Here is a 72,089-nt window from a genome sequence, read left to right on the forward strand (position 1 = left end):
TGGAAAATCTCTATTGGTGGACCTCACCCAAGACCCCAACTCAGCCTCATAATAACAAGACAATGGAAACATCTATGAAGTGATAGAAATAAAATGGACAATTAACAGATTTGTTGATGTGTCTCTTTTGACATTTTATTATTTTGTTGTTTGAACAACAAAAACAGAAATCGTGATATATATAAAGCACAGTAACACATACAAATGACAAGTATGAAATCAACAAATACAAGTCACACAGCAGTTGCTAATACAGGCCTGGAAGGCAATTACTTTGGGCTAGAACAGGTGAACATTCTGTGCCTATAGTAGTTCTCTGTCTGTATAGTACAGTATGTAACTGTTTAGATATGTTTTGATTTTCAACGGACTGTTAAAAGAATGGGGAACAAAGATAGTTTTGTACTAAGAATTATCTCAGCGTTTAAACCATCAACAATCATCATCACCATTGTCATCATCCTCCTCCTCCTTCTCATCATTACTGTCCGGTTTGTATTTACATTTGATGTACAAACCCTATTTTAAGGGAAATATACATTTTTCTATCATTATGTATTATCAGAGGGCATAATCTCACATTTTATTTTCCATGTCTCATCTTTGACATAAGTGGAGCAGTTTATATATGGTGCATTTGTGTTATCATCGTCATTTAACAGTAAATAGCGTGCACTATTACATGTTGTACCTTAGTAGGGCTTCAAAACAGTGGCCCTAAGAGGCAAACCGGCTTTCAAAATTAAGTTACAGTGCCTCAAAGTAAAAATTACATTGTTTTCTGTACATGTGCTCAGCATTGGGAAACAACTATCTTTGGTTCACAATGCTGTTCACATCACTACAGTCTGTTTAAAATATAACTAAATAGTGCGCACCATTACATTCTTGTACCTTAGTGGGGCGGCAGGGTAGCCTAGTGGTTAGAGCGTTGGACTAGTAATCGAAAGGTTGCTAGAGCGAATCACTGAGCTGACGAGGTAAAAATCTGTGGCCTGCCCCTGAAAAAGGCAGTTAACCCACTGTTCCTTGGTCATCATTGAAAATAAGAATGTGTTCTTAACTGACTTGCCTAGTTAAATAAAGGTTTAAAAAAACAGTGGCCCTAAGAGGCAAACCAGCTATCAAAATGAAGTGACAGTACCTCAAAGTAAGAATGACATTGTTTTCTGAACATGTGCTCAGCATTGGGAACCAATATCTTTGGTTCACAATGCTGTTCACATCATTGCAGTCTGTTTAAAATATAACTGAAATTCTGGAATAACTACATTACGATGTTCATTGGTTATACCAGTCCAATTCACATGGGGATCAAGATTCCTCACTGTACAACACATCTGGCTGCTTCCTTCAAATAATGTATCTCTACCTCATGCTTTTCCTTCAACTCCTGCATTTTGTTTGTCCATTCGTCTTTATTATGACTATATAGATCGTTTAATCGGTCATACTCCACTTTGTGATTTTGCAGTAGTATCTTCTCATCTTCAAGTTGTTCCAACAATTTATTTTGCCTTTTTTCACATTTCTCTTTAAAGTTATTCAACTCCTCTGCTTGTGTTCTGGCCTCTTGTTCATATTTACCCATACTTTCCTTTGTTTTCCTTTCATGCTCTTCCCTCATTTCCTTCCATTTCTTCTCTTCTTGTTCTTTCCTGGCTGTATCTTCCTTCTCTTTCCTGATGTTCTCATTCTCACGTTCTTGTTGAAATGTTTCCTCCAGTTTTCTTAGTCTTAGTCTCTCCTCCACTCTTCTATTTACATCCTCTTGAATTCTTCTTTCCTGTTCCTCTCTACGTTCTTTCTCCCACTGCTCTCGTTGCGTTGTCATTTTGTCTGTCAACTCTCTCCTCTTTTCTTCAAAGTCTTGTTCTATTCGTTCTCTTTCTTTCTGCTCTGTTTCTCTCCTCTGCTCTTCTAATTCCTTCATCTTTATTCTATCTCGTTCTCTCTCTCTTTCAAACTCCTCTCTCAATCTCCTCTGTTTATTCTCTTGTTCTACAAGAGTTTGTAACTCATTCTGTCCCCACAACATTTCTCTATGCTGTTGTCTGTTTATTACTGTTTGTAATTGTTCCTCCCATTCCCTTTTTTTTGTCTGAATGTTTTCTGTTTGACTTTTCTCTGCTTCCTTTATTTTTCTTTGCCACTCTCGTCTTTCTTTCTCTTCATTCTTTCTTCTCTCATCCTCTTCTGTTGCTCTCCTTTCGATTTCTGCCTTTTTTAATTTTTCAAACATAATTTCTTGATTTATAAGCCGTTCTTCTTTGTCTTTCTCTTCCTTTCTCTGTTGTTCAATCCTCATGTTGTATTCTTCTTCCTTTTCTCTTTTTTGTTTCTCCAACTTTATTTCCTGAGTTTTTATCTCTTTTTCCATCTTTTCTTTTTCTGTGTCCCATATTTCTTTTTTCAACTTTTCATCCTCTTTCCTTTTTTTGTCCTCCAACTCTCTTTCTTCCGTCTCTGCTTTCTCCTTGTCTTCATGTTCTTTTCTAATAGCTTCCTCTCTCTCTCTCATCAGTTTTTCTCTCAGCTGTCTTTCCTCCTGAACTTTCAATCTCTCCTCTTCCAACTTTGACTTCATCTTTTCCATGTCTGTTTCATGTCTGACCTTCAGTTTCTCCATGTCAGCCTTTATCTCCATCTCTCTCTCCTTCAGTATTGCTTCCTGTTTTTGTTTAATGGCGGTCTCTGCCTCCTGGAACATCTCACTGGTGTAGAAACTGCCCTTGTTCATGGACACCATTTTGTTAATCTTCTTAAGAAGTTCAGTGACCTGTGTACGGTCATCTTCAACTCTGTTGTTGAAGACATGGAATCTGTCTCCACAATCTCTGATCAGTTTTTTCAGTTTGGAATTTTTCCCAATGTAATCTTGAATTGATTTCTTTCCCAAGTCATCTCCTCTAGTAAACAGAACTAAGCAGAACATTCCTGCCCGTGGACCAAAGGTTGTCTCTATGAGGTCCAAAGTGTCCAGCTCCTCTTTCGTGATTCTCCCGATACTCAACACTATGATAAACACATGGGGTCCAGGAGCTGACAGGGAAACACATTTCACTATCTCTTGCTGAACATCTTTATTAGACAATGTTGTGTCAAAAAGGCCAGGTGTGTCCACCACAGAAACTGTTCTTCCATCAACTCTGCCGACTGCCTTCTTGCAAACTGTTGTCACAGAATCAGGGCTGGATTCAGACTCAAATTCATCTCTGCCCAGGATAGTGTTTGCAGAGGCGCTCTTCCCATTGCCAGTTTTCCCAATCAGCACCACCCGTATGCACTCTGTGCTGGAACACTCCATTTCAGCACCTACAAATTAAACAACAAATTATAATAAATTAATGTGAATTACTGCATGAATTGATATTGAAATCAACACAGAAGGTTCATAGTGTTAAATCATTGCTTTCCCAATCACCCCCCAGTATTTGTTCCTCCCTGTGTTCAACAAACTCACCTTGTGACATGTTCCTGATTCTCTCCTCTAAATCCATGATTCTTCTGTTTTGGTCCAATTCTGATTGGTGTTTAGCCTCCATGTACATGTACAGAGTGTAGCAGGTTCTGTTCTGATCCATCAATTTGACTATTTCTGTTACAAGTTCTGTTGTCTGCTTAGCGTTCTCAATCTTCAAAGCATCAAAGAAGTTATACCGCCCTCTGCATATCTTGATCAGTTGCTTTGTGTCTGCATTTTGTTCCACAAAGTCAACTGCAGTTTTATCAACTGGAATGTTATCCTGTCTAAACAGGACCATGACAAAGTCATTGACTCGTGAGCTGAGAATCTTCTGGATGGTCTCCAGCTCTCCTTTGTCTTCATCAGTAATTGGACCCAAAGGTACGACCAGGAGGAAAGCATGGACTCCAGAGTCACAGAGAGAGACACAGTGGAACGTCTCACGCATCACTTCCTCCTGAGTGAGATGTGTTCCATACAGAGCAGGCAGCTCGATGAGGGTGACCGGCCGACCACACACCTCTCCTTCTCTCTTCACACACACTGAGGAGGAACTGGACTTTGGGCTGGACTCTGTCTGACCCAGTATGACATTAGCTGTAGAAGTCTTCCCAGCTCCTCTTCTGCCACACAGCACCACGTTCAGTCTCTGAGCCTTTGGTGTCATGGTATCATGTGTCGTCTCTTCATTGGAGGTGAGGTATCTCCATTCATTCTCCTCTACCATCTTTTCTATCTTTTCAGTTAACTTTTTGTGGTCACTTCCTTGTTTGTACATTTCATGATGCCTTCCTCCACATTCGTCGATCATTTGACTCAGATGAGGATTTCCTGTGACTTCCTCATGAGTAATGATCACCATTGTGTGCTTGAAGGCCTCTTTACCAAATATGCTCAGGATCAACTTGAATGTGTTTCTGTTCTCCTCTGTGAACTTCTCAGGCTTCAACACCAGCAGGACCCCATGAGGCCCAGGAGCAGAGAGGGTCTTACATTTCTCCATCTCCTGCATCAGGGACTTCACAGTCAGATGTGGAGCAAAGAAGTCTGGAGTCTTTACAACAGTAACAGACTTGCCATTCACCTTCCCACTGGCTGACTCACATTGCTGTTTATAGTTGAAGAAAGGAGCAGGCCTAAAAGCCTCTTTCTGTAGGATCATGTTACCCACTGTACTCTTCTTGTCATCATTCTTCCCCAGAAGCAGAATCCTGAGTGAAGACACTGTAAAACACATGTACACATTGATTAATATAAGGATATGCATATAAAACATAATGTAGTTGACCTGTTTACCAAATTTTCACACTGGAGGATTGTCCCTGTTACAAATTAATCATGTTTTTCTCCCAATGCTTGTTTTCAAAATGCTTGACAGTAGTAGTCAATAATATTGTGTGAGTTCAATTCCAGCATTTTATTTTGCACAGTTATTTCCCTGGTATCCCTCACATTGTACGCCAAAGCACCATTATTAATGGCCACCATAGAGCCCCACAGTGGAGGTGTCATAATACCCATTAAACCTAGAGGTCATACAGGGAAATGGTACCTATCGTTTTTCCACCGTTTATTTTTCCAATAGGGGATTTTAGAATCACTTAAAATAAGGGCTGTGTTTCGTGTAGGCTTAGCTAAGAATCTCTGGATTAACTATCTAATGTTATCTACATGTAGTAATGAATAAATTGGCAACATTTCTTTAAATGGACAATTCTGTGAACTGTCTTGTGCAAGTTTTAAAATGACCTGTTAGCAAAATTGTAAGCTATGACATTCAGGAGCTTGTAGGGATTTGTAGTTTTGCATGATATCTACATTGATGGTAATTAGCATTTTCTAATTTGAGAGTAAATAGAGACAAATATATTGATAAGGGGGGGGGGGGGTGGGGTTGGGAGATCTACACAGCACATCGCTGCACTAAGCAGCACCTCAAAAATAATCTCTAAATGTTGATCCGTATTTGTCTTTGTATCCACCAGAGGGCGCAATGACCTCAAATTGATAGATACTGTTGGTTTACGAGCTGTGAACTCATATCTCATTCTAATCGTTAAAAGTGTTAAAACAAAACAATGACATGAGCATGGTACTAGACTATAAAGTACAGTAGGACCTCAGAGATACAAACACATTGGGAATGGAGGTCGGCAGAATATTGAAATGGACTTAAGTGAAAAATAAAACGTATATATATATATATTTTGGTCACGTCTACCTACACAGCTTTTGTTCCATATTTGCCTATCAGGATAGACATTTTGAAAACAGAAACAACAATACTGAAAATGTGTCCTAATGACAAATCCTTCTGAGCCGTAGTCCTCCCTCTTAAATAACAAATAGTTGCAATGGGGTGTATAACTACTGAATTTTACCCACATTTTTCATGACTGCTTGATGGCTTCCGTCTTTCTTGCTTAAGTGATACCAATCCTGAAAAAAAGTTGACACTATTAATTTCAGTGACTTCCTCTTTGCAGTCCATTTAAACCAGTAAAAATGAAACAAAAGTTCATTGTCAGTGGTATTCAATGTTCATTTCACAATAAGTTTTGTGCTCTCTGTATACTTACCAATTTCTCTAATGTTCTCCCATTTGTTCAATTGTGCTGATTCGCCTTGTTCCAAAACATCCTTTCCAAGTTCTTCCTCAGAGGAAGATTTTAGGATCCAATCAGATTTTTTACTGTGGATTTCCTCTTTCCCTTGTACCATGCCACTTGTATCTTCAAATACATCACAGGTGAGATAGCCTCCTCCATTCTCCTTTACAATCTTGTCAACATCTGCTATAAGTTGAGTGCGGTCACTGAGGTGCTGCCTCCCTCTACAGGCTCTGACCATCTGATTCAGAGGGTGATCCTCATCCATGTGTCCCCTCTTGTCTTCATGAGTTGTCAGTACCATTGAGTAGTCAAAGGACCGGTCACTGAGGGTGTCTAGGATCTTCCTGATTCTGTCTCCCTCTTCCTGTGTGAACTCCTCAGGCTGCAGCACCAACAGGAACACATGAGGTCCCGGGTCAGACAGAGTGACACACCAACGCAGTTCCTCTGAGAGTTTGTCAAGTGAGATGTGAGGGTCTAACAGGTCTGGAGTGTTGATCACAGCTATGTGTCTTCCCTCCACCTGACCCCTGGCTCTCTCACAGTGGTTGTGTACATAGTTGGGGTCAAATGCCCCTCTTTCCAGGATGAAGTTCCCGACAGCACTCTTCTCAGAGCCATTCTTGCCGAGCAGCACAATCCTTATCTCTGTAGGACTTTCAGACACTGTAACATAAACACCACCACAACCTTATTTAAAATGTCTGCTGGAAAACATTGTTGAAAATATTGACACTAACATTTTGGTTTGCTTTTCTTTCAGAACATTATGCACCATATTTCAACAGAACAACATAAATGCACAACTCTTTTAGACAGAGAAAAAAAATATGTTTGATATTTTATTGATCACTCACTCTTTGGGGGCAATAGTTCCACACTGTTGCGTCTCAGGGCCTTTGGATTCGAGACTGAAAACACATCCAATTAACAAGCATCAGTATTTTGTAAAGATGTTAATGTTGATTGTTGCTTGTGTTGAATGTGTGTGATGCAGGGCAGTATTACATGAGCGATTTTAAGACAAACTGAAATCATTTTTTGAAAAGCAAATAGGAGCAATTTTAACCACAAATAGGTGCTAAGTGGCATAAAACAAAGTCAAAGTCCAGGCACTCGTGAGACTTTGAAAATTAAAAACCCACTAATGTATAGGCTAAAACGTTATTAATATACACCGTCAGGTCTGACAACCTGATTCCCTTTTAAGAGCACCTGTGGTTCTTGTAGAATAATTGAAGTGCTCCTGCTACTTTCTTCTGAAATAATTTTTTTGTTGAGTAGCTATGTTGGTTTTCGGTAAGCTAATTTAATGTCATATCAACGTTATTGTGAACAATTGATCAAATAATAAATAAAATATTGTGCTGGTTCCACTTCAAAATCAAATTGCAACTATTTGCATCAGCTTTTTGGGAATACTCAAGATGATGTATTTGTATGTATAATATACTTTACTTTTAATGTTTCTCAAACACTAAAATATTAAGTCCAGCATAAAACAATGGCTAAGATCCAACTTAATTGTATCAAATCCAGAACTGTTAATCTACATTAGATCCACTTAATCTTTCCCAGCGGTTTTGATATCTATTCATCATGATCCATTACACCTCATAGCACAACAAACTGTTTGATACTAATATACAAATGTGCTTTTGTTTCTTCAAACATGCATACAACATTGTGTAAAGTATTGTAATGTAAAATATATATATATTACCCACAATCCTCTGAAAACAGTTTTTACAGTTTACTATTCCCACCAAGTGGACTAACCCTATAGGTGCAATGCATTGAGTGTTGGCCTTTTACGCCAGTGACCCAGGTTCACTTCCTTCCCCTCCCTGTTGTTTGCTACATTGGTGTCAGAAGTGGAATGACAGCTGTAAGGTCATCGGAGCGCACAGCCCGGACATGTGAGGGGACTGACTAGCCCACGCACGGGGACATGCCTTCCCGTTTGAAGGGGGCAGTTTAGCGAGTCTTGATAAATGTACCACATTACAATTCCCACATCTGTCTGACAGTTATCAGAAATTATCACAATGCAATACTTCTTTATGATCTTCTATGTAGGACGTCGGAGTACAACAATTGGTTAACCACCTAACTGAGGAACTAAATTTAATCTTGCGTAATACCCAAGATGCAGTCGCACCCTTAAAAACAAAAAAACATTTGTCACAAGAAACTAGCTCCCTGGTATACAGAAAATACCCGAGACCTGAATCAAGCTTCCAGAAAATTGGAACGGAAATGGCTCTCCACCAAGTCTTACGACTAGCTTGGAAAGTCTTACGACTAGCTTGGAAAGAAAGTACTGTGCTGCTCAATCATCCTATTTTTTCAAACTAATTGAGGAAAATAAGAAAAATCCCAAATGTATTTTTGGTACTGTCACAAAGCTAACTAAAAAGTAGCATTCCTCAAGAGAAGATGGCTTTCACCACTTCAGCAGTGATGAATTAATTAACTTCTTTGACGAAAAGATTATGATCACTAGAAAGCAAATTACGAACCCCTCTTTGAATCGGCGTATTTCTCCAAAGCTAAGTGTGCCTGAGTCTGCACAACACTGCCAGGACCTAGGATCAATGGAGACACAAGTTTTTAAATCCCATCTCAACACAACAATCATGAAAATAGTCAAAGCCTCTAAACCTTCAAGCTGCATACTGGAGCCTATTCCAACTAAACTACTGAAAGAGATGCTTCCTGTGCTTGGCCCTCCTATGTTGAACATAATAAACGTCTCCCTATCCACCGGATGTGTACCAAACCGGGTGAGTACCAAATGTCTCTTGAAAAAGCCAAACTTTGTCCCAGAAAATGTAAAAACCTATCGGCCTATATCGAATCTCCCAATCCTCTCAAAATGGTTTGGAAAAGCTGTTGATAGCCCATCATAGCACTGAGACTGCACTCATGAAGGTGGTAAATTGCCTTTTAATGCCGTCAGACCAAGGTTTGGCATCTGTCCTGCAGCTATTGACAACATCGATCCCCACATTCTTTTGGAGAGACTGGAAACCCTAATTTGTCTACTCGGATAAGTTATGGCCTGGTTTAGATCTCATCTGTCAGAAAGATATCAGTTCGTCTCTGTGGATGGTTTGTCCTCTGACATATCAATTGTAAGTTTTGGTGTTCCTCAAGATTCCATTTTAGCTCTTGGTGATGTCATTCAGAAACATAATGTTAACTTTCACTGCTATAAGGACGATACACAGCTGTACATTTCAATGAAACATGGTGAAGCCCCAAAATTACCCTCCCTGGAAGCCTGTGTTTCTGTCACGTTCGTTGTAAGGATCGGACCAAGGTGCAGCGTGAGTAGAGTTCAACATAATTTTAATAAATCGAAACTCACTGAACAAAACAACAACCAAACGAAACGTGAAGCTACTGATGTGCACTAGGGCAACTATACATAGACAAGATCCCACAACACAAATGAGGAAAATGGCTACCTAAGTATGATCCCCAATCAGAGACAACGATAAACTGATCGTTCAGAGATCAGAGATATGGTCTCTGATTGGGAACCATATCAGACCAACATAAACATACAAACCCCCTAGACATACAAAAACTAGAGTACCCATCCTAGTCACACCCTGACCTAACCAAAATATATAGAAAAAAATGATATCCAAGGTTGGGCTTGACAGCCCCCCCCCCCCCCCCCAAAGGTGCGGACTACCGACCGCAAACCTGAACCTATAGGGGAGGGTCCGGGTGGGCATCTACCCTCGGTGGCGGCTCCGGTTCTGGACGCAGCCCCCCCTCCTTAAACTGATCCCTCCGTTTCTGTGGAACCGGACCGTGGATCATCGCCAGAGGCCCTGGACTGGAGATCGTCGCTGGAGGCCCCGGACTGGGGACCGTCGCTGGAGGCCCCGGACTGGGGATCGTCGCTGAAGACCCTGGACTGGGGACCATCGCTGGAGGCCCCGGACTGGGGACCGTCGCTGAAGACCCTGGACTGGGGACCGTCGCTGGAGGCTCCGGACTGGGGACCGTCGAGAGCAATGCATCCTCTGAAACACGACCCCGCCAAGCCGCACTGCTTCTTGACACACTGCTCACTTAACCCTGAAGCCAGCTGCACCAATGTGTCGGAGGAAACACCGTACAGTTAGAGGCCGAAGACAGCGTGCATGCTCCCGGCCCACCACAAGGAGGCGCTAAAGCGCATGGGACAAGGACATCCCTGCCGGCCAAACCATCCCCTAACCCGGACGACGCTGGGCCAATTGTGCACCGCCTCATGGGTCTCTAGGTCGCGGCTGACTGTGACACAGGTCGGGATCGATCCCAGATCTGTAGTGGCGCCTCTAGCACTGCGATGCAGTGCCTTAGACCGCTGCGCCACTCGGGAGACCTAATCGTGGTCAATTTAGACTGAGAATACTATCTAGTTATAGTAAGAATAGCCAGTTATAAATTGTAACGGTTCAGGAGATTGTTACAAAAAAGCATAAGATCAGTCTTTAAGTGTATTAAAGAAAATGAATATAACATATAATGTTTACAGGAAACTCGCTGTACATCCTTAGATTAACTTGCGTGGAAAAAGGAATAGGGTGGTGAAATAATTTTCTGTCATGGACAATGGAACTCAAAAGGTGTGATGATATTAATTAACAAAAATGTTGATTTGAATGTGCAAATAGTCAAGAATAATTTGCAAGGAAGGTGGATCCTGTTGAATATGAAAGTGAACTTACAGGCAACAAACGATCAAATCATTATGGTGGGAGACTATGACACTGTATTAAGTACCTCAATGGACTGTAAAGGAAATCACTCTACAAACTCTCACCGTGCTCTTAAGGAAATCACAAATATTATGGACACATGATAAATAGTGGATATTTGGAGACTAAAAATCCCTGATCTAGTAAGATATACATGGAGGACTTAATCAAGCTAGTTGTCTCAACAACTGTCTTGTATCTTTCTCTCTTGCATAAAAGGTTAAAAAAAAGTATTGATAAGAGACAGAATGCGATTTGATCATCATCTAATTAGTCTTCACATAAGTCTTACAGAATATCCATGTGGAAAAGGTTGAATTTGTATCACATTCATAGATGTTTTGAAATCAGGTAAACAAATATTTGGGTCACTTCAAACTGCTAGTCTGAACAAGGCAAAAGTTAACAAAGTCCTTGCTAAACTGGTTAGACAGCTAGTGTAATGACTGGATGCATATCTATGTCGCATACAGGATCTCTGCCAAGCTGAATGAAATGGAAACGCCACCCTGATCTTATGGGCAGGGCGCAGCTTGTGAGCCTCTTCCACATTCCAGACCCTTCTATGACAGGCTCTGGAACATCCAGCACTGCAGCCAGTCAACTACCAAGGCTGCGGTTACTGTATTATAGTGTGGTCGGCACCTGGATATGTTGAAAACACAAAAATGCTACAGTCATTTTAGTAAACAAATAATAAATAGCTAGCTACATTACGACTCCAGTAAATTAGATAATGATGAATCTTTAAACAGTGATTATCCAACTAAGTCAATTTAGTCACCAATTTAACTCCTAACTATGTTGCAAATGTAAAGTGCAAGTCATGGCTATTGATCATTATCACATGTGGATACTCAGAGACATTAAAATATGTATATTTCTATGAATAAATAGGCAGGTGCATCATAATTCTGGTATTAGGTAATGGGGTATAGATTCTTTAGTTTTTATGTATATATCAACATTTCCCCAGCTTTTTCTATGGCCTTTGAGGCATTACTGGTTCATCGACTGACGTCAAATTCCATTGTTGCTTAATAGTAGAATGTTGAAAGTCATTTTCAAACCTAAATATATATTTTTTTAGGTGTTACATTTTTATAAATATAAACAGGATAACAATATTATGGTGCCTGCCTGGTGAAGGCCTTCTCCAGAACCCCTTGTTTCAGATAGTTCCTGTAAATGTTTTTTCCAAAGGTAGAGCACTGAAGCATAGAGATTGAGGTAGACCATACTCGACGAAGACCAGTTACCCAAGATGATCCCCAGAAATATATATATTTGCCTGTTTGGCATATTGAGTTAGACATATAGGCCAACACTATGAATGATACATTACAAGCATTGATGAACATCAGGCGAAAATATATATTTTTAAGGTTTTTACTGCTCTTACCTTTGTCTCTGAATGATGCAGCGTCCGCCATCTCATCCTTCAAATGTCTGTACTGGGCAGATAAATGAAAGTGAAAGTTGCAGTAAAAACCTGTTCCTACCTGTTGAAGGGAGTTGTGGAGAGACTGAAATCTACATGTTGAATTTGTTTGCAACCCACTAACTTGAGCATTTGTAATCAGAATAACAATAAGACTGAATGTTCTTCACCTGGCATACTTTAACTTGCATGCCCAAGTCATTTCAGTGAATTAAACCCAGCTCATTTAGCCATTAACAAGTCATCTCATTGAATTAAAACCAGCTCACTTAGCCATTAAATATCTTTACAAATAAATCACATACCAAACATTCTGCTACTTTCCAGTGGAGTCTTTTGGCAAGCATTGTTAAACTAAATACAAAAAATGGTAAAACTCAAATCGTTTTTTGACATATAATTCAAATAAATGTTATATTTGATTGATATTGGGCAGATACTGTACACATCTCCAATCCCACATCAAAGTAATACACTAAATTACTTGGTTTGATGTTACTCTGAAGTGATTTGAGTTGGTCAGGTAGATCAGGCTAGGCAAAACAAAACTGTAAAGACAGAATACCAAAATGTCTCCAGGTACAGTATGTGAAGACTGTAAACTCACCTTCACAATGAAAAGCTTCCTCCACAAGGTGGCACCAGTAACCAGAGAAACCTGGGTGTGAAAGTTTTGAGTGGCATGTTTCTTGCATAAAAGGGGATACCTCTTGTATAATAAGCCATGCCTTTCTGTGGCTTTATCTGGAAAACAGCTGTATATTTTTAAATCTTTTTTTAAATGGTGTCATTTACATTTTGGAGTAAAATGTTGTAACTATTGACCCTTAAAGAATGCTTACATTGCCTCAGACACCAACCAGTTTAGTCATCTACCAAATTCAATATATTGGTGTCTGCATTTCACCGAATCAGCCAAAAAGTTGAAAGAACGATATTTTATTTTGAGGAACAGAGATAAAATACTATGAATAGAGCAGAGAATATTTGGAATCAATTTCACACTTCTGTGAAGACTAATTGCTCTGAATTATGTTATTACGATATTATTATGATACGTTTCTAGCAGCAGCTCACAATGAAAAACATTTGTAATTAATCATCATGGTTGTTGTAATTTGTAGTAATTTTTGGCTGGTAATGAATTCGTCGTCTTAAAATACAGTATAATGGGAAATGCTTGAAGCTGGAAATACAGCTATCTGGCAGGGTGTGTGTTGCCACTTAGGAATTCCACTGCCAGAGAAGAAGTAGAACAGTGAGGGAAACTCTAGAGTGCATTCCTTTGTGACATCACACCAGAGACAGAGCAATGTAGCTAATGTTGCCTAGATCATTCTGTGTGTTTTTTTATTTTTTGAGATGATTGAAATTGAGTTAAATTGGGCTTAGTCTTAGTTTTGCTAGAGCTGTAACAATAACCAGTGTGTGCGCGTGTGTTTTCGTGCAGGTGTGTGTCCATGTACACCATATAAAGAGACATGACCCCAGTGACACACAGTTGGCAGACGATACTTCTGATTAGCCTTACACCAGCCAAACACAATATGTATTTAACAAAACAATACATCTAGATATCTTGTGGAATACTGCATGTTGGATATACCTCTATGTAGTGCTATTATAAAATGGTCCATCCCTACCATGGTGGACCAGAGAACCCACACCACATCTCCACCTACTCCAGGAACACTGTCAAACCATCTGCTACAGTATTTCAATGATACAAGTTGAATGTTATGGATATACATTATACATTGAGAATGATATGGATATAGTAGCCATAGTTACATATGAAAGAGCCAGGGGAGGTTGTTACACACAGGGGCACTGTTAACGAGAATAGGAGAGAGAGGAGAAAGTAGAGAAGAAGCCATGTGATTGATGAAGGGTTGTTCATTAGGCTGTGGGTTAACGAAGGGTTGTTCATTAGGCCGTGGGTTGACGAAGGGTTGTTCATTAGGCCGTGGGTTGACGAAGGGTTGTTCATTAGGCTGTGGGTTGACGAAGGGTTGTTCATTAGGCCGTGGGTTGACGAAGGGTTGTTCATTAGGCTGTGGGTTGACGAAGGGTTGTTCATTAGGCCGTGGGTTGACGAAGGGTTGTTCATTAGGCCGTGGGTTGACGAAGGGTTGTTCATTAGGCTGTGGGTTGACGAAGGGTTGTTCATTAGGCCGTGGGTTGACAAAGGGTTGTTCATTAGGCCGTGGGTTGACGAAGGGTTGTTCATTAGGCTGTGGGTTGACGAAGGGTTGTTCATTAGGCCGTGGGTTGACGAAGGGTTGTTCATTAGGCCGTGGGTTGACGAAGGGTTGTTCATTAGGCTGTGGGTTGACGAAGGGTTGTTCATTAGGCCGTGGGTTGACAAAGGGTTGTTCATTAGGCTGTGTATTGTAGAAGGGTTTAGAGTTAGGCCATGGGTTGAGGAAGGGTTGTGAGTTAGCCCGTGGGTTGTAGATAAATTGTGCATTAGGCCATGGGTTGTAGAAGGGTTGTTCATTAGGCTGTGGGTTGAATAAGGGTTGTGTGTTAGGCCGTGGGTTGACAAAGGGTTGTTCATTAGGCTGTGGGTTGTAGACGGGTTTAGAGTTAGGCCATGGGTTGAAGAAGGGTTGTGAGTTAGGTCGTGGGTTGTAGATAAATTGTGCATTAGGCCATGGGTTGTGGAAGGGTTGTTCATTAGGCTGTGGGTTGTAGAAGGGTTGTTCATTAGGCTGTGGGTTGTAGAAGGGTTCATTCGGTTGTGGGGTGTAGAAGGGTTTAGAGTTAGGCCATGGGTTGAAGAAGGGTTGTTCATTAGGCCATGGGTTGTAGAAGGGTTGTTCATTAGGCTGTGGGTTGACGAAGGGTTGTTCATTAGGCCGTGGGTTGACGAAGGGTTGTTCATTAGGCTGTGGGTTGACGAAGGGTTGTTCATTAGGCCGTGGGTTGACGAAGGGTTGTTCATTAGGCCGTGGGTTGACGAAGGGTTGTTCATTAGGCTGTGGGTTGACGAAGGGTTGTTCATTAGGCCGTGGGTTGACAAAGGGTTGTTCATTAGGCTGTGTATTGTAGAAGGGTTTAGAGTTAGGCCATGGGTTGAGGAAGGGTTGTGAGTTAGCCCGTGGGTTGTAGATAAATTGTGCATTAGGCCATGGGTTGTAGAAGGGTTGTTCATTAGGCTGTGGGTTGAATAAGGGTTGTGTGTTAGGCCGTGGGTTGACAAAGGGTTGTTCATTAGGCTGTGGGTTGTAGACGGGTTTAGAGTTAGGCCATGGGTTGAAGAAGGGTTGTGAGTTAGGTCGTGGGTTGTAGATAAATTGTGCATTAGGCCATGGGTTGTGGAAGGGTTGTTCATTAGGCTGTGGGTTGTAGAAGGGTTGTTCATTAGGCTGTGGGTTGTAAAAGGGTTCATTCGGTTGTGGGGTGTAGAAGGGTTTAGAGTTAGGCCATGGGTTGAAGAAGGGTTGTTCATTAGGCCATGGGTTGTAGAAGGGTTGTTCATTAGGCTGTGGGTTGTAGAAGGGTTCATTAGGCTGTGGGTTGTAGAATGGTTTAGAGTTAGGCCATGGGTTGAAGAAGGGTTGTTCATTAGGCTGTGGGTTGTGGAAGGGTTGTTCATTAGGCTGTGGGTTGTGGAAGGGTTAAGAGTTAGGCCATGGGTTGAGGAAGGGTTGTTCATTAGGCCATGGGTTGTAGAAAGGTTGTTCATTAGGCTGTGGGTTGTGGAAGGGTTGTTCATTAGGCTGTGGGTTGAAAAAGGGTTGTTCATTAGGCCATGGGTTGTAGAAGGGTTGTTCATTAGGCTGTGTATTGTAGAAGGGTTTAGAGTTAGGCCATGGGTTGAAGAAGGGTTGTGTGTGGTACCTAACAGCAGGCTAGCAAACACAATTACAATGTAGGAAGGTCCTGTGGAGATTTTCCCATATTATTGCTAGTGCTTTTCAAACTCATAAACGTTCACTGCAGCAGTGAAGAGGGGGGAAGCAGCCTAATTGGTTTTGCTAGTGTTTTTTCAGTGCACACCAGCTAGATATTCTGTCTCTATTATCCTATGACAGACCAGCTAGATCTACTGTCTCTATTATCCTATGACAGACCAGCTAGATCTACTGTCTCTATTATATCATGGCAGACCAGCTATATCTACTGTCTCTATTATATCATGGCAGACCTGCTAGATCTACTGTCTCAATTATTTTCTGACAGACCAGCTAGATATTCTGTCTCTATTATCCTATGACAGACCAGCTAGATCTACTGTCTCTATTATCCTATGACAGACCAGCTAGATCTACTGTCTCTATTATATTATGGCAGACCAGCTAGATCTACTGTCTCTATTATATCATGGCAGACCAGCTATATCTACTGTCTCTATTATATCATGGCAGACCTGCTAGATCTACTGTCTCAATTATTTTCTGACAGACCAGCTAGATCTACTGTCTTTTAAATTACGACAGACCTGCTCAGATGACAGTCTCAATTATATTATGACAGACCAGCTAGATAAACTGTCTCAATTATATTATGGCAGACAAGCTAGATCTACTGTCTCAATTATATTACAAAAGACCAGCTAGATATTCTGCCTCCAGTATATTATGAAGACCAGATAGACCTACTGTATATATTATATTATGACAGACCAGCTAGATCTACTGCCTCTACTATATTATGACAGACCAGCTAGATATATTATCTCTAAAATATTATGACAGACCAGCTACATCTACTGTATTTATTATATTACGACAGACCAGCTATATCTATTGTCTCTATTATATTATGACAGACCAGCTAGATCTATTATCTCTATTATATTATGGCAGAACAGCTAGATCTACTGTCTCATTTATATTACGAAAGACCTGACCAGACCAGCTAGATCTACTAGATACTAGATCTACTGTCTCTAATATATTATGACAGACCAGCTACATCGACTGTCTCTATTAAATTACAACAGACCAGATAGATCTACAGTCTCTATTATGTTATGAAAGACCAGCTTGACCTACTGTATCCAATTATATTATGACAGACCAGCTAAATTTCCTGTCTCTAGTATATTATGACAGACCAGCTTGATCTACTGTCTCTTCTATATTGTGACAGACCAGCTACACCTACAGTCACTAATATATTATGACAGACCAGCTATATCAAGTGTCTATATTATATTACGGCACTCCAGCTAGATCTACTGTCTCTACAAAATTATGACAGACCAACTAGATCTACTGTCTCTACTATTTTATGACAGACCAACTATGTCTATTATCTCTATCGTATTATGACAGACAAGCTACATCTCCTGTCTTTATTATATATCGAAAACCAGCTAGATCTACTGTCTCTATTATATTATGGCAGACCAGCTAGATCTACTGTCTCTATTATATTATGACAGACAAGCTACATCTCCTGTCTTTATTATATATCGAAAACCAGCTAGATATACTGTCTCTACTATATTATGACAGACCAACTAGATCTACTGTCTCTTTTAGTTTATGACAGACCAGCTAGATCTATTATCTCTGTTATGTTATGGCAGAACAGCTAGATCTACTGTCTCATTTATATTATGAAAGACCCGCTATATCTATTGTCTCTATTAAATTACAACAGTCAAGATAGGTCTACTGTCTCTATTATATTATGACAGACCAGCTAAATCTACTGTCTCTATTATATTATGAAGGACCAGCTATTTCTACTGTCTCTATTATATTATGACAGACCAGCTAAATCTACTGTCTCTAATATATTATGACAGACCAGCTAGATCTACTGTCTCTATTATATTATGACAGACCAACTAGTTCTACTATATTATGACAGACCAGCTAGATCTACTATCTCTATTTTATTATGACAGACCAGCTATATCTACTGTCTTTATTATATTATGACAGACCAGCTAGATCTATTGTCTCTAATATATTATGACATGCCAGCTAGATCTACTGTCTCCATTATATTATGACAGACAAGCTAGATCTACATTCTCTACTATATGATGACAGACCAGCTAGATCTACTGTCTCTATTATAGTATAACAGACCCGCTACAACTACTGTCTCTACGATATTATGACAGAGCAGCTATATCTACAATCTCTATTATGTTATGACAGGGCAGCTTGATCTACTGTCTATATTATATTATGACATACCAGCTAGATCTACTGTCTCTATTATATTACGACAGAGCAGATAGATCTACTGTCCCTATTATATTATGACAGAGCAGCTAGATCTACTGTCCCTATTATATTATGACAGACAAGCTAGATCTACTGTCTCTACTATATTGTGACAGACTAGCTCGATAAACTTTGTCTATTATATTATGGCAGACCAGCTAGATCTTCTGTCTCTTTTATATAATATGAAAGACCCACTAGATCTACAATCTCAATTATTTTATGACAGACCAGCTAGTTCTACTGTCTCAATTATATTATAGGGGACCAGGAAGATCTACTGTCTCTATTATGTAATGACAGAACAGCTAGATCTACTGTCCCCATAAAATTATGACAGAAAAGCTAGATCTACTGTATCTTTTATATTATAACAGACCAGCTAGATCTACTGTCTCTATTATATTTTGACAGACCAGCTAGATCTACTGTCTCTATTATATTTTGACAGACCAGCTAGATCTACTGTCTCTATTATATTTTGACAGACCTGCTAGATCTGTCTTAATTATATTACGACAGACCAGCTAGATCTACGGTCTCTATTAAATTATGAAGAACCAGCTACACCTATTGTCTTTATAATATTATGTCAGACCAGCTAGATCTACAGTCTATATTATATAATGACATACGAGCTAGATTAACTGTACGTTTTATATTATCACAGACAAGCTAGATCTGCTATTATCACAGACAAGCTACATCTACTGTATTAGATATAGCTGGTCTGTCATAATATAATAAAGACAGTAGATCTATCTGGTCTGTCAAAATATAACAGAGACAGTAGATCTAGCTGGTCTGTCATAATTTAATAGGGACAGTAGATGTAGCTGGTCTGTCATAATATAATAGAGACTGTAGACCTAGCTGGTCTGTCATATTATAATAGAGACAGTAGATCTAGCTGGTCTGTCATAATATAATAAAGACAGTAGATATATCTGGTCTGTCATAATATAATAAAGACAGTAGATATAGCTGGTCTGTCATAATAAAATAGAGACAGTAGATCTAGCTGGTCTGTCATAATATAATAGAGATAATACCTCTATCTGGTCTGTCAATATATAGTAGAGGCATTAGATCTAGCTGGTCTGTCATTATATAATTGAGACATTAGATCTAGCTGGTCTGTCATTATATAGTAGAGGCATTAGATCTAGCTGGTCTGTCATAATATAATTGACACAGTAGATCAAGCAGTTCTGTCATAATATAATAGAGAGTAAATGTTGCTGGTCTGTCAAAATATAGTTGAGACAGTCCCCAAAATAAAAGTTTATCCAATGTTTTCAGACCAAAACAGTAACCTTATGGTGAGATGAGTCCCGTGTCCCACATAATATGTTGTGTAGGTCCAACTCCAGAATGAATGAGAAAGATATGCGCCATCTTAAACAGGGGTGGGCAACTCCTGTCCTCCAGGGCCTGGTGTCACACTTTTCTCCTTCCCTAGAAAACACAGCTGATTAAACTGATTACATTCTAAACTGAAAATCATGATTAGGTGATCATTGGAGTCAGGTGTGTTAGCTGGGGCAAAACTGTGACACCAATCAGGCCCTCAAGGACTGGAATTGCCCACTCCTGGTCTAAAATGACCACATTTCAGCTCTTTCTTTAGGTATCAAGGTAAAACGAATAATGCCAATAATCTCTAGTAACATCAACCATGGCCACTGTGCTGATTGGCAGAGGATCTGACCAGTTCTGAAGACGGGGTGTGTATCTACCTATTTGTCATGACTCACCCGTCACATTGTCCAATGGAGCGCTCCTGTTCTAGCAGACAGTATTGATGATGGCTGTCAGGACAACTGATCAGACTTGACTGTGCACTTCTTTCAATCATTAGCTGTGTGGCACAGAGTCTTTTAAACACAATCAAGCTGTGAGGAATATTGAGGCGCTCTGACAGCCCTCGTCATCGATCTATCCCACTTCAGTACGCCTGTCTCCCAATGATGGGCAACTTAGGGGTAACAGTAACACTATCAGATAGTATAGAGAGCAGATGAGAAAGAGGGAAAGAAAGTGTGTGTGTGTGTCAAGTCAAATCAAATTTTATTGGTCACATACATATTATTGCAGGTGTAGTGAAATGCTTGTGTTCCTAGCTCCAACAGTGCAGTAATATCTAACAATTTCACAACAATTCACACAAATCTAAAAAAGTAAAAGAATGAAATTAAGATATATACAAATAAATATTAGGATGAGCATGTTTTAGTGCATGTTTTAGTGCATGTTTTAGTGCATGTTTTAGTGCATGTTTTAGTGCATGTGTGACCAATAATTTAGCTTGTTATTCACTTGGCAACTCCAATCAAGAATTGTGGTGCAGATTCTAGCTGACTTGCATTGGTCGTTCCTCCCTAAGTCATGGCCTTGGAGGCTGGAGAAGACCTAGCGTTAGCCCGGGGTGCTTGAGTCAGCATTGGGGCTGCATTTGTGCTGACTTTACCTCTGCAAGTCCTCAGCACCCCATGAGACCTTACAGGAATATAATTAGCTCAAACAGGGCTAGCTAGGTTTGGTAATGAGGCTAAACACAGGAAGTAAAAGGCTTCAGCTCAGAGAGATAACACAGTGTTAAAAACTGCAGGACACTTGGGTTTCAAACCCTGGTCGATCACATTAACCAATTGAAATTAGCCTTTGCATACATTCATCAAAAGGCAATATTAACTTGAGCTGAACAGTGTCTCTGTCTGAATGTTTCCGCAGTTTGAGATGCAGTGCTGTACATTTACATTCAGTACACGAACAAGTGGAGAGTAGAGGAAGGCAAGAAATCTGTTCATCAAAGTTTAATACAAGATAAAATCCCATAGCCTCAACAAAGAGAATGTGAACAAAGTTTCTTGGTTCACTTGTCAAGATGCTGTTTCAATCTCAAACGTTTACATTTTTGGGGCGAAGGATCCCAACAGATACAGAACAAGAATGTCAATGTGGACCGAGATTAGAGTTTTCTCGATGCTTCACAGTAGCTGTCGGTCTCAGCCTGTCAACAACACAGCTACAGTCTGACAGCAGACGTTGGACTGCTAAACTATCTGTCTCCCAAAGCTCCATCTAAAGTAACATAAGTGGGCCTCCTGAGTGACACAGCGGTCTAAGGCATCTCAGTGTTGAGGCATCGCTACAGCCTGGGGTTCGATCCCACAACCGGCTGAGGCCGGGAGTCTCATAGGGCGGCGCACAATTGGCCCAGCGTCATCCGGGTTAGGGGAGGGTTTGGCCGGGGGTGCTTTATTTGGCTCATCACACTCTACTGACTCCTTGTGGCGGACCGTTTGCCTGCAGGCTGACATCTGTCGTCAGTTGAACATTGTTTCCTCCGACACATTGGTGCAGCTGGCTTCTGGATTAACTCCCATTGGGGAGTTACAGTGATGGGACAAGCAAGATCGTAATCATGAAAAAGGGGGTAAGATTACAACAACAAAAATTATAATAATAACAGAAGTGTCCACACGGGACAGGTGGAATCTGCTCTGAAGACTACCATTAATTTGTGTTGACTCATGTTCCATTTGTTCATGTGTATTTAGCTACTCACAAAAAAAAAAAAAAAAAATTGCAGAGCAATCCGAGTTGTAAACTGTGAAACAGACTGTGTAAACTGTGAAACAAACTTTCTGTACAAACTGTGAAAACACCGATGGAGGGAGGCAAACTGATCCCTACTGTTATTTTGTTTGTTTCTGTGTTTTTATAGTCTGTTCAGAAACATATTACCCAGCACAAAGGCTCAGCATCAGATGTCATGATCGACTACCAGATGCTTGCCAGATGTCCTGCTAACAACATTCTTGACGTTGACCAACTGTCAGAGGTCATGCAACTGTAGCCCCTGTCCCTAGCGTTTTGTTTGGGAGACGCGCCCCCCCCCCCCCCCCCCCCACCACCACTACTGCGTACACACACAAACCTCTCTCTCTCTGTGTGTGTGTGTGTGTGTGTAATTTGCATATAGCCTGCAACGTGGCAGCAAAAAATACATTTCCATTCAACAATGGGTAAGAAAATGATATTCAATGTTATACTGTATAGCAGTTCTGAACTTAGCGTGGGGTTTGAGGTCTGATAAAACACCACAGTGTGTGACAGGTCTCAAGAGAATGGTGACAGAACATGAATCAGCCTGCCCTGAATGGAGGAGCACTCTGAAACTATCAACATCTCAACTTCCATTGAGCCAGCTGCCAAGAAGATGATTATTTTCAAGATTCGATTTAAGATGGAGCTCCAGCTCGCTGCTTTTTGAAATCTATAAAAGATGAACTCAGTTCTTTTCATCTGTGACATGTGGGAGAGGAGAAGTGAGAGACAAGAGGGAAAGAAGAGGTGAAGAAAATAATAATAGATTCTGGTTGTGAAATTCCGATACTAACCTGTACAGAATGACATGTACGGTAACTTTAAAGTACCTGGGTTCAAGTATGATGTGATTTAAAGAAAATACTTTATCAGTGTTTGTTGGGCTTGCCTGGCTTAATGGAATCCAATGGAATAGCTCCAAAAAACTGCAAACCCATCTGCCACTCCAGGCATGCTCAATCAAATGCTCAAAATATTAAAAACAAAAATCAAATACTATTTGAAACCATGGTTCGCTGTATGCACACCCAAACTCTTTGAAAGAGTATGCTAATGGTTGTATGGTATTTTAGATGCAGATACAAAGTGCAGACAAGTGGATGCAGGATAACTTTGTCACCTTTTATACAGAACTCAAGAGTCTTTCTCTTTTCTGGTCACATGACACACTGGGACTTTATAGGCTTGTTGTGAAGGGAATTACTGAATGTAGTAGATTTTCAAAGCTACTGGTTTTTGTCATTATATGTATATAATATATATATATATTCTATTATTTGTCACCTCTTTCTGATCATATATATTTGAATGTATTCTATACATTGTGTCTGTTAGTGTTTTAGTACATTTGCAACATTTTAATATTAAAATAATTATAGCTGTACTCACTACTCAGCTCATAGTTACTACTTTAACACAGTGAAGAACAACATTAAAAACATTCTCTCTTTACAATGTGTGTACTTTGTTAAATTCCCTCGTATCTAGGCCAAAGCAAAGAAAATTCCTTTTCCAACTTCTACAGAACTTAAATTAATCAAGAGCTTAAGTACTCTTCAGGGTTGAACAGAGCTCTGTGCATCTCTACTAATGTGTCCTGGGGCACAATGGGTTTCATATAGAACTTTAAACACTCTTTCCCCATTAAACTTATGCATAATGGTGAAAGAATCGCAGTTAAGTAATAACTTTCCCTTCCCTGAGGAAAATGTCCCACAGCATAAATATGCATGCATGTTTGTACAGAAAGATCTTGTTTTGTACACATTTAAAAAGGTATGGATGGCAAAACCATAGAAATAAAATGGAGATATCCGTTCTATAAATACTATTTCTAGGGGCAAAATAAGGCCAGTTGGCCAAATGGTCTCTTAAGGCAAGGCCTTTGCATACTAATTTACCAAGCCAATAGTTTGACACTAGGAAATCCACACCTCTGTCCTTCCCTCTTGTAATAAACTAGTGTAATTTAAGAGTCCCTAAGGCATGACAGCTAATTCCACTTCGCTCGGGCTACTGTATTGATTCACAGACTGTCTACTCCTTCCTGATTTACATTGAGAACAACAATCTCTCAGAGGTTGGAATGAATACGTTTTCCAAATGAAAAACCAAGAGGACACTGCTAAACAATGGAGGAAAGAACGTTGAGTTATTTTTTTATTTTGTGTAAGTGTTATTTCAGAATGTTGGCAACTTAAATTGTTTACTTGGTTCAGTATTATTTTGATTGCTGCAACGTCAACATACTGCTGAAACACTGGCACTCTAATCACAGCACAACCACAAGGTCAAATTTGTATCTCTCAGGAGACATCCTCATGATCACCTGGGCTTTATCTCAGAGGGCTAACACAGTCTTGTGGAGCGGCACAAGGGCAAAAGGGTGAGACCCAAATGCAGACACAGGCGGTTGAGCTCCGATATTTATTATAACAGAAAGGGGTAGGCAAAAGGCAGGTCGGGGACAGGCGAGAGTTCATAAACCAGGTCAGAGTCCAAACAGTACAAGGGGATAGGCAGGCTCGAGGTCAGGACAGGCTCGAGGTCAGGACAGGTTCGAGGTCAGGACAGGCTCGAGGTCAGGACAGGCTCGAGGCCAGGACAGGCTCGAGGTCAGGACAGGTTCGAGGTCAGGACAGGTTCGAGGTCAGGACAGGTTCGAGATCAGGATAGGCTCGAGGTCAGGACAGGTTCGAGGTCAGGACAGGTTCGAGGTCAGGACAGGTTCGAGGTCAGGACAGGCTCGAGGTCAGGACAGGCAGAGTGGTCAGGCAGGCGGGTTTGGCATCAGGACAGGCAAGGGCCAAAACCAGGAGGGCAAGGAAAAACAGAGACTGGGAAAAATAGGAGTTAGGAAAAATGCTGGTTAAGTCCGCAAAACAAGACGAACTGGCACAGAGAGACAGGAAACACAGGGATAAATACACCGGGGATGATAAGCAACACCTGGAGGGGGGTGGAGACAAGCACAAGGACAGGTGAAACAGATCAGGGCGTGACGCCACCTGGCGTCCTACCTGGGCGCATACCTGGTTGACCGGGGTGTCGGCGGTGGAAGTAAGTGCTGGATCCGTGACAGACCCAGGTTTCGAAACAGGTTAATGTGAGAGCAGACTAAAAGCTCTGACCAGATGGGCACCCAGATCGACAGAATAATGAAACAGATGGATGCACACACCACCAGTCAGGAGGAGTCCAGACACCTATCTGAACTCTCTCTGAATCAACCATTCTCCTCACATAGGGCCTGATTCAGACTTGAGATAAGTAGATTTAAAATGGACTTAAGTCAAATCTTTTTAAATGTTCTACTTTAGTTCATGTTAAGTCAACTTATCTCAAGTCTGAATCTGGCCCATACTGACTGAACAAGGATAATAGAGTAGTGCCCAAGTTTCCTATTGCTGTATATAATGCATAGAAGGTAAGGCTTGTATTGTATTGTTTTATTGTATCAATAAAAAATCAAAGACATTTTGGCAACACTTTATTTTACTGTCCTGTTTCCACTGGTTATTGCCTGGAATTTACTAGAAAATTACTTTATATGGCAACAGTGGATCCTTTGAATCTAAATTACAATGATTTTGTCTTAGCAGTGTCTGGTTCTGTGGACAACACAGCCCACAGGAGGCTGGTGAAAGGAGGAAAAGAGGGAATTATTTCCCATGTATCAATCAGTAGTAAATAATAATAATAATTATAATACTTTCTTTTAAAGAAACCGTCAGACATTGTGGCTCCCTATAAGACTAGATTTGCCTCCCTCTTTCTTAGATACATGGCCATTGATGTGGTGTCAGACAGAGTATGAGCCCCGCTTGGCAGACATGCTACTATTCATTTATCAGTTTATTTCTCAGGAGCCCTGCCAGGCAGTGCCATAGAATGACCGTATGCACTGAACAGAGAGCGACTATCAATGATAGAGCCCATTTCTATCACGCTCCCTTCATAATGACAGTGTTGGCTGCTGTCTCTGGTGCTGAAATCAGCCTCCATCTCTTGGTTTGTTATAAAGTTGAGGAATTGGGCAAGAGGAATGTAACCACTCTCTAATTCATAGATGGAGCTATGGAGACAAGGACAGTCCGAGGTCAGTGTGATAGTTTTAACCATATTTAGAAGTTATACACTGTTTATTTAGCCTCCAAAGACATTGGTTCCAAACAATGGATTTGGCTAACACAAACCACACTATTTGGCACTTATACGAATACATTTGGCTTGAGTCTAGTTCAGCTCCAAATTCAGGAACATATAATTGCAATGAACAACACAATAAAAGTTGAGAACTACAGGCTACCAATGCAGTGGATTACTTAAAAACCGGGCCGATGCTTATCACATGACCAGCTAGCGGCAGAGTGAACGAGAGCGCGCGCCAGGGAGGCAGAGTTATCCGGTACTCAAACCTACACAACGTCATCCTCCCTCCGCTTTACGCCTAATTTATTTTTTAATTGAAACATTTTTCTCCCACTCGGTGAGTACCTTCTTCATGGCATTTTCCTAGGCATATTTTTGTCCTCTTTTCCTTCTTGTCTTGGTGTTCAGACATGAGACATTTTGGTTTTACTGGTGTGTTCTAATTTTCTGAATGCAATGATTGGAATGTTGGATGCACAGCATTCAGCCTCTGGAATATATACGTGCTTGCGGAGCTCTTGATATTTTTCATCCTTGAAGCAGTTGTACTCCGACACTCTTATCCCCCCGTTCTTTCTTTCTTTCCTTTTCTCTTGTCTTATTTTGGTGTGGTTTTATTTGCTTCTTCTTGTCTTTGATCTTGCTGTGGTCTTCAGGTCTTTGAGATGGGATTTTGCTTTTCAACTAGGTGAGAATTTAACTTTGCTTGGAGTTTTTTTCCCGTGTACTTCATGTTATTTTTGTTTACAATTCCTGCCACTTTTTTTTCCCACCTGTTTACGATAGGCTATAACAGGATGCTGGACAGATATTGAATGAATCCAACTAATATTTATACTCATTTAGTGTTCCAGCTCATTTCTACTGAGTGGAAGCAGACTTTCACACTGTTGATGTTGTTATTCACTGTTTGGAATTCCCGAAAGAAGTCCCTCACTGCACTGGTATTTTGTGGAATCCAATCATGATATCTCAGGGAGTCAAAGCAGAGGCTCAGTTAAAATCATGTCTGTGTGTGTTTGAGTGTGAGGGCTTTCTGCAGTCATTCAATATGCAAATATATGCTGAAGGTCTCTGCAGGTCCCCTAATGATACATTTGATTAATGATGTGACCTTGACATACAGACTGGAAGCTTTAACACACAACCTGTCTGCAGGCTGATAGCTGATACAGGCTAACTATGGACAATAACCATTCAAAAACATCATTTATATCTGTCTATCTGTATTGATACTTACAAGTTAAAAACATTTACAGGTGTCAAACCATGACTCATTGAAGCATGACCCAAAGGATCTCTTTACAAATTCCTCATCTAATTTACAGAGGCCTTTAGCTCAGTGGGCTAACGGGGTTTAGAGGCTTATGGGCAACCTGGGCTGAATACCCACTCAGTTCCAAAATAACTAAACAAGGGCCTAATCTACTCAGACTCCTCCATACTGACAACATTGGACGATGTCCGTGGTCCAGAAACCAGCCGCCAACTCTGGGTGTAATTGGTGGGTGAATTGTTCAATTGGTATTTATTATGGATCCCCATTAGCTGCTGCCAAGGCAGCTAATAGCTACTCTTCCTGGGGTTTATTATGGATCCCCATTAGCTGCTGCCAACGCAGCTAATAGCTACTCTTCCTGGGGTTTATTATGGCTCCCCATTAGCTGATGCCAACGCAGCTAATAGCTACTCTTCCTGGGGTATATTATGGCTCCCCATTAGCTGCTGCCAACGCAGCTAATAACTACTCTTCCTGAGGTTTATTATGGATCCCCATTAGCTGCTGCCAAGGCAGTAGCTACTCTTCCTGGGTTTTATTATGGATCCCCATTAGCTGCTGCCAAGGCAGTAGCTACTCTTCCTGGGTTTTATCATGGCTCCCCATTAGCTGCTGCCAAGGCAGTAGCTACTCTTCCTGGGTTTTATCATGGCTCCCCATTAGCTGCTGCCAAGGCAGTAGCTACACTTCCTGGGTTTTATCATGGCTCCCCATTAGCTGCTGCCAAGGCAGTAGCTACTCTTCCTGGGGTTTATTATGGATCCCCATTAGCTGCTGTCAAGGCAGTAGCTACTCTTCCTGGGGTTTATTATGGATCCCCATTAGCTGCTGTCAAGGCAGTAGCTACTCTTCCTGGGGTCCAGTGAAAATTAAGGCAGTAATATACACTATAATACAATTTTTAAACATTAAAATACACTTTACAACATATTTCACAATACATTAAGTGTGTAACCCCTGGCCACTACTGTACTACAACACTATCCAGGTGTACGTGTGTGTAGAGTGTATGTTATGTGTATGTATAGTGTATGTTAGTGTGTGATCCAGGTGTGTGTTTGTATGTGTGTGATTGTCCCTATGTGTATGACTCTTCACTGTCCTCGCTATTTTATCTGGGGTTTTTTTTCAGATTCACTGTTTGCATCAGTTACTTGATGTTGAATAGAGTTCCATGTAGTCATGGCTCTATGTAGTACTATGCACCTCCCATAGTCTGTTCTGGACTTGGGGACCGTGAAGAGACCTCTGGTGGCATGTCTTGTGTGGTATGCATGGGTGTCCGAGCTGTGTGCATTCAACATGTCAATACTTCTTATAAAACAAGTAGTGATGAAGTCAATCTGTCCTCTACTTTGAGTCATGAGAGATTGACATGCATATTATTAGTGTTAGCTCTACATAAACATTTAAGAGCCAGCTGTGCTGCCCTGTTCTGAGCCAGTTGTATTTGATCAAAGTCCGTCTTTGTGGCACCTGACCACATGACTGGGCAGTAGTCCAGGTGCGACAAAAGTAGGGCCTGTAGGACCCTCCTTGTTAATAATGCTGTTAAGGCAGAGCAGCATTTTATTACGGACAGACCTCTCTCCATCTTAGCTATTGTTACTCCAAGCAGTTTAGTTTCTTCAATTTGCTTAGGGTTTAGTGAATGATTTGTCCCAAGTAAAATGCTTTTAGTTTTTGAAATATTTAGGACTAACTTATTTCTTGCCTCCCATTCTGGAACTGACTGCAGCTCTTTATTAAGTGTTGCAGTGATTTCACTCGCTGTAGTAGCTGATGTGTATAGTGTTGAGTCATCAGCACACATAGACACACAGGCTTTACTCAGAGTGAGTGACAGGTCATTAGTAAAGATTGAAAAAAGTAAGGGGCCTAGACAGCTGCCCTGGGGAATGCCTGATTTTACCTGTGTTCTTTTGTATAGGCTACCATTAAATCATTACATTTATTTAACCAGGCAAGTCAATTAAGAACAAATTCTTATTTACAATGACGGCCTACCCCAGCCAAACCCAGACAACGCTGGGCCGATTGTGCGCCGCCCTATGGGACTCCCAATCACGGCCAGATGTGATACAGCCTGGATTTTAACCAGCGACTGTAGTGACCCCTCTTGCACTGAGATGCAGTGCCTTAGACCGCTGTGCCACTCAGGAGCCCAAAGAACACCCTCTGTGATCTGTTAGACAGGTAACTCTCAATTCACAGTATAGCAGGGGGTGTAAAGCCATAACCTATATGTTTTTCCAGCAGCATACTAAGATCGATAATGTCTAAAGCTGCACTGAAGTCAAACAAAAGAGCTCCCACAATCTTTTTATGATCAATTTCTCTCAGTCATTTATGTAGGTGCTGTGCATGTTGAATCACTATAAGTGTGCTGAAAGTCTGTTATTAATTTATTTACTGTAAAATAACATTGTATTTGGTCAAACACAACTTTTTCCAAAAGTTTACTAAGGGTTGGTAACAGGCTGATTGTTCAGATATTTGAGCCAGTAAAGGGTGTTTTACTATTCTTGGGTAACATAATGACTTTTTTCCCCTCCAGGCCTGAGAGCACACACTTTTTTGAACCTTACATTGAAGGCAAATAGTACTGGCAAAATCTTCCACTATGATCCTCAGTCATTTGCCATCCAAGTTGTCAGACCCAGGTGGCTTGTCATTGTTGATAGACAACAATATATATATTTTTTCACCTCTTACACACTCACTGTGTTTAGTCACATGATTTCTCAATTTGCAGTTTGGCTATCGGTTATCCAGACAGACTTATTTGCTTTCCTTTTGCATCATCCCTCTCAACCACAACATATTTCAATTCCTCATCAATCCAGAGGGATTTAATCGTTTTTACAGTCATTTTATTAATGGGTGCGTGTTTATTAGTAACTGGAGAAAGCAATTTCCTAAATGTGTCAACTGCAGCGTCTGGTTGCTCATTAAAAACCACAGACCAGCAAATATCATCAACATAGAAATCACTACAAAACCTCTTGTAGGACCTCTTATATACAATATTAGGTCCAGCTTTTGGAACTTTGGTTTTCCTAGATTGTGATCACTACATCCAATGTAATTTGGACACGACTTTACAGCAGATTTTCTTTCAAACATATGATTTCATTCCTGCTGTTTGTAAATACTCTGGTAGGTTGACTGATAACCTGAACCAGGTTGATGGCACTGGTTACAGTTTGAACCTTTTTCTTGAGTGGGCAGCTTGATAAAAGCCAGTCAATATTTAGGTCATCCAGGAAATATGCCTCTCTGTTGAAATCACATACATTATCAAGCATTTCACACATTTTACCCAGATACTGACTGTTAGCACTTGGTGGTCTATAGCAATTTCCTACAAGAACGGGCTTTAGGTGAGGCAGATGAACCTGTAGCTACACACAGAGATATTCCTACTAGGGCACGCCGTCTCGATGCTAACAGTATGACTCTGGTTCATAGACACACGATTACTGCATATAATAGCTATTGGATCGACAGAGGTATTCAGGGTACTTAGAGGGACATAAATTAAGTTACTTACATTATGACTTCCAACGCTCCTGGGACAATGTACATCTGCTGCAGCACTACGCCAACTCAGCGACACAATGGTAGGGATTATCTGAGCAGGGCTTAGGCCTGATGTGCGAGGGAGCCCGAGAGCTATGGGCTTGTGGTAGAGATCCCCTGATCTGGACCCTCAAGAGACAGGGTAGAGGAAGAAGGTTGCAGGAATCTCTGAAAGCAAGTGGGGGAGACTGTTGGTCAGCAAAGCCATTAAGCCATTACAGTCCCATTCTCCAAAGGCCTCTGCCTTGCGCTGGGCTTACGGTGTGTGACGAGCCTCCACTGGGATGCAGGATCGAAAACCATGGCATCCACCAGCTCTCATAAAGTGCCCTTGCTGCCTTATTCGCCAAAGTGGGCAGGGGTAGGAGGTTTGGGTAGGATGGGAGGGATGGGTGAGATGGGAGGGGAGAGGTGACTTCACTAGGGAGGGGGTCTTTTCAGGGCAGCCCTGGCCAGTCAGTCAGAGAGTGGCAACACGGTGTTGAGGCAGTGGCGTGACAACCAGGCTGAGGAGTAGAGAAGGAAAAGCTCTTAGAGTGGGACCTATCCGGGATACACTGCAATGTCTCCATTTACTTACTCGCCCAGCTCAGACATATATTCATCAATAAGCTGACATTTTCCATATTGGAATTTTGGCCGTACAATATTATCCTGGAACTATGCAAAATATGTGCAGGTCCTACATGGGATGAATCGTTCACCGTAGTCTCTGAAGGTGGTTAGAGACTAGGACCCAGTCAGCACTAGGACCCACAATAAACACAACCAAGGCACAAAACTCACCAGCATAACAACAGCAAGGAGAGAGTGGTGATTTACTCAATAAGATTAAATGCTGGGGGCCATCAAAACAGCAATATACCAGTATGATAGCCAGGAGAGAAGCACATTGGGGGGGATGTAGTTTTTAGTACAGGCCGGTGGAAAGCTGGGAGCGTGGCAAGCTAGCTAATGTTAGCTAGTTGGCCACAGGCTTGACACCGAGTTTCGCTTCGTTTTTGTATTCTAGGAGCTGAAAAAGTCTCTCCCTTTTGCTGATGTTGAGGTGAAATAACCAATGACCATTGGATTATGTTCATGAATGCACCTCAAACTTTATTCAGGCTTTAACTCATAGTCATTCAGTTCAGAAAACAGGCTCTGATCGGGGTCTGATCACTCCGGCTTCATCCATAACGTCAGCATCAGCCACTATCCTTGGTGCTGAAACCAGCTATGTGTTGGTTCCCCTCCTTTTTTTCAGGCTTGACTGAGCCCTACTTAAGACATGCTGATATTGGACAGATGGGATGCCTTTTGAAAACCATTTCACCATTCAGACTGGGAAGGTCAGATAATAGATGGAGGAAACGAAGCATGAAATATGCTTTATATGCAAACAATACTTAGCCATCTCTCACAGTAGGGAGACTGACTGACTGAGTCTACATCTCTCACAGTAGGGAGACTGTCTGGGAGTAGTGAGACTGACTGACTGACTGACTGACTGACTGACTGAGTCTACATCTGATATGGCTACAGTGAGAAACCAGATATTGATAGTAGCTTGCCCCTGAACAGTAGGACAGTAGTACTGAACTGTAGGACAATAGTACTGCACAGTAGTACTACCCTTGAACAGTAGGAAAGTAGTACTGAACAGTAGGACAGTAGTACTGAACAGTAGGACAGTAGTACTGAACAGTAGGACAATAGTACTGAACAGTAGTACTACCCTTGAACAGTAGGACAGTAGTACTGAACAGTAGGGCAATAGTACTGAACAGTAGTACTACCCCTGAACAGTAGGACAGTAGTACTGAACAGTAGGACAGTAGTACTGAACTGTAGGACAATAGTACTGCACAGTAGTACTACCCTTGAACAGTAGGAAAGTAGTACTGAACAGTAGGACAGTAGTACTGAACAGTAGGACAGTAGTACTGAACAGTAGGACAATAGTACTGAACAGTAGTACTACCCTTGAACAGTAGGACAGTAGTACTGAACAGTAGGACAATAGTACTGAACAGTAGTACTACCCCTGAACAGTAGGACAGTAAGACTGAACAGTAGGAAAGTAGTACTGAACTGTAGGACAGTAGTACTGAACAGTAGTACTGAACAGTAGTACTGCCCTTGAACAGTAGGACTGTAGTACTGAACAGTAGGACAGTAGTACTGAACAATAGGACAGTAGTCCTGAACAGTAGGACAGTAGTACTGAACAGTAGGACAGTAGTACTGAACAGTAGGACAGTAGTACTGAACAATAGGACAGTAGTCCTGAACAGTAGGACAGTAGTACTGAACAGTAGGACAGTAGTACTGAACAGTAGGACAGTAGTACTGAACTGTAGGACAGTAGTCCTGAACAGTAGGACAGTAGTACTGAACAGTAGGGCAATAGTACTGAACAGTAGTACTACCCCTGATCAGTAGGACAGTAGTACTGAACAGTAGGACAGTAGTACTGAACAGTAGGACAATAGTACTGAACAGTAGTACTACCCCTGATCAGTAGGACAGTAGTACTGAACAGTAGGACAGTAGTACTGAACAGTAGGACAGTAGTCCTGAACAGTAGGACAGTAGTCCTGAACAGTAGGACAGTCGTACTGAACAGTAGGAAAGTAGTACTGAGCAGTAGGACAGTAGTCCTGAACAGTAGGACAGTAGTACTGAACAGTAGGACAGTAGTAGTGAACAGTAGGACTGTAGTACTGAACAGTAGGAGAGTAGTACTGAACAGTAGGACAGTAGTACTGAACAGTAGGACAGTAGTACTGAACAGTAGGAGAGTAGTACTGAACAGTAGGACAGTAGTACTGAACAGTAGGACAATAGTACTGAACAGTAGTACTACCCTTGAACAGTAGGACAGTAGTACTGAACAGTAGGACAATAGTACTGAACAGTAGTACTACCCCTGATCAGTAGGACAGTAGTACTGAACAGTAGGACAGTAGTCCTGAACAGTAGGACAGTAGTACTGAACAGTAGGACAGTAGTACTGAACAGTAGGACTGTAGTACTGAACAGTAGGAGAGTAGTACTGAACAGTAGGACAGTAGTACTGAACAGTAGGAGAGTAGTACTGAACAGTAGGACAGTAGTACTGAACAGTAGGACAATAGTACTGAACAGTAGTACTACCCTTGAACAGTAGGACAGTAGTACTGAACAGTAGGACAATAGTACTGAACAGTAGTACTACCCCTGAACAGTAGGACAGTAAGACTGAACAGTAGGAAAGTAGTACTGAACTGTAGGACAGTAGTACTGAACAGTAGGACAGTAGTACTGAACAGTAGGACAGTAGTACTGAACAGTAGGACAGTAGTACTGAACAGTAGGACAGTAGTCCTGAACAGTAGGACAGTAGTACTGAACAATAGGACAGTAGTACTGAACAGTAGGACAGTAGTACTGAACAGTAGGACAGTAGTACTGAACAGTAGGACAGTAGTACTGAACAGTAGGACAGTAGTCCTGAACAGTAGGACAGTAGTACTGAACAGTAGGACAATAGTACTGAACTGTAGGACAGTAGTCCTGAACAGTAGGACAGTAGTACTGAACAGTAGGACAATAGTACTGAACAATAGGACAGTAGTCCTGAACAGTAGGACAGTAGTACTGAACAGTAGGACAATAGTACTGAACAGTAGTACTACCCCTGATCAGTAGGACAGTAGTACTGAACAGTAGGACAGTAGTACTGAACAGTAGGACAGTAGTACTGAACAGTAGGACAGTAGTCCTGAACAGTAGGACAGTAGTCCTGAACAGTCGTACTGAACAGTAGGACAGTAGTACTGAGCAGTAGGACAGTAGTCCTGAACAGTAGGACAGTAGTACTGAACAGTAGGACAGTAGTACTGAACAGTAGGACTGTAGTACTGAACAGTAGGAGAGTAGTACTGAACAGTAGGACAGTAGTACTGAACAGTAGGACAGTAGTACTGAACAGTAGGAGAGTAGTACTGAACAGTAGGACAGTAGTACTGAACAGTAGGACAGTAGTCCTGAACAGTAGGACAATAGTACTGAACAGTAGGACTGTAGTACTGAACAGTAGGAGAGTAGTACTGAACAGTAGGACAGTAGTACTGAACAGTAGGACAGTAGTCCTGAACAGTAGGACAGTAGTCCTGAACAGTAGGACAGTCGTACTGAACAGTAGGACAGTAGTACTGAGCAGTAGGACAGTAGTCCTGAACAGTAGGACAGTAGTACTGAACAGTAGGACAATAGTCCTGAACAGTAGGACAGTAGTCCTGAACAGTAGGACAGTAGTACTGAACAGTAGGACAGTAGTACTGAACAGTAGTACTGAACAGTAGGACAGTAGTCCTGAACAGTAGGACAGTAGTACTGAACAGTAGGACAGTAGTACTGAACAGTAGGACAGTAGTACTGAACAGTAGGACAGTAGTACTGAACAGTAGGACAGTAGTACTGAACTGTAGGACAGTAGTCCTGAACAGTAGGACAGTAGTACTGAACAGTAGGACAATAGTACTGAACAGTAGTACTACCCCTGATCAGTAGGACAGTAGTACTGAACAGTAGGACAGTAGTACTGAACAGTAGGACAATAGTACTGAACAGTAGTACTACCCCTGATCAGTAGGACAGTAGTACTGAACAGTAGGACAGTAGTACTGAACAGTAGGACAGTAGTACTGAACAGTAGGACAGTAGTCCTGAACAGTAGGACAGTAGTCCTGAACAGTAGGACAGTCGTACTGAACAGTAGGACAGTAGTACTGAGCAGTAGGACAGTAGTCCTGAACAGTAGGACAGTAGTACTGAACAGTAGGACAGTAGTAGTGAACAGTAGGACTGTAGTACTGAACAGTAGGAGAGTAGTACTGAACAGTAGGACAGTAGTACTGAACAGTAGGACAGTAGTACTGAACAATAGGACAGTAGTCCTGAACAGTAGGACAGTAGTACTGAACAGTAGGACAGTAGTACTGAACAGTAGGACAGTAGTACTGAACAGTAGGACAGTAGTCCTGAACAGTAGGACAGTAGTACTGAACAGTAGGACAATAGTACTGAACTGTAGGACAGTAGTCCTGAACAGTAGGACAGTAGTACTGAACAGTAGGACAATAGTACTGAACAATAGGACAGTAGTCCTGAACAGTAGGACAGTAGTACTGAACAGTAGGACAATAGTACTGAACTGTAGGACAGTAGTCCTGAACAGTAGGACAGTAGTACTGAACAGTAGGACAATAGTACTGAACAATAGGACAGTAGTCCTGAACAGTAGGACAGTAGTACTGAACAGTAGGACAATAGTACTGAACAGTAGTACTACCCCTGATCAGTAGGACAGTAGTACTGAACAGTAGGACAGTAGTCCTGAACAGTAGGACAGTAGTCCTGAACAGTCGTACTGAACAGTAGGACAGTAGTACTGAGCAGTAGGACAGTAGTCCTGAACAGTAGGACAGTAGTCCTGAACAGTAGGACAGTAGTACTGAACAGTAGGACAGTAGTACTGAACAGTAGGACTGTAGTACTGAACAGTAGGACTGTAGTACTGAACAGTAGGAGAGTAGTACTGAACAGTAGGACAGTAGTACTGAACAGTAGGACAGTAGTACTGAACAGTAGGAGAGTAGTACTGAACAGTAGGACAGTAGTACTGAACAGTAGGACAGTAGTCCTGAACAGTAGGACAATAGTACTGAACAGTAGGACTGTAGTACTGAACAGTAGGAGAGTAGTACTGAACAGTAGGACAGTAGTACTGAACAGTAGGACAGTAGTCCTGAACAGTAGGACAGTAGTCCTGAACAGTAGGACAGTCGTACTGAACAGTAGGACAGTAGTACTGAGCAGTAGGACAGTAGTCCTGAACAGTAGGACAGTAGTACTGAACAGTAGGACAATAGTCCTGAACAGTAGGACAGTAGTCCTGAACAGTAGGACAGTAGTACTGAACAGTAGGACAGTAGTACTGAACAGTAGTACTGAACAGTAGGACAGTAGTCCTGAACAGTAGGACAGTAGTACTGAACAGTAGGACAGTAGTACTGAACAGTAGGACAGTAGTACTGAACAGTAGGACAGTAGTACTGAACAGTAGGACAGTAGTACTGAACTGTAGGACAGTAGTCCTGAACAGTAGGACAGTAGTACTGAACAGTAGGACAATAGTACTGAACAGTAGTACTACCCCTGATCAGTAGGACAGTAGTACTGAACAGTAGGACAGTAGTACTGAACAGTAGGACAATAGTACTGAACAGTAGTACTACCCCTGATCAGTAGGACAGTAGTACTGAACAGTAGGACAGTAGTACTGAACAGTAGGACAGTAGTACTGAACAGTAGGACAGTAGTCCTGAACAGTAGGACAGTAGTCCTGAACAGTAGGACAGTCGTACTGAACAGTAGGACAGTAGTACTGAGCAGTAGGACAGTAGTCCTGAACAGTAGGACAGTAGTACTGAACAGTAGGACAGTAGTAGTGAACAGTAGGACTGTAGTACTGAACAGTAGGAGAGTAGTACTGAACAGTAGGACAGTAGTACTGAACAGTAGGACAGTAGTACTGAACAATAGGACAGTAGTCCTGAACAGTAGGACAGTAGTACTGAACAGTAGGACAGTAGTACTGAACAGTAGGACAGTAGTACTGAACAGTAGGACAGTAGTCCTGAACAGTAGGACAGTAGTACTGAACAGTAGGACAATAGTACTGAACTGTAGGACAGTAGTCCTGAACAGTAGGACAGTAGTACTGAACAGTAGGACAATAGTACTGAACAATAGGACAGTAGTCCTGAACAGTAGGACAGTAGTACTGAACAGTAGGACAATAGTACTGAACAGTAGTACTACCCCTGATCAGTAGGACAGTAGTACTGAACAGTAGGACAGTAGTACTGAACAGTAGGACAGTAGTCCTGAACAGTCGTACTGAACAGTAGGACAGTAGTACTGAGCAGTAGGACAGTAGTCCTGAACAGTAGGACAGTAGTACTGAACAGTAGGACAGTAGTACTGAACAGTAGGACTGTAGTACTGAACAGTAGGAGAGTAGTACTGAACAGTAGGACAGTAGTACTGAACAGTAGGACAGTAGTACTGAACAGTAGGAGAGTAGTACTGAACAGTAGGACAGTAGTACTGAACAGTAGGACAGTAGTCCTGAACAGTAGGACAATAGTACTGAACAGTAGGACTGTAGTACTGAACAGTAGGAGAGTAGTACTGAACAGTAGGACAGTAGTACTGAACAGTAGGACAGTAGTCCTGAACAGTAGGACAGTAGTCCTGAACAGTAGGACAGTCGTACTGAACAGTAGGACAGTAGTACTGAGCAGTAGGACAGTAGTCCTGAACAGTAGGACAGTAGTACTGAACAGTAGGACAGTAGTCCTGAACAGTAGGACAGTAGTACTGAACAATAGGACAGTAGTCCTGAACAGTAGGACAGTAGTACTGAACAGTAGGACAATAGTACTGAACAGTAGTACTACCCCTGATCAGTAGGACAGTAGTACTGAACAGTAGGACAGTAGTCCTGAACAGTAGGACAGTAGTCCTGAACAGTCGTACTGAACAGTAGGACAGTAGTACTGAGCAGTAGGACAGTAGTCCTGAACAGTAGGACAGTAGTACTGAACAGTAGGACAGTAGTACTGAACAGTAGGACTGTAGTACTGAACAGTAGGAGAGTAGTACTGAACAGTAGGACAGTAGTACTGAACAGTAGGACAGTAGTACTGAACAGTAGGAGAGTAGTACTGAACAGTAGGACAGTAGTACTGAACAGTAGGACAGTAGTCCTGAACAGTAGGACAATAGTACTGAACAGTAGGACTGTAGTACTGAACAGTAGGAGAGTAGTACTGAACAGTAGGACAGTAGTACTGAACAGTAGGACAGTAGTCCTGAACAGTAGGACAGTAGTCCTGAACAGTAGGACAGTCGTACTGAACAGTAGGACAGTAGTACTGAGCAGTAGGACAGTAGTCCTGAACAGTAGGACAGTAGTACTGAACAGTAGGACAGTAGTCCTGAACAGTAGGACAGTAGTCCTGGACAGTAGTCCTGAACAGTAGGACAGTAGTACTGAACAGTAGGACAGTCGTACTGAACAGTAGGACAGTAGTACTGAACAGTAGGACAGTAGTACTGAACAGTAGGACAGTAGTACTGAACAGTAGGACAATAGTACTGAACAGTAGGACAGTAGTACTGAACAGTAGGACAGTAGTCCTGAACAGTAGGACAGTCGTACTGAACAGTAGGACAGTAGTACTGAACAGTAGGACAGTAGTACTGAACAGTAGGACAGTAGTACTGAACAGTAGGACAGTAGTCCTGAACAGTAGGACAGTCGTACTGAACAGTAGGACAGTAGACCTGAACAATAGGACAGTAGTACTGAACAGTAAGACAGTACTACTGAACAGTAGAACAGTAGTACTGCCCCTAAACAGTAGGACTAAACTGATGATCATGATTTGTCGATTATTGGAGTCAGGTGTGTTAGCTAGGGCTAGGGAAAAAGTGGGACAAAAATCAGGCCCGAGGACTGGAGTTGCCCATCCCGGCTAAAGTAATTAGACCATTATCATTATTGACTTGTTTAGTGTTTACTCCATGTGTAACTCTGTGTTGTCTGTTCACACTGCTATGCATTATATTGGCCCGGTCGCAGTTGTAAATGAGAACTTGTTCTCAAAGGTGAAATAAAAAAATAAAAAAAAATCCTGGAAGCAGATACAGTAATTACACAATTATCCTGGAAGCAGATACAATAATTACACCATTATCCTGGAAGCAGATACAATAATTACACCATTATCCTGGAAGCAGATACAGTAATTACACAATTATCCTGGAAGCAGATACAATAATTACACCAATATCCTGGAAGCAGATACAATAATTACACCATTATCCTGGAAGCAGATACAATAATTACACCATTATCCTGGAAGCAGATACAATAATTACACCATTATCCTGGAAGCAGATACAATAATTACACCATTATCCTGGAAGCAGATACAATAATTACACCATTATCCTGGAAGCAGATACAATAATTACACCATTATCCTGGAAGCAGATACAATAATTACACCATTATCCTGGAAGCAGATGCAGTAATTACACCATTATCCTGGAAGCAGATACAGTAATTACACCATTATCCTGGAAGCAGATACAATAATTACACCATTATCCTGGAAGCAGATACAATAATTACACCATTATCCTGGAAGCAGATACAGTAATTACACCATTATCCTGGAAGCAGATACAGTAATTACACCATTATCCTGGAAGCAGATACAGTAATTACACCATTATCCTGGAAGCAGATACAGTAATTACACCATTATCCTGGAAGCAGATAAAGTAATCAGACCATTTTAGTTTGTTTTAGCATGCATGGGCTCTTCCACTGACTACAACTATGACCAACTGGTATTAAACTCAAGATTGAGTTAGCCCACTGAGTTAAAGACTAGACAGTTCTGGGAACTAATCTCAGGCATGGTTGCTCACCCAATGAGTTACTCACTCCCCATACCCCTTCCACTGCACAACTCTGTGGCCACTTGCCCCATTGCTTGACCTTTGACCTTAACTCCACAGAGTTTCCCAGTGGAACAATGTCCCAATCCAAAATCTACCCTTACTCCCTATACTTACTATCCTTCCTACTCCCTATGTACTTGTGGACATCTGAGAGGATTTGACAGGTATGAGCAAATATGATAATACACCCCCCCCCCCCATTGTCTTCTGATTGGCTAGGTGAAGGTATTACCATAATGCTTATACCAATCAAATCTTCTCAGTTCTCCACAAGTGTATACACTCTTAGAAAAAAAGGGAACCAAATAGGGGACAGCCGAAGATTTGCGATTGGGCCCAGAATGACACCAGAACCATACAGACCGGAAAGTGTACATATTTTACCATCAATCAGCATATTACTTACAACTCAAATGACCCATTTACTTTAGCCGGATGGTGGAACGAACTGAGCTGTATTTGGCATCAACACATGGGGAATGAAAAAAAAGAGAAATATCTTGGTGCCTGACTTTTCCCACATTTGTTGCGTTACATCCTTATTCTAAAATTGATTGAATTGCTTCCCCCCTACCCCTCCTCAATCTACAAACAATATCCCATAATGACAAAGCAAAAATTAGATTTTCTTTTTTATTAAAAATAAAAATGGAAATTTCACATTTATCTAAGTATTCAGACCCTTTACTTTGTTACCTTTTGCAGCAATTACAGCCTCTAGTCGTCTTGGGTACGAAGCTACAAGCTTGGCACATCTGTATTTGGGGAGTTTCTCTCATTCTTCTGTGCAGATGGTCTCAAGCTCTGTCTGGTTGGATGGGGAGCGTTGCCGCACAGTTATTTTCAGGTCTCTCCAGAGATGTTCGATCGGGTTCAAGTCTGGGCTTTGTCTGGGCCACTCAAGGCTCTGAGAGCTCTGGAGCAGGTTTTCATTAAGGATCTCTCTGTACTTTGCTCCGTTCATCTTTGTTTCGATCCTGACTAGTCTCCCAGTCCTTGCTGCTGAAAAACATCCCCACAGCATGTTTCTGCCACCACCATGCTTCACTGTAGGGATGGTGCCAGGTTTCCTCCAGACGTGACGCTTGGCATTCAGGCCAAAGAGTTCAATCTTGATTTCTTCAGACCAGAGAATCTTGTTTCTCATGGTCTGAGAGTATTGAGGTGCCTTTTGTCATACTCCAAGTTGGCGGTCATGTGCCTTTTACTAAAGAGTGGCTTCCATCAGGCCACTCTTAACATAAAGGCCTGATTGGTAGAGTGCTGCAGAGGTTGTTGTCCTTTTAGAAGGTTCTCCCATCTCCACAGAGGAATTCTAGAGCTCTGTTAGTGACCATAAGGCTCTTGGTCATCTCCCTGACCACTCTTCCTAGAGCTGGCTGCCCGGCCAAACTGAGCGGGGGGGGGGGGACCAAACTTGGTTCCAAACTTCTTCCATTTGAGAATGATGGAGGCCAGCTTTTGTACGCTTTCCCCAGATCTGTGCCTCGACACAATCCTGTCTCGGAGCTCTACGGAAAATTCCTTTGACCTCATGGTTTGGTTTTTCTCTTTTATGCACTGTCAACTGTGGGAACTTATATAGACAGGTGTGTGCCTTTCCAAATCATGTCCAATCAATTGATTGTACCACAGGTGGACTCCAATCAAGTTGTAGATCATCAAGGATGATCAATGGAAACAGGATGCACCTGAGCTCAACTTCGAGTCTCATAGCAAAGGGTCTGAATACTTATGGAAATCAGGTATTCATGTTTTAAATGTATTATAAATTAGCAAACATTTCTAACAACCTGTTTTTGCTTTATCATTATGGGGTATTGTGATGTCATTATGGGGTAGTGTGATGTCATTATGGGGTATTGTGTGTAGATTGCTGAGGATAATAAAAACAACATCAATTTTAGAATAAGGCTGTAATGTAATATCATATGGAAAAAGTCATGGGGTCTGAATACTTTCTGAAGGCACTGTATGTGAGAGCCTTCCTTGCTGGCTGCTGTGTGTGTATGTTTGGTTTTAATATCCTTGTGGAGTTCTCACAATGATAGTAAAACAAGGAAAATTTGTGGACATTCTGCCGGTCCCCACAAGGAAAAAGGTTTAGGGGGAAAGGTTATGTTTAGGGGTTAGGTAAAATAGGATTTTGAATGAGTATCAATTGTGTGTGTGTGTGTGTGTGTGTGTGCCTGCAGTGTGTGTGTGCATGCGTGCAGTGTGTGTGTGTGCGTGCGTGCGCGTGGTATATGCTCCCATGCCCTCAAGTAGTCCCTTCCAGCCAGTTGACAGTAGTGCACATCAGTAGGTTGACATCTGCTCAGTGTGTCCTTTACTATGGGCTCCTGAATGGCGCATTGGTCTAAGGCACTGCATCTCAGTGCTAGAGGTGTCACTACAGACCCTGGTTCGAGTCCAGGATGTATCACAACCGGCTGTGATTGGGAGTCCCATAGGACAGCCCAGCGCCGTCCGGGTTAGCGTTTGGCCGGTAGGCCGTCATTGTAAATAAGAATGTGTTCTTAAATGACTTTCCTAGTTGAATGAAGGTTAAATAAAAAATAAAAATTGTGTGTTCTGTTGTGTCAAAATGTAAAATGATATTCAGGCCATAAACCCAGTTCTCAGCCCCTTGAAGATGATTGGCATTGCAAAGGCCTTTTGCTCTCTCTTTTTTAAAATGTCTCTCTCTCTCACACACTCCCTCTTTCTCTCTCTCTCTCTCTCTCCCTCCCTCCCTCCCTCTCTTTCTCTCCCTCCCTCCCTCCCTCCCTCCCTCCCTCTCTTTCTCCCTACTACAGCATCCTCTACATCATCCTCTTGCAAACAAACACACAGGCTGGGATAGGTAGAACAATTCTTTGATGAGGTAAAAAAAAAGCATGGTGTGCTTTGGAACCGCTGGAGGTTAATACACTGTGTTGCCCCTACAGTATATCTCATTATCCTTGATTAGTTGAATCAGGTATGATTGTGCTTGGCTAGACAAAAAAGTGTTCCCTTGAAGGTACTTCAGTGTACCAGTTTAAGGAACATTACTCCAAGGCATTCCATATGTGCAGAAGGAGAGGTTCCACCATATAAATAGATTTAGTTATTAAATGAACTAGTAATTATATTTATATGGGTTCCACTGGGTTCCACTGGGTTCCATTGGACTGGGTGTAGAATGGATCTGGTGCTCCTATTCTTTAAATCCGATTAGCTACAAATTAGCCATTGGCTAATTGGGGCCTTTTAATGATTCATCAAACGCCTGCTGCTGTTGGGATATTAGCTGAGTCATTTATGAATGTATAGCTACAATAAGGGAACAGAAAGAAAGAAGAGAGGGAGGGAGGAAGTTATGAAAAGGACATTGTTTACAAGGACTTGTGGGAAAAGTGGGCTAAAAAGAGAAATGACGGATTTAGCTGCATTGCAGAATACTCATGAAACATTCAACTCAATAAAAACTGAATTATCTAGTATAATACCCATGATAAATCACCCAGAAAGCATTTGGGCTGGTTTTCAACTGAATTGGACAGTCACACAGAATGATGCCGAAGTTCATTCTGGGAAAAAATTTAGTTATTCTATTCTATTATTTTCTATCCTATTCTACAGTCAAATTTCAATCAAATGTATTTATAAAGCCCTTCTTACATCAGCTGATGTCACAAAGTGCTGTACAGAAACACAGCCTAAAACCCCAAACAGCAAGCAATGCAGGTGTACAAGCACGGTGGCTAGGAAAAACTCCCTAGAAAGGCCAGAACCTAGGAAAAAGCCTAGATAGGAACCAGGCTATGAGAGGTGGGCAGTGAGTACCACATCAGGTGAGAGTGGTTCATCAGATGACCTCCGTTACACTCTTTTCACCTAATCTCAGTTCCAGAAAAAAAAGCTTCCATCATGTATGAATTCTCCAGAGGTAAAAAGGTTTGAAGCTGGTAGAAAGTAATCATTTCAGCAGCTCCTCTCAGACCTACACGATGACTCACTTCTCTCACACCTGGACATGATGGAATACTACTGGGTCTGTATACATAAGCGTCTCAGAGTAGGAGTGCTGATCTAGGATCAGTTTAGCCTTTTAAATCCTAATGATTTAAAAGTGTGAATACGGGCCTCGGATTATTTACTCTCCTGGTTGCAGTTACTCTTACTCAGTTACTTTTTATACGGACTGTAACTGACTGTTAAAGATGCACTATGCAGAAATCAGTCTGGCATTTCCTGGTTGTTAAATTCTAATAATTTGCCTAATTTCAGTTTATTCTACAAAACTAGCAAGTATAGCGTAGAGAACCATCTAAATCGCCGTGAAATATATTTTCCATAACCAAAAATATTGTATTTTTTTGCTGTTTGAAGCTGGTGTACAAATCCGAAAGTAAAAGACACAAAAACTAAACTTAACGGGAAGCATAGAAGTAGCACACATAGAACATACCGCATCTTCGACTTCCTTTCAATTACAATGACAGATCTATAACACACATTTCTATGTGAATTTGTTCAGGTCGCCCAAAGAGTTACAAATTGCAGTGTTAATATGGTGCGATTTTAATACTTCATAATTATTTACTTAACAAAAGTGGTATGACCCACCGAACATTTCAAGCATCCCCTGGACTGGTATACTATATGGTTTGTTATGGGCACAGACTGAGTGTGCTTCAACGTCCTCTCCCAGCGTTGCCTGTAGTCATATCATGCCTCTTACTGAAATAAGCTCTAAGGATCTGCAGACTCATGAATATTGTAAAGAACGAACCCCTTTGAAGTGTCCTTTCAATTATACTTCTTTCCCCTACTGAGCTTTAGCAATAACATATCTTTAGTCATACCTAGCATAAACAATAACATAATGCCCTTTACCCCTACTGAGAATAAGCAATAACATATCTTTAGTCATACCTAGCATAAACAATAACATAATCCCCTTTACCCCTACTGAGAATAAGGAATAACATAATCCCCTTTACCCCTACTGAGCTTTAGCAATAACATATCTTTAGTCATACCTAGCATAAACAATAACAATAACCCTTTACCCCTACTGAGAATAAGCAATAACATATCTTTAGTCATACCTAGCATAAACAATAACAATAACCCTTTACCCCTACTGAGAATAAGCAATAACATAATCCCCTTTACCCCTACTGAGCTTTAGCAATAACATATCTTTAGTCATACCTAGCATAAACAATAACATAATGCCCTTTACCCCTACTGAGAATAAGGAATAACATAATCCCCTTTACCCCTACTGAGCTTTAGCAATAACATATCTTTAGTCATACCTAGCATAAACAATAACATAATGCCCTTTACCCCTACTGAGAATAAGGAATAACATAATCCCCTTTACCCCTACTGAGCTTTAGCAATAACATATCTTTAGTCATACCTAGCATAAACAAGAACATAATGCCCTTTACCCCTACTGAGAATAAGCAATAACATAATCCCCTTTACCCCTACTGAGCTTTAGCAATAACATAATCCCCTGTACCCCTACTGAGCTTTATCAATAACATAATCCCCTTTACCCCTACTGAGCTTTAGCAATAACATATCTTTAGTCATACCTAGCATAAACAATAACATAATGCCCTTTACCCCTACTGAGAATAAGCAATAACATAATCCCCTTTACCCCTACTGAGCTTTAGCAATAACATAATCCCCTGTACCCCTACTGAGCTTTATCAATAACATAATCCCCTTTACCCCTACTGAGCTTTAGCAATAACATAATCCCCTTTACCCCTACTGAGCTTTAGCAATAACATAATCCCCTTTACCCCTACTGAGAATAAGCAATAACATAATCCCCTTTACCCCTACTGAGCTTTAGCAATAACATAATCCCCTTTACCCCTACTGAGCTTTAGGTATAACATAATCCCCTTTACCCCTACTGAGCTTTATCAATAACATAATCCCCTTTACCCCTACTGAGTTTTAGGTATAACATAATCCCCTTTACCCCTACTGAGCTTTAGCAATAACATAATCCCCTTTACCCCTACTGAGCTTTAGGTATAACATAATCCCCTTTACCCCTACTGAGCTTTAGCAATAACATAATCCCCTTTACCCCTACTGAGCTTTAGCAATAACATAATCCCCTTTACCCCTCCTGAGCTTTAGCAATAACATAATCCCCTTTACCCCTACTGAGAATAAGCAATAACATAATCCCCTTTACCCCTACTGAGCTTTAGCAATAACATAATCCCCTGTACCCCTACTGAGCTTTATCAATAACATAATCCCCTTTACCCCTACTGAGCTTTAGCAATAACATATCTTTAGTCATACCTAGCATAAACAATAACATAATGCCCTTTACCCCTACTGAGAATAAGCAATAACATAATCCCCTTTACCCCTACTGAGCTTTAGCAATAACATAATCCCCTTTACCCCTCCTGAGCTTTAGGAATAACATAATGACCTTTACCCCTACTGAGCTTTAGCAATAACATATCTTTAGTCATACCTAGCATAAACAATAACATAATGCCCTTTACCCCTACTGAGAATAAGCAATAACATAATCCCCTTTACCCCTACTGAGCTTTAGCAATAACATAATCCCCTGTACCCCTACTGAGCTTTATCAATAACATAATCCCCTTTACCCCTACTGAGCTTTAGCAATAACATAATCCCCTTTACCCCTACTGAGCTTTAGCAATAACATAATCCCCTTTACCCCTACTGAGAATAAGCAATAACATAATCCCCTTTACCCCTACTGAGCTTTAGCAATAACATAATCCCCTTTACCCCTACTGAGCTTTAGGTATAACATAATCCCCTTTACCCCTACTGAGCTTTATCAATAACATAATCCCCTTTACCCCTACTGAGTTTTAGGTATAACATAATCCCCTTTACCCCTACTGAGCTTTAGCAATAACATAATCCCCTTTACCCCTACTGAGCTTTAGGTATAACATAATCCCCTTTACCCCTACTGAGCTTTAGCAATAACATAATCCCCTTTACCCCTACTGAGCTTTAGCAATAACATAATCCCCTTTACCCCTCCTGAGCTTTAGCAATAACATAATCCCCTTTACCCCTACTGAGCTTTAGCAATAACATAATCCCCTTTACCCCTACTGAGCTTTAGCAATAACATAATCCCCTTTACCCCTCCTGAGCTTTAGCAATAACATAATCCCCTTTACCCCTACTGAGCTTTAGCAATAACATAATCCCCTTTACCCCTCCTGAGCTTTAGGAATAACATAATGACCTTTACCCCTACTGAGCTTTAGGAATAACATAATGACCTTTACCCCTACTGAGCTTTAGGAATAACATAATGACCTTTACCCCTACTGAGCTTTAGGAATAACATAATCCCCTTTACCCCTACTGAGCTTTAGGAATAACATAATGCCCTTTACCCCTACTGAGCTTTAGGAATAACATAATGCCCTTTCACTCGGATATGTTCCGTTAATGGTGAGTAATTATGGTGGGAAATAATGCTGAGTAACTATGTCTGAGCTCAGCTGAGATGCAGTTTTAAACAGAAAGCTGTGTGAAGAAAGCCTTCTCTTTTTCAGTTGTACAGTCATCACAGCATTACACCAAAACACTGACACTCTCTCTCTCCATGTCTCTCTCAGTCACAAACAAGCTGAGTACATTCACCATAAGGCCAATGTGAGTAGAAAAGGTTATCCTGTGACATGTCAGGAAACTTCTCCTGACTAGGGCACTGAGTATTCCTAACCACCTGACCATCACTGCTAACACATCAACTAATGGCAGCTAGTGACCATGAAAGGGGCAATCGGCAGTTGATAGATCCATTTTTGGACTTATAAATGAATATGTACCCATTGATTCTTGAAGAATATAACTTATAAATGCTTTATGAGATTAGTTCAACTGCCATACCCCATCAGAGCCCAAAATATAAGCTCAAGTTGAAAGTTTTATTAGTCGTACGTATGGGATACATCGTCCAAGGAAATGCTTACTTACAGGTTCCTGCTCGATAATACAGCCACAAGAAACCAGAAAAGATACAAATACAAAACAAAATACATTTCTCAGTAGAATAGAATAAACATTTTAGCATAAGTATAATACAGGAAGGCACAATTTATAGTCCAACATTTACTGTATTGGAGAAGGGGGTGGGGTGTATTAACTGACCAGTAGAATTAGAGTCTGGTAGCAGCAGTTGTATGTACAGTACCTGTTAAAAAGTTTGGACACACCTACTTTCTTTATTTGTATTATTTTCTACATTGTAGAATAATAGTGAAGACATCAAAACTATGAAAAACTATTAAATAACACATATGGAATCATGTAGTATCCAAAAAAGGGTTCAACAAATTAAAATAGATTTTATATATATTTTTTATATTCATGAGGTCACCTGGAATGCATTTCAATTAACAGGTGTGCCTTGATGAAAGTTAATTTGTTGATTTTCTTTCCTACTTAATGCATTTGAGCCAGTCAGTTGTGTTGTGACAAATTAGGGCTGGTATACAGAAATAGTCCTATTTGGTGAAAGACCAAGTCCATATTATGGCAAGAACAATTCAAATAAGCAAAGAGAAACGACAGTCCATCATTACATGAACTTCAGTCAATATGTAAAATGTGAAGAACTTTTGAAGTTTCTTCAAGTGCAGTTGCAAAAACTATCATGCGCTATGATGAAACTGGCTCTCATGAGGACCACCACAGGAAAGGAGGACCCAGAGGTAACTCTGCAGCAGAGGTTCATTGGAGTTACCAGTTTCAGAAATTGCCGCCCAAATAAATGCTTATAGAGTTCAAGTAACAGACATTTCAACATCAATTGTTTAGAGGAGACTGTGTGAATCAGGCCTTCATGGTCGAATTGCTGCAAAGAAACCAATACTAAAGGACACCAATAAGAAGAAGAAGAAGATACTTGCTTGGGCCAAGAAATATGAGCAATGGACATTAGACCGGTGGAAATATGTCCTTTGGTCTGATGAGTCCAAGTTTGAGATTTTTTCTTCCAACAGCTGTGTCTTTGTGAGACGCAAAGTAGGTGAACGGATGATCTCTGCATGTGTGGTTACCACCGTGAAGCATGAAGGAGGTGTGATGGTGTGGGGGTGCTTTGCTGTTGACACTGTTGGTGATTAATTTAGAATTCAAGGGACCATTAACCAGCATAGTCACCACAGCATTCTGCAGCAATACCAAGTCCCATCTGGTTTGCGCTTAGTGGGACTATCATTTATTTTTCAACAGGACAATGACCCAAAACACACCTGACCGAGAAGGAGAGTGATGGAGTGCTGCATCAGATGACCTGGCCTCCACTATCACCCAACCTCAACCCAGTTGAGATGGTTTGGGATGAGTTGGACTGCAGAGAGAAGGAAAAGCATCCAACAAGTGCTCAGCATATGTGGGAACTCCAAGACGGTTGAGAGAATGCCAAAAGTGTGCAAAGCTGTCATCAAGGTAAAGGGTGGCTACTTTGGAGAATCTAAAATCTATTTTGATTTGTTTCACACTTTTTGGTTACTACATGATTCCACGTGTGTGATTTCATAGTTTTGATGTCTTCACTATTATTGTACAATGTAGAAAAGAGTAAAAAAACAAAACACTTTTGACTGGTACTGTATATGTGTCTGGGTGTGTGTGTGCGTGAATGACTGAGTGTATGTGTACTAAGGTGTGGAGAATCAGAGCAGGTGGTCAGTCCAGATTGTTTTACTCCAATGTTTGTAAACAAAATCAATTTAAAACAAACACCGTATAGCCTTAAAACATGGTTAGAACTACAATTGTGATATCATAAGAGTGGTTACCTTTCTCCAGACCCATCCCATAGCTTTTTAGTGAAACAGGGACGGGGAGTTATTGTTTCAACTGCTGATTGGTGCTTTAATGATGGTTACTTACCTCAGGGCCCCTAATGACTGTAATGAAGTGTCGCTGGAGAGATTAGCTCTCTCCTACAGTAGCTAGCCCAGTTCAGTGAACAGACAGACAGCTCTGAGACAGCTCTCATCTCCTCCCATTAGAACCACTTATGACAGGACCCCTGGATGGTTGATTAGTCAGCTAATGGACTCACCACTGTAAACCTCAGACTGGAACTGTGACATGCCCAACAGAGTTAGTAGGTTTCGATTAGAGAGCAGAGCACATCTAATGCACTCTACAGTTCACACCTACTCATCACCTGCAATGTTCTATAGAGCAGGGGTCGCCAACCTTAACAATCAAGGTTAGGTTCATTACCCTGGTCACAGATTAGTTTGTCTGTTTTCTGTCTTGCCATTCTTTATATTCTGTGGCTGTGAAAAGCAGGATAACATTGCAGTGTGTGACAGCTGAGGAGAGACTTGGCTGTTGAGAGAAACAGAGAAATAGAGTGAAAAAGGAGGATGGGATGGTGAGAATTGTGTGGAAAGATAATGTCTTAGAGAGAGGAGATTAATTGTTGATAGGGTTCTCAGGCAGACTCTTCTTTGAGTGTGTGTGTTTGTGTGTGTGAGCTGGACTAGCCCCAGTCTCACAGCTCATGTTCTGCCTGCCACTCCAGTGGAATCAGCTGTTGTTACCAACAGTTATCACTACAGTGCTGTGAAAGGTTGTGAAAGGTGTCTGCTGAGAGACGACCTTCCAATCAGAAGTAGGCACAAATAGTTGAGATGCGCTTGATTTGGCTTTCACTGTCCTGTGGAGTAGTCCTAAAGACGCAAGCTCCATGCAAAATCAGACAGACCTCAGGGTGTTTTCACGTATTGTCCTCTTAAAAAGAACCAATCTCAGTCGTCGTTGAAGTGAACTCAGTTCTCTTTGTGTTCACAATGCCCTTGCCTTTGAATGAGGACTCAACTCTTTTGCCAGGTCACTTCACCTATTTTGTGGTCTGAGTCCTCTTTGCATTCACATTGCTATGTTTAGAATGGAAACAAGTTATTTTTCCAAACATTCACTCAATGCAATGTGGATTTTTACAAAGTGCAGGAATGGCCATACCATCAGATCGTGTTATCGGACAGCTAGATGTAATTTTGGAAGCAAATAGATTTAATTTAGTTAAAAGATGAGACATGGGATAGTTCCGGTTTAGCAGGTGAATGGAGAAGAAGCTCGTGGACGAGGCTCCTACGCATTAGTTAATTTTGCCAAATTTGTACTTTGCATTCCACTTTCTCACATATCATATATTTATTTGATTGATGAGTTCGTAAGTTACCTTTTTGATTCAAATGTCACACAACCTGAGTGGCCGAAGACCTGTTACTAACGTTTCAACCGCGATGGCAAACGTGAATGGTAATAATGGAGCCGACTCCAGTCCAACTGTTACAGAGCCTCATTGTGACAGTGGCCGAAGACCTGTTACTAACGCTTCAACCGCGATGGCAAACGTGAATGGTAATAATGGAGCCGACTCCAGTCCAACTGTTACAGAGCCTCATGCGGTCACACTCATGTCAGAATTCTTTGCGGATGTGCTGGGTACGGCCATCGTTCCATCACCCCCGAAGCTGGACAGAGCCCACCGCATGCGGCGAAGACGACAACTCCAAGCCTAGAGTGTTTATCGTCCTTGTCACTACTACGGTGACAAGGAGCGCATCCTCCAGAGGCTGAGGTCTTTCCTGACCTGAGCTCAAATGTCGCCAAGAAAAGAGTTAAATTCCTCGATGTGAAATGCAAGCTTCATGAGAAGAAAGGGAAATTCTCACTCTGCTTCCCTGCTCGTCTGCACATTGAACATGCCGGGGGGAAGCCACATTTCGACTCCCATGAGGATGCCCAGCATTGGTTCGACAGTCACTTCTGAGCCGTATCCTGGATCTATGACCTATTATTTTGACAGGTAGCATGCATAGCCTAGCCTTTAAGTCGTATCCTGGATCTATGACCTATTATTTTGACAGGTAGCATGCGTAGCCTAGCCTTTAAGTCGTATCCTGGATCTATGACCTATTATTTTGACAGGTAGCATGCGTAGCCTAGCATAGCATAGCATAGCCTAGCCTAGCCTTTAAGTCAAAGGTATGTTTGACTTTTACGGCAGGGCATTTTTTTCTCTCCTGTTGCTATTCCTTTTCTACTCGGCAGAAACACTAACATTATTCAAATCAAAATCAAATCAAATTTATTTATATAGCCCTTCGTACATCAGCTGATATCTCAAAGTGCTGTACAGAAACCCAGCCTAAAACCCCAAACAGCAAGCAATGCAGGTGTAGAAGCACGGTGGCTAGGAAAAACTCCCTAGAAAGGCCAAAACCTAGGAAGAAACCTAGAGAGGAACCAGGCTATGTGGGGTGGCCAGTCCTCTTCTGGCTGTGCTGGGTGGAGATTATAACAAAACATGGTCAAGATGTTCAAATGTTCATAAATGACCAGCATGGTCGAATAATAATAAGGCAGAATAGTTATTGAACTCTGATAGAAAAATGACTAACACTGTCTTGTGTGGTTACATTTTTGGGAGGTCCTTTTTATTTAGCTAGATGGCTAACGTAGTAATGCATAGCTACAATTGCAGGCTTTTGCAGAGCTTCCCTCAGTTGTTTTTTCTTTCTTTTCGTCTAGATACTTACTGAAGGACTTTCCACCACTTTACGCCATATTGATCATTTGTACATGTACAACAAAAAGCTCCTTTTCTTTTTTGTAACAGGGTAACATACTATGGGATACTTATTTGGCCATCCTGAAGACACATTGTATACGTATTGCACTGATTGAAGACTCCCTGAGTCTTCAATCAGTGCAATACTATAATGAAGAACACTGTAATGTGGTGTTTTTGTTGGCCTACAGTTGTGGCCAAAAGTTTTAAGAATGACACAAATATTAATTTCCACAAAGTTTGCTGCTTCAGTGTCTTCAGATATTTTTGTCAGATGTTACTATGGAATACTGAAGTATAATTGCAAGCATTTCATATGTGTCAAAGGCTTTTATTGACAATTAGATGAAGTTGATTCAGAATCAATATTTGCAGTGTTGACCCTTCTTTTTCAAGACCTCTGCAATCCGCCTAGGCATGATGTCAATTAACTTCTGGGCCACATCCAGACCGATGGCAGCCCATTCTTGCATAATCCATGATTGGAGTTTGTCAGAATTTGTGGGTTTTTGTTTGTCTACCCGCCTCTTGAGGATTGACCACAAGTTCTCAATGGGATTAAGGTCTGTGGAGTTTCCTGGCCATGGACCCAAAATATCGATGTTTTGTTCCCCGAGCCACTTAGTTATCACTTTTGCCTTATGGCAAGGTGCTCCATCATGCTGGAAAATGGCATTGTTCGTCACCAAACTGTTCCTGGACGGTTGGGAGAAGTTACTCTCGGAGGATGTGTTGGTACCATTCTTTATTCATGGCTGTGTTCTTAGGCAAAATTGTGAGTGAGCCCACGCCTTTGGCTGAGAAGCAACACCACACATGAATGGTCTCAGGATGCTTTACTGTTGGCATGACCCAGGACTGATGGTAGGGATCACCTTGTCTTCTCCGGACAAGCTTTTTTCTGGATGTCCCAAACAATCGGAAAGGAGATTCAGAGAACTTTACCCCAGTCATCAGCAGTCCAATCCCTGTACCCTTTGCAGAATGTCAGTCTGTCCCTGATGTTTTTCTTGGAGAGCAGTGGCTTCTTTGCTTCCCTTCTTGACACCAGGCCATCCTCCAAAAGTCTTCACCTCACTGTGCGTGCAGATGCACTCACACCTGCCTGCTGCCATTCCTGAGCAAGCTCTGTACTGGTGGTGTCCCGATCCCGCAGCTGAATAAACTTTAGGAGACGGTCCTGGCGCTTGCTGTTCTTTCTTGGGCGCCCTGAAGCCTTCTTCATAACAATTGAACCGCTCTCCTTGAAGTTCTTGATGATCCAATAAATGGTTGATTTAGACGCAATCTTACTGGCATCAATAACCTTGCCTGTGAAGCCCTTTTTGTGCAAAGCAATGATGACAGCACGTTTCCTTTCAGGTAACCGTGTTTGACAGAGGAAGAAGAATGATTCCAAGCACCACCCTCCTTTTGAAGCTTCCAGTCTGTTATTCGAACTCAATCAGCATGACAGAGTGATCTCCAGCCTTGTCCTCGTCAACACTCACACCTGTGTTAACGAGAGAATCACTGACATGATGTCAGCTGGTCCTTCTGTGGCAGGGCTGAAATGCAGTGAAAATGTTTTTTTGTGGATTCAGTTCATTTGCATGGCAAAGAGGGACATTGCAATTAATTGCAATTCATCTGATCACTCTTCATAACATTCTGGAGTATATGCAAATTGCCACCATACAAACTGAGGCAGCAGACTTTGTGAAAATTAATATTTGTGTCATTCTCAAAACTTTTGGGCACGACTGTACTTTACCGTTTTGTGAATGCCTTTTCAAATGTATTTCACGACTGGTGCTATGGAGCCTCTCCATGTTAGGATAGGAAGGTTTTCTGTTTATATGCACCGAAGCTGCATAAACTTCAACCTGCTGTCTCCATTCGCTGGGGAAGGAGACTTTGGGTTTGGGTGGGAGGGGGAGGGACCTTTTTCAGTCCTATTTTTGTATTATTCTGTATTTTTTGCTTTGCTTTTTTTAATCAGTTTTCTCTGTTAACTGACCAAGCATTTGCAAAGATTTCACAGCTTTTTCATTTCAATATTTTAGATGGCTAACAATGCTAAAAGTAGTACTATAGGTAGGCCCTAATCCCATAAAGTTTTTATCTTGAAATACTAAGGCAGTGAACAATCCTGTCAAGAGGTCTAGGGTCTTCTCTCATTTGAAAAAGCTAAAAACAGATGTGGTATTTTTTGCAAGAGACCCATTTACGCATTAAAGATCATTCAAGGCTACAAAACTCCAGGTTTAGTCAGGTTTCCATTCAGACTTTAACTCCAAAGCCAGAGGGGTTGCAATTTTGGTTAGTAAACGAATACACTTCTCTATTACTAATGTATTTTCAGACTGCAATGGGAGATATTTAATCATAACTGGCACCATTTGACACACACCTGTAGTATTGGTCAATGTATATGCTCCCAATTTTGATGATGTTGAATTTGATGTGGTACTTACTATGAACACGGCGACATGGCAAGGCGTCTGCTCGCACACCAATTAGAACGCAGTGCTGCTACCCGGCTGCTACCTGTATGATCTTTGTTTTTTGCTTCATCAGACCAGAGGACATTTCTCCAAAAAGTATGATTTGTGACCCCATGTGCAGTTGCAAACCATAGTCTGGCTTTTTTTATGGCGGTTTTGGAGCAGTTGCTTCTTCCTTGCTGAGCAGACATTCAGGTTATGTCGATATAGGACTCGTTTTACTGTGGATTTTGATACTTTTCTACCTGTTTCCTCCAGCATCTTCACAAGGTCATTTGCTGTTGTTCTGGGATTGATTTGCACTTTTCGCACAAAAGTATGTTCATCTCTAGGAGACAGAACGCATCTCTTTCCTGAGTGGTATGACGGCCGTGGTGTTTATACTTGCATACTATTGTTTGTAGAGTACAAACGTGATACTTTCAGGAATTTGGACATTTCGCCCAAGGATGAACCAGACTTGTGGAGGTCTACAATTGTTTTTCTGAAGTCTTGGCTGATTTCTTTTGATTTTCCCATGATGTCAAGTAAAGAGGCACTGAGTTTGAAGGTAGGCCTTTAAATACATCCACAGGTACACCTCCAATTGACTCAAATTATGTCAATTAGCCTGTCAGAAGCTTCAAAAGCCATGACAATTTTCTGGTATTTTCCAAGCTGTTTAAAAGCACAGTCAACTTAGTGTGTGTAAACTTCTGACCCACTGGAATTGTGATACAGTGAATTATAAGTGAAATAATCTGTCTATAAACAATTGTTGGAAGAATTATTGCACAAAGTAGATGTCCTAACCGACTTGCCAAAACTATAGTTTGTTAACATGAAATTTGTGGAGTGGTTGAAAAACAAGTTTTAATGACTCCTACCTAAGTGAATGTAAACTTCCGACTTCAACTGTACGTCTGAATTTCCATCAGATACTGCCAATATGACTACATTTCTGGGTGAACTGGAGGCTCCCACAGTTGAGGCTGATAATGCAGATGACCTTGATTCTCCTCTCAGCCTTGAAGAAGTTATTCAGTCTATCAAGTCAATGCAGAGCAGTAAGGCTCCAGGGCCTGGTGGGTTTCCAACTGAGTTCTTTAAGAAATTCTATACCAAGTTGGCCCCTTTACTTTTATCTATGTATAATGAATCAGTTGAACGTGGCTCGTTGCCATCTACCCTAACACAGGCTTCAATGGCTTTTCTCCTTGAGAAGGGGAAAGACCCCACTTCCTGTTCTTCATTTAGGCCCCTAAGCCTCCTTAATGTGAATGTAAAGGTGCTGGCGAAGGTGATAGCGATGCGCCTGGAAGTAGTCTTACCAGGACTCACAGGAACAAACCGGCTTTGTAAAGGACAGGAATTCATTTTTTTAACATTCGTACTCTGTTCAAATTTTTTTATTCTAAACAACTCCCCTGAGGTGGTAATCAAATCAAATCAAATGTATTTGTCACATTCACATGGTTAGCAGATGTTAATGCGACTGTAGTGAAAGGCTTGTGCTTCTAGTTCCGACAATGCAGTAATAACCAACGAGTAATCTAACCTAACAATTCCAAAACTACTACCTTATACACACAAGTGTAAAGGGATAAAGAATATGTACATAAAGATATATAAATGAGTGATGGTACAGAACGGCATAGGCAAGATGGAGTAGATGGTATACAGTATATACAGTGGGGCAACAAAGTAGTTAGTCAGCCACCAATTGTGCAAGTTCTCCCACTTAAAAAAATGAGAGAGGCCTGTAATTTTCATCATAGGTACACTTCATCTAAGACAGACAAAATGAGAAGAAAGAAAATCCAGAAAATTACATTGTAGGATTTTTTATGAATTTATTTGCAAATTATGGTGGAAAATAAGTATTTGGTCACCTACAAACAAGCAAGATTTCTGGCTCTCACAGACCTGTAACTTCTTTTTTAAGAGGCTCCTCTGTCCTCCACTCGTTACCTGTATTAATGGCACCTGTTTGAACTTGTTATCAGTATAAAAGACACCTGTCCACAACCTCAAACAGTCACACTCCAAACTCCACTATGGCCAAGACCAAAGAGCTGTCAAAGGACACCAGAAACAAAATTGTAGACCTGCACCAGGCTGGGAAGACTGAATCTGCAATAGGTAAGCAGCTTGGTTTGAAGAAATCAACTGTGAGAGCAATTATTAGGAAATGGAAGACATACAAGACCACTGATAATCTCCCTCGATCTGGGGCTCCACGCAAGATCTCACCCCGTGGGGGCAAAATGATCACAAGAACGGTGAGCAAAAATCCCAGAACCACATGGGGGGACCTAGTGAATGACCTGCAGAGAGCTGGGACCAAAGTAACAAAGCCTATCATCAGTAACACACTACGCCGCCAGGGACTCAAATCCTGCAGTGCCAGACGTGTCCCCCTGCTTAAGCCAGTACATGTCCAGGCCCATCTGAAGTTTGCTAGAGAGCATTTGAATGATCCAGAAGAGGATTGGGAGAATGTCATATGGTCAGATGAAACCAAAATATAACTTTTTGGTAAAAACTCAACTCGTCGTGTTTGGAGGACAAAGAATGCTGAGTTGCATCCAAAGAACACCATACCTACTGTGAAGCATGGGGGTGGAAACATCATGCTTTGGGGCTGTTTTTTCTGCAAAGGGACCAGGATGACTGATCTGTGTAAAGGAAAGAATGAATGGGGCCATGTATCGTGAGATTTTGAGTGAAAACCTCCTTCCATCAGCAAGGGCATTGAAGATGAAACGTGGCTGGGTCATTCAGCATGACCATGATCCCAAACCTACTGCCCAGGCAACGAAGGAGTGGCTTCGTCAGAAGTATTTCAAGGTCCTGGAGTGACCTAGCCAGTTTCCAGATCTCAACCCCATAGAAAATCTTTGGAGGGATTTGAAAGTCTGTGTTGCCCAGCAACAGCCCCAAAACATCACTGCTCTAGCGGAGATCTGCATGGAGGAATGGGCCAAAATACCAGCAACAGTGTGTGAAAACCTTGTGAAGACTTACAGAAAAGGTTTGACCTCTGTCATTGCCAACAAAGGGTATATAACAAAGTATTGAGATAAACTTTTGTTATTGACCAAATACTTATTTTCCACCATAATTTGCAAATTAATTCATTAAAAATCCTACAATGTGATTTTCTGGATTTCTTTTCTCATTTTGTCTGTCATAGTTGAAGTGTACCTATGATGAAAATTACAGGCCTCTCTCATCTTTTTAAGTGGGAGAACTTGCACAATTGGTGGCTGACTAAATACTTTTTTGCCCCACTGTACATATGAGATGAGTAATGTAGGGTATGTAAACAAAGTGGCATAGTTTAAAGAGGCTAGTGATACATGTATTACATAAAGATGCAGTAGATGATATAGAGTACAGTATATACATATACATATGAGATGAGTAATGTATGGTATGAAACATTATATTAAGTAGCTTTGTTTAAAGTGGCTAGTGATATATTTTTTAATCAATTTCCATCAATTTCCATTGTGGCTGGAGTTGAGTCAGTGTGTTGGCAGCAGCCACTCAATGTTAGTGGTGGCTGTTTAACAGTCTGGTGGCCTTGAGATAGAAGCTGTTTTTCAGTCTCTCGGTCCCTGATTTGATGCACCTGCACTGACCTCGCCTTCTGGATGATAGTGGGGTGACCAGGCAGTGGCTCGGGTGGTTGTTGTCCTTGATGATCTTTATGGCCTTCCTGTGACATTGGCTGGTGTAGGTATCCTGGAGGGCAGTTACTTTGCCCCGGTGATGCGTTGTGCAGACCTCACTACCCTCTGGAGAGCCTTACGGTTGTGGGCGGAGCAGTTACCGAGCCAGGCGGTGATACAGCCCGACAGGATGCTCTCGATTGTGCATCTGTAGAAGTTTGTGAGTGCTTTTGGTAACAAGCCGAATTTCTTCAGCCTCCTGAGGTTGAAGAGGCGCTGTTGCGCCTTCTTCACGACGCTGTCTGTGTGGGTGGACCAATTCAGTTTGTCCGTGATGTGTACGCCGAGGAACTTAAAACTTACTACCCTCTCAACTACTGTCCCGTCAATGTGGATAGGGGGGTGCTTCCTCTCCTGTTTCCTCCTTTGTTTTGTTGACGTTGAGTGTGAGGTTATTTTCCACACTCCGAGGGCCCTCGCCTCCTGCCTGTAGGCCGTCTCGTCGTTGTTGGTAATCAAACCCACCACTGTAGTGTCGTCCGCAAACTTGATGATTGAGTTGGAGGCGTGCATGGCCACGCAGTCGTGGGTGAACAGGGAGCACAGGAGAGGGCTCAGAACGCACCCTTGTGGGGCCCCAGTGTTGAGGTTCAGCGGGGTGGAGATGTTGTTACCTACCCTCACCACCTGGGGCGGCCCGTCAGGATGTCCAGTACCCAGTTGCACAGGGCGGGGTCGAGACCCAGGGTCTCGAGCTTGATGACGAGTTTGGAGGGTACTATGGTGTTAAATGCTGAGCTGTAGTCGATGAACAGCATTCTCACATAGGTATTCCTCTTGGCTTTTTGGCTTTTTGTCAACCCCTCAGACTCGGTGGCTGTCATCACTGCCAATGTTTTCATGCTTACGTCCAGCACACAGAGGTGAGAGGCTACGCACGCAGCATGCCCACCAGCCCTGGACAACTAACACCTTGGTATTATCCAATTAGAAAATGAGCCATTGACCATTACTGCATCTCATCCTGTCTCAAGAAATAACAAACTAGTGGACACTAAGGTTTACATGTACAGAATGATCATAAACCGCAATCATGTAAGATCACCAAAAAAACCTAAATGACTATATGCCCATCGCGTAGTGTGGCCAGAGCGATAAAGATTGAACTCTACGAGACCCCCACGGCGTGGTAGTTCTTTGGCAACCTGATGGATGCAGGCAAATGGAGAAGAGAGTTTCGGCACAGGTAGCTCATCAGTAACTCCACAGGGCGAGGTCGAGACCCAGGGTCTCGAGCTTGATGACGAGTTTGGAGGGTACTATGGTGTTAAATGCTGAGCTGTAGTAAATTAACAGCATTCTCACATAGGTATTCCTCTTGTCCAGATGGGTTAGGGCAGAGTGCAGTGTGGTTGCAATTGCGTCGTCTGTGGACCTATTTGGGCGGTAAGCAAATTGGAGTGGGTCTAGGGTGTCAGGTAAGGTGGAGGTGATATGGTCCTTGACTAGTCTCTCAAAGCACTTCATGATGACGGAAGAGAGTGTTAATAGTCGTTACAGGTAGTCGTTTAGCTCAGTTACCTTAGCTTTCTTGGGACCAGGGACAATGGTGGCCCTCTTGAAGCACGTGGGAACAGCAGACTGGGATAAGGATTGATTGAATATGTCCGTAAACACACCAGCCAGCTGGTCTGCGAATGCCCTGAGGACGCGGCTGGGGATGCCGCCTGGGCCTGCAGCCTTGCGAGGGTTAACACGTTTAAATGTTTTACTCACGTCGGCTGCAGTGAAGGAGAGTCCGCAGGTTTTGGTAGCGGGCCGTGTCAGTGGCACTGTATTGTCCTCAAAGAGGGCAAAAAAGTTATTTAGTCTGTCTGGGAGCAAGACATCCTAGTATGCAACGGGGCTGGTTTTCTTTTTGTAATCCGTGATTGACTGTAGACCCTGCCACATACCTCTTGTGTTTGAGCCGTTGTATTGCGACTCTACTTTGTCTCTATACTGACACATAGCTTGTTTGATATCCTTACGGAGGGAATAGCTACACTGTTTGTATTCGGTCATGTTTCTGGTCACCTTGCCCTGGTTAAAAGCAGTGGTTTGCGCTTTCAGTTTCATGCGAATGCTGCCATCAATCCACGGTTTCTGGTTTGGGAATGACATGCTATGGGTATGACATCGTCAACGCACTTTCTAATGAACTCGCTCACCGAATCAGCGTATTCGTCAATGTTGTTGTTGGACGCAATGCGGAACATATCCCAATCCATGTGATCGAAGCAGTCTTGAAGCGTGGAATCAGATTGGTCGGACCAGCGTTGAACAAAACTGTTTGTATTCGGTCATGTATCCGGTCACCTTGCTCTGATTGAAAGCAGTGGTTCACGCTTTCAGTTTTGCGCCAATCCAATTGGTCAGACAAGCGTTGAACAGTCCTGAGCGCGGGTGTTTCCTGTTTTAGTTTCTGTCTATAGGCAGGGAGCAACAAAATGGAGCCGTGGTCAGCTTTTCCGAAAGGAGGGCGGGGGAGGGCCTTATATGCGTCGCGGAAGTTAGAATAACAATGATTTTGGGTTTGACCAGCTCTGGTTGCGCAATCAATATGCTGATACAATTTAGGGAGTCTTGTTTTCAGATTAGCCTTGTTAAAATCCCCAGCTACAATGAATGCAGCCTCAGGATATGTGGTTTCCAGTTTGCATAGAGTCAAATAAAGTTCATTCAGGGCCATCGATGTGTCTGCTTGGGGGTGAATATATACGGCTGTGATTATAATCGAAGAGAATTCCCTTGGGAGATAATGCGGTCGACATTTGATTGTGAGGAATTCTAAGTCAGGTGAACAGAAGGACTTGAGTTCCTGTATGTTGTTATGATCACACCATGTCTCGTTAAAACTTCTTAAGGTATAGGCCAAAAGCCAGGGAAAATGCAGCGCAGCAAATTCAAATAAAATTATCTAAAAATCAAACTTTCATTAAATCACACATGTAAGATACTACATTAAAGCTACACTCGTTGTGAATCCAGCCAACATGTCAGATTTTAAAAAGGCTTTTCGGCGAAAGCATAAGAAGCTATTATCTGATGATAGCACAACAGTAAACAAAGAGTAGCATATTTCAACCCTGCAGGCGCTAAACAAAACGCAGAAATAAAATATAAAACATTTGACCTTTGACGAGCTTCTTTTGTTGGCACTCCAATATGTCCCATAAACATCACAATTGGTCCATTTGTTCGATTAATTCCGTCCATATATATCCAAAATGTCAATTTATTTGGTGCGTTTCATCCAGAAAAAAAACTGCTTCCAATTTGCGCAACGTCACTAAAAAAATATCTCAAAAGTTGCCTGTAAACTTTGCCAAAACATTTCAAACTACTTTTGTAATACAATTTCAGGTATTTTTAAACGTTAATTATCGATCAGATTGAAGACGGGTCTATCTGTGTTCAATGCAGGAAGACATCAAACCAACGCTACTAAGTCTTGCGCAACTCTCAACAGTGTTACCCATTTCCTAGATGACCTTACTTCTTCATTGCACAAAGGAATAACCTCAACCAAATTCCAAAGACTGGTGACATCCAGTGGAAGCGGTAGGAACTGAAAACAAGTGCCGAAGAAATATCGTTTCCCAATGAGAAATCACTGAACAGACAGAGACCTAAAAAAACGGTTAGTCCTCTGGGTTTTGCCAGCTACATAAGTTCTGTTATACTCACAGACATGATTCAATCAGTTTTAGAAACGTCAGAGTGTTTTCTATACAAATCTACTAATAATATGCATATCTTATATTCTTGGCATGAGTAGCAGGAAGTTGAAATTGGGCATGCTATTTATCCAAAAGTGAAAATGCTGCCCCCTATATCTTAAGAAGTTAATCATAAGGCATACCCCCTTCGCCCCTCTTCTTACCAGAAAGATGGTTGTTTCTGTCGGCGCGATGCGTGAAGAAACCAGCTGGCTGCACCGATTCCGTTAGCGTCTCTCGAGTGAGCCATGTTTCCGTGAAGCAAAAAACGTTACAGTCTCTGATGTCTCTCTGGAATGCTACCCATGCTCGGATTTCATCAACCTTGTTGTCAAGAGACTGTACATTGGCGAGTAGTATGCTAGGGAGTGGTGCGCGATGTTGCCCGTCTCCGGAGCCTGACCAGAAGACCGCTTCGTTTGCCTCTTTTACGACGTCGTTGTTTTGGGGTGCCAACTGGGATCCATTCCGTTGTCCTGGGTGGAAGGCAGAACACAGGATCCACTTCGGGAAAGTAATATTCCTGGTCGTAATGATGGTGAGTTGGTGTTGCTCTTATATTCAGTAGTTCCTCCCGACTGTATGTAATGAAACCTAAGATTACCTGGAGGACCAATGTAAGAAATAACACGTAAAATAAACAAAATACTGCATCGTTTTCTAGGAACGCAAAGCGAGGCGGCCATCTCTGTCGGCGCCGGAAGTGGAAGACAATCTCCCTAGACGCAGAGAAGGCATTCGACAGAATTGAGTGGGAGTACCTTTGCTGTTCTTAAATTTGGGGACAAATTTAGCTCATGGATCTGTCTCTTGTATACATCTCCCCAGGCTGTACCAATGACCCCCGTTCTGATTATTTTGACATGGAACGTGGGACACGCCTAGGCTGCCCACTGTCCCCTTTATTATTCGCCGTCGCCATCAAGCCCCTTTCAGTAGCTTTGCGGACATCCTCCTCTTTCCAAGGTGTAGCACGGAAACGAGTTGAACATTGGTTATCATTATATGCAGATGATGTGTTACTCTATGTAAATAACACTGTCAAATGTTTACCTTCTATTCTGGAGAACTTTGGCTCCTTCTCCAGTTACAAGATGAATCTCCAGAAAAGTGAGTGCTTCCCAATCAATCCAGCAGCGCTACAGCTCCAGCAGACAGACTTGCCCTTTCAGCTTAGCCACTCTGGTTTCATATACCTCGGAGTGAATGTAACTCGTTCATTAAATGCTCTTTTTTCTGCAAACTCTACTCCCCTTCTTGTGCAAATGAAAACTGATTTTCTGAAATGGGGTAAGCTTACCACTATCACTATCACGTACTACCACTATACAAATGAACAGTTAACCCAAATTCCTTTATCTATTTCAATCTATCCCATTGTTTTTACCAAAGTATTCTTAAGTCAGTCAGGCTGTTTTTATGTTATTTTTACCTTTTATTAACTAGGCAAGTGAGTTAAGAACAAATTCTTAATTTCAATGATGACCTAGGAACAGTGGATTCAGGGGCAGAACAATAGATTTGTACCTTGTCAGCTCGGTGATTTGAACTTTCAACCTTTCGGTTACTAGTCCTACGCTCTAACCACTAGGCTACCTTGCCGCCTGTTGCCACATTTATCTGGGGAGGAAAGGTACCCAGAGTCAGTAGATCTTTACTTCGGAGATACAAGTTTAGTGGAGGGCTGGCACTGCCCAACGTTTTATACTATTACTGGGCAGCCAACTTTCAGAAATTGCCATTCTGGTTACATGCTCCATATACCCCATGGTGCCACCTAGAGGCACATTTTTGTATTAGGGAGGGAGGAAACCGAGGTGGGTGGACTTAGGGCGGAGAGTTAGGGAAAGGACTAGGGGGGTTGGATGGATGTGTTGTATGGAGGGAGGGTGATTGGTTGGGATATGGTAAAATCTTTGTACTTACATTGATGTGCATTTTGTAAAACTTAAATAAAATATATATAAAAAAAGATGAGACATGAGTGGTGCAGCGGTCTAAGGCACTGCATCATAGTACTAGAGGTGTCACTACAGACCCTGGTTCGTTCCCGGGCTGTATCACAACCGACCATGATCCATAGGGTGGAGCACAATTGGCCCAGTGTCGTCCGGGTTTGGCCGGGAGGTGCGTTACTTGGCTCATCGCACTCTAACAAACTCCTTGTGGCTGCCGGGCGCCTTCAGGCTGACCTCGGTTGTCAGTTGAACGGCAAGTTGGTGTGGCTGGCTTCCGGGTTAATTTAACTTCTTGATTCTACTTGAGACGCATATGTCTCAACTAGGCACCTGGAAATGCAAATGCGCTACGCTAAATGCTAAATGTACTCGTTAAAACTCAAACCTTGATCAAAATTCACAAGCAGGGTATTGAATTAAAGCTACACTCGTTGTGAACCAAGCCAACAAGTCAGATTTTTAAAATGCTTTTCGGCGAAAGCATGAGAAGCTATTATCTGATAGCATGCAACACCTCAAAATGCCTGAATGCGACGTAAACAAAGACTTTGCTTATCCGGCGCTGCACAAAACGCAGAAATAAAATATAAAACATTCATTACCTTTGACGAGCTTCTTTCTTGGCACTCCTATATGCCCCATAAACATCACTATTGGGTCTTTTTTTCGTTTAAATCGGTCCATATATACCCAAAATAGCTTTCTATGGAAGCTGTGTCATTCAGAAAAAAACATTGTTTTTAAACGCTGCGTCATTTTTTAAAATTAAAAAAGTCGACGATAAACTTTCACAAAACACTTCGAAATCCTTTTGTAATCCAACTTTAGGTATTAGTAAACTTTTATAATCTATCAAAATGATTACAGGGCGATGTATATTCAATAGCTCCTCGTCTGCAAATCAATGGCTGCCAATGTCCACATTCAAACCATCCTGGTGGAGACCGGAAGAAACGGAATCCAGATAGTTGGATTTTCCAACAAAAAATTCAATTGAAAATGACGACAATGGCGACATCGTGTGTAATTTGTATGAATTGCATGCAGGTCGATATTAAATTTTGTCCCCTTTTAACAACCCATGAAAGTGACTTATGGAAATTATTTTTAGCTTTCAGAGAGCAGTTTTTCTTGCGTTTTTCAATGAAACACACGATCTGTTATAGTCACAGCCGTGATTTAACCAGTTTTAGAAACTTCAGAGTGTTTTCTATCCACACATACTAATCATATGCATATACTATATTCCTGGCATGAGTAGCAGGACGCTGAAAAGTTGTGCGATTTTTAACAGAATGTTCGAAAAAGGAGGGGGTAGAAGTAAGAGCTGGCGGGTGTTATGGATGCATGACTCGACTTTCCCCTCTCGAGCATGTTGGGGAGTTGCAGCGATGAGACTGAAAAGGAATACATTTTAAAATTGTATTTTATTTTTAATTAGACAATTATAATCAGAAGATAATATTTACATGTAAATATTATTGGTAAGATAATAAATATTAGAAGAATACTGCAGATTAAATAATGCTGTAATTGAAAATTGTACACTGAATGTAGAATACTGCCCCTTCAAGAGCTAGGCTTGATTTTGTGGGAAATGCTATCCGGGATCCTTAGGACGTCCCTACCCTAAATCCTAACCCTAACCCCTACCCTAGCTTTAACCTTAACCCGTACATTAACCATTTTAAATATCAACTTCAAATGGGGTAATATCAGAGGTGGGATGTCCCAAAGATCCCAGATAGCAAAGAACTTGATTTTGGACTCTAGTTGTGATTCTGTCCAAATGCGTCATTCTCACCTCACACTATTCCTACCCCAAAAACAGTCTATAAAGCTGTCAGCCTATAGATCATGGCAAACAAATAGTCTGAACATCGTGTCAGTACAAAACTCCACACAAATTTTGGAATTTCTTTGCATCCTTGACAATCGCTAATCAATATCCAAGAATAGCACACGTGTTTTTCCCACGAACCTGCACATCATCATCTTCTGTCTGAGGGGTTATGTCAGGGGAAACCGTGTTGCAGTAGTCTAGTGTGTGATGCAGGAATAATGACAAGCGAACCTCGGGAGCTTTGTGTTGCCCCAAAATTGCCCCAAAAAAGGGAACCAGACCACGCAATTCAAGCGAACTGAACTCAGACCACCTCTCGAGATGGTCTCGGTTCGGTTCACTTCAGGGGCCTCTTTTGAGGGGTCTGATTTCCTTTGGAGTGTTCACCCTGCAGAAAAATTAAGAGAGCCGCACTGAGTTTGCAAACATTGTCTGAAAGGGACCAATTGTGAAAACACTCTCAAATACTTGAAAGTATTGTGTTTGTGAGAGCTTGCTTGGGTGATCTCAGATTTCCAATGTATTCGTAATGGCAAATAAACTTGAAATACTTTAACTTGACAGTATCTGGCCCTGACAGTATCTGGCCCTGGCAATATCTGACCCTGACATCTTTTTTCTCTAATTTCAGCACGGTGTGGTAGGATGACTGGAAATACTTTCTCTCTCTCACACACACACACTCCCCCCCCTACACAACCACCCATCCTACACACTCTGACATCTCTTCTCTCCTCCTCGGTCAGTCGGTCAGGGTACAGTAGGATGACTGGTAAGACTCCCACCAGCAACGTGACCAACAAGAATGATCCACGCTCCCTCAACTCCAGAGTCTTCATCGGCAACCTCAACACGGCGGCGGTAACCAAGGCCGACATCGAGGCCCTCTTCGCCAAGTACGGCAGGATCGTGGGTTGCTCCGTCCACAAGGGCTTTGCCTTCGTCCAGTATGGCAGCGAGAGGAACGCGCGAGTGGCTGTAGCAAGGGAGAACACCAGGGTCATCGCTGGACAGCCCTTGGGTAACTTCTTTTTTTTTTGCTCGTCAATTGCAGGGAAGGAATATGTTAGGTCTATATTGTGGTAAGAAGATAACTATTGAGTTGTTGTTGATATCACATCAGTGATTGTACTGTGCTTCTCTTCAGCTGTTCTACTGTTTCTAGTATTGCACTCACTGTCGAGGCCTCTTGAATTGTTGAATGAATCATTAGTTCCAAAGGACAAGCTATTTCATAGTGGATCCACTGATGCAGAGTACAAGAGAGGCATAAAGTACATTGCATTCATATGAGGGGCGATTTTAGCATGTAAATCTTGGTGGGGCAAAATCCACACTTTTTTTACATGCATGCCAGAAAATCCCCAACACAACAACACTAAACAATATATTAATTGCACTATAACGGTGACAAACGGTGCCCACAAACTGTTGGGACAGCTTTATGTAGGCCCTAACAGCAGAGTTTTCTTTTCAGGACCATGGAGGGAAACCCTTCCCACCACTACACCTGGCTATCAGCAGAGCCTTGTCTGGCAGCGAAACAGTTAATTCTGCCTTAATTAGTGCCTTTTAAAAAAAACATGGCTGACTTGCTTAAACAATTGTGCTTTCTATTGACAATTGAGATGTACAAACTATGGCATAAGGGAACGAGGAGCGGATGAAAGGCAATCCATAATTGTGATTAAGACATTAATGAGCAAGCTAGGACCGACGTCGTCAATATAACTCTTTGTGACTATTTATGTATCAACATTTTAAATTGTGTTTTTTACATTGCATAAAAGCAGAGATACAGAGCTACAAAATGGTATATATCATACACTGCATTTGAGGAACAATGGGAAAGTAATTCTGCTTTGAAAATACATCAACTTGTAACCTCAATTTTGAGAAAATAACCTTTGAATGTTTTGGTACCAACTGGAGAGCTCTTCTTTGTTTACACACATTCAGCTTCGTTCACACCCTCTTAAGCTTTAGACTGACCCATCTCTTTAAAACCTCTTAGGGATCCCTTAAACCCCAATCCCGCTCGAATCCCGGTAACGGGATTGATTTGACAACGTCCAGTGAAATTGCAGCACCCCAAGTTCAAAAACAGAAATACTCAAACAAATATTCATAAAACATACAAGTGTTATACATCAGAATAAAGCTTAACTTCTTGTTAATCCAGCCACTGTGTCAGATTTCAAAAAGGCTTTACGGCGAAATCATACCATGCGATTATCTGAGGACAGCACCCTGCCTACAAACACATGAAAATCAGATTTCAACCAGGCAGGTGCGCAACAAAAGACAGAATTAGCGATATAATTAATGCCTTACCTTTGAAGATCTTCTGTTGGCACTCCAAAATGTCCCAAAAACATCAGAAATTGTCCTTTTGTTTGATAATGTCCTTTTTTATGTCCCAAAAATGTACATTTATTTGGTGAGTTTGATTCAGAAATACACCGGTTTCAATTCGCCCAACATGCCTACAAAGTATCTAATAAGTTACCTGTAAACTTGGTCCAAACATTTCAAACAACATTCCTAATCCAACCTTAGGTACCCTAAAACGTAAATAATCAATAAGACGGAATGAACTGTTTATAATACCGGATAAAAACAACGTGAAGCGCGTTCCAGGTCACGTGCACCAAAAGACTTGAGTCCATCTGAGTGACACATGGAAAGAATAGGACTACTTCTTCATTTCTCAAAAGAAAAACATCAACCCATTTTTAAAGACTGTTGACATCTAGTGGAAGCTATAGGAACTGTAACCAGATTCCTATTAAAAGGGCTTCCCATAGAAAACTAATGGAAAACACATTGACCTCAAAAAAACATTTCCCTGGATGGATTGTGCTCGAGGTTTCGTCTGCCAAATCAGTTCTGTTATACTCACAGACATTATTCAAACAGTTTTAGAAACTCCAAAGTGATTTCTATCCAAATCTACTAATGATATGCATATCCTAGCTTCTGGGCCTGAGTAGCAGGCAGTTTACTTTGGGCACGCTTTTCATCCGGACGTGAAAATACTGCAGCAGTCAAGCAAGCAACCAAGCTAATTGGCTAACATGCTAGCTACTTCCAGACACAAATGAGAGAACAGCTCACTGAACATTACTCGCCCTAGCAGGTTGTATTATGTTACCCAGAGCGTTGGTGACTGCAACTGTGGCAGATTGTCCAATCGTAAATTCAGAGCATTTCACTCTGGGAGTGTTCAGAGCGTACACTGGATGCTCTCGCCGACGAGTAGGGTTGATCTGAGCGATCTGACCTCACAACAGCAGTCAAGCACCCAAGCTAACCGGCTAACATTGGCTAGTTTGCTAGCTACTTCCAGACACAAATGAACACTCCACTCTGACCATTTTAGTCACCCAGCAGAGCTGGTTAGGCTGTTTTCATATTGTCCAGTGTGTTGGTGACAGTAACTGTGCTGCTGCAACAATTTAATTATGTTTTTTTGCCGCCGTTTACTGATACCAGCCATATTCGAGGTGTTGAGCGTTCATCCCATCAGCACTCTGGCACACAGTGCTCTGAAATTGGAGTAGATTACCAGATAGGTAGCTAACCAACCAGGTTCAATGTTAGCTAGCTAAAATTAGGCTATAACTAGCAATGCAAATGGCTCTGAGATACAAATAATAAGATCATACTTGTAACGTTAGCTAGTGAGCCTGCCAGCTAACATTAGCTAGATAAACAGTAAAATATCTGAAAATGTAGCTAGCTACAGCTTACCCGTATACATCATAGATGGATGCATCTCCCGGTCACAGATGCCATGGTTGACCTTAGTTTGAAAATATAAATCAGGGGACAGGTGTTTTTTACATCTCCTTAGCTATCATACTCTAATTCCACTGATTTCAAAACTCGGTCCTCCAGAAAGTGGAGAGCAACACTTATGCAGTTTTACTACACAATGCATTTAAAAAAACAGACGCGTTAACACAGGATTGCCGACACATACTGACCAGATCAAATAGACAGAAGCATGCTATATAGCAGACCAATCCAAACTCATCTCTCGGCATGTCCAGCCCACTCATTATCTCAGCCAATAATGGCTAGCGGGAAGGTTGCTGGCTTTTTCTGTGGCTAAACCAACTAGGCTCGCAATTTAACAATTGTATTCGTATTTACAGATGGCAAACAGGTTTGTTTCTAAGGCACATGAAAGTTCACATGTTCCAGAAGGCCTTTCTGACCAAAAACGCATTTTGATAAAAACAAAAAAGTTTACATTCAAACGGCTCTCCTGTGAAGTTGTAACCCGCACACACTGGGGCAGCAGGGTAGCCTAGTGGTTAGAGCATTGGACTGGCAACCGAAAGGTTGCAAGCTCAAATCCCCGAGCTGACAAGGTACAAAATCTGTTGTTAACCCACTGTTCCTAGGCCGTCATTGAAAATAAGAATTTGTTCCTAACTGACTTGCCTAGTTAAATAAAATAAAACAAGCCTAGTTTCCTGAAACGAGTAACATTTGTTCAGCACCTTTGAATTGTTCAGCGACAGGATTCAGAACATGGTCCATTATTACAGTATTCTCCCTGTACACCAAGTCAGAACCATAGGATAAATGAAGGAGGCATATAAGCAGACAATGAAAGCTCTTACAAGCTCTTGATTGACAGCATGGTCAATGTCTTCAACCTTTTCTGGCCCATGACATGTGAATGTTTATCCTTTTCAGCTTGGAAATAAGACCCATAAACCTACACTTGGACCACACACCCACTCCACTGAATAACAGGCTAGTGATTGCTTTGCAATCAGTTAGCCACTGATTCCACTCATTGTTGAATTTGCAATTTCCAACTTGTTGTGTAATGTTTATGTCCAATGGCTGATGAGCACCGATACTTTTTAATCAAACATTTATTTTCATATGACAAGGATTTGCCAGTAGATTGTCGACCTGATTCATAATGATGACTGCTTGTGACAGAACACTGAGCCAATCACGGCCCAACTAGAGAACATTACCAACCCCTACACTCGGTTTTCGGCTGGCTGCCTAACAACCACAGAAAGCATTGAGCTGGGCTGAAACACCTACATTTTGAAGCTGCCTT

General features: G+C 41.7%; 1 protein-coding gene across 3 annotated transcripts; it reads right to left on the reverse strand.

Annotated features, from left to right (window-relative positions):
- Positions 1-1,207: 1,207 nt before the first annotated feature.
- Positions 1,208-12,384, reverse strand: LOC110509051 (uncharacterized). Of its 3 annotated transcripts, none has more exons than XM_090225177.1 (6): positions 12,244-12,338; positions 6,936-6,989; positions 6,046-6,744; positions 5,852-5,905; positions 3,464-4,690; positions 1,208-3,315 (listed from the first exon to the last, which is right to left on the reverse strand). In XM_090225177.1, exons 1-6 carry the CDS (start codon positions 12,272-12,274, stop codon positions 1,325-1,327), a joined length of 4,056 nt encoding a protein of 1,351 aa, XP_090081303.1. In that variant the 5' UTR covers positions 12,275-12,338; the 3' UTR covers positions 1,208-1,324. The 3 variants fall into 3 exon arrangements, with proteins under 3 accessions (XP_090081303.1, XP_090081304.1, XP_090081305.1); XM_090225178.1 differs by lacking the exon at positions 12,244-12,338 and adding an exon at positions 8,601-9,958; XM_090225179.1 differs by lacking the exon at positions 5,852-5,905 and having other exon boundaries at positions 6,622-6,744; positions 12,244-12,384.
- Between the last annotated feature and the right edge of the window lie 59,705 nt (positions 12,385-72,089).

The sequence above is a fragment of the Oncorhynchus mykiss genome, chromosome 28 (assembly GCF_057628025.1).
Source record: "Oncorhynchus mykiss isolate SJ-2025 chromosome 28, ASM5762802v1, whole genome shotgun sequence".
Lineage (NCBI taxonomy): Eukaryota > Metazoa > Chordata > Actinopteri > Salmoniformes > Salmonidae > Oncorhynchus > Oncorhynchus mykiss.

What these genes read in the sequence shown, in the direction of transcription:
- LOC110509051 (XM_090225177.1), bottom strand. Translation starts at nt 12,274, where the DNA reads ATGGCGGACGCTGCATCATTCAGAGACAAAG. An exon ending in GGAACTATTGCCCCCAAAGA is followed by an intron (nt 6,745 to 6,935) that starts GTGAGTGATCAA and finishes TTTATGTTACAG; the next exon opens with TGTCTGAAAGTCCTACAGAG. An exon ending in GGAGAACATTAGAGAAATTG is followed by an intron (nt 5,906 to 6,045) that starts GTAAGTATACAG and finishes ACTTTTTTTCAG; the next exon opens with GATTGGTATCACTTAAGCAA.